Source organism: Salvia splendens, chromosome 3 (assembly GCF_004379255.2).
Source record: "Salvia splendens isolate huo1 chromosome 3, SspV2, whole genome shotgun sequence".
NCBI lineage: Eukaryota > Viridiplantae > Streptophyta > Magnoliopsida > Lamiales > Lamiaceae > Salvia > Salvia splendens.
In genome coordinates this window covers 25,212,552-25,284,640 of record NC_056034.1, presented here as the reverse complement: position 1 = coordinate 25,284,640, position 72,089 = coordinate 25,212,552, and positions in this window count along the sequence as shown.

Below are 72,089 nucleotides of genomic sequence, written 5' to 3'. Positions count from 1 at the left end.
CGATTGAATCCTGCAAGTTGAATCCACTACTATCGAGGTCCACGTGCAATCCAATCCGATGCAAGAACTATCCCGGTACCCTAATTGCTCCGTAGAAGAATGATAGGAATTCTATCTAATGTAACTGTAACGCCCCGCTTTTCGAACCCTAATTTTCGAACCCTAAGACGTTGTATTTATTGCTTTGATTGCTGCAATTAAATGACGATTTATTATGTGTATACTTTGGTGACCTAATTTGTTTTGACCAAGTCAAAACCGTTGATTTTATGACGTGGTTATAACTAATTGATATGGAATGGAATATATTTTTGCGGTGAATTATATTATTTTGGGGAGTGAGACTTAATTAGTATCATAAATAATTCCCTTTCCTTTTTATTGAGAAAATTTCGACCACTACTATTTTCCGGAGAGGAATTCTATTTTCTTGGATTTAATTATTTGTTTTGGGGATAATTATCCAATTAAATCCAAAGCCTAATTATCCTATTTCCTTCTTGAGTAAAAATCGGCCCCCACTATTATTCCTAAGAAGATTTCGAAATCTCCTAGCTTGTGGGAGAAGAAATTATTCATTATTTATTTTGATCCCTCAATTATTTCTTTCCATGTTTTAATTGGAATATCCTAGCAAATCTTTCCCTACCTTATTTATTAAAGTTTGAAAATTATTCCTTGTGGGATGAATTGAATAACACGTCTATTTCCATCTTATTTGGGAGGATTTTTATTAATTTTCTTGCTCCGTATTATTTTATTCTGCACCGTGAAAATACTAAATTAAATCATGGCTAATTAAATAGCCATGATTTTCGAAATATTCTCCCTTATTTTCCCTCAAATTAACGCCAATTTCCCCTCCATCCAATCTCTCATCTTTAATTTGATTTATTCTCCAAATTAATTATGGGATATTCTTCAAGCCTATAAATAAGATACTAACCTAAACCTAGCCTCTCAATCACACGCCTCCCACCTCAATCACACGCCATTCTCCCTTGCTCCACCTCTCCCACACTTGTTCTTCCACTCTACTCAAGATCCTTTCGAATTTCCAAGAGATTATTGAAGAATCAAGACTTTTATTCGTTCCTACCGTTTGTTTCGTCCAAGAGAGGTAAAGATCGGACTCTATTCTTCATTCCTCTCCATCCCAACTCTTCTTTTGTTCCCTCATGCATCTAGTGGGTGTAGGATTTCAAATCTAAGGGTTTTAATCGGTGGGAATTTGTGATTGTGTATATGATTGCATTTTGAATGAATCGTTTGATGATTTAATGAATCTATGGCGAATGATATATGATGTTATGAAAGCATGAGTATAAGGACTCTTTTGAGCATGGTTGTATGTTAAAACCATGAAAAGGTTGATTTTGAATAAGTGGGGGTAAACCCTAATTCGAATTTCTAAAAGCATGAGGAACTGTGATTCCGAACAGTAAGTTCCGACTCGTTTTTGACCGACCAAATGAACTCCGATTTAACCGATTCTTTTTCCTGAGTAAACTTCATGATGTGTTCTGTGTTGTGTATGAATGTCAACTTATTTGGACGAAAGATGAATTTTTGGTGAATTTTTAAAATTTACTGCGCATTTCTGGCAGAAAGTGTTTTCTCGACCAGTAGGTTACGTTTTCGATTTGATAGACCTAAAATGGTTATTTTGATATGAATTTTTAACTGGGAATTATTTGATGAGTATACTGCCTTGTGGTTAAATTTTAGCCCCAACGGAAGTCGGGTGAATTTTTAGTAAATTTTATAAAATGGTTGCGCAGTGCTGCCAGATTTCTATCTTTACAAAAACACTATGTTACTATAAGAGAATTACATGATTGATATATGTGATGACGTGATGTGATGTTCAAAGATGGGAAAAGGGAAAACGATAGGGACATGCATAATATTAAGTCAATGGTTGTGACTAATAAGTTATATATATATTATCTAAAGGTGATAACTCGTGCGCGAAGCGTGATAACAAAGGAAAGGCAGTAGTTGAAACCAAAACGGTCGAGGTGGGCTACTTTTCTACCCTACACTATGTGTGGGTTCTCTTTTACTAAAAACTCTTTTACGTATGACTGTGGAGCTATAAGGATGGTTTTAAGCGATTATCATGCCGTGATTTGTTTTAACGTGCCTATCTGATGTGGCTGTTGCCACTGTTATATAAATCGAATTCGGGTCCTCGTATGGCCGCAAAACCTACTTGGATTAGTGTACACCTATGGTAGACTGTGTGCTAGCATACGGGCTGGCCGGTCTAGTGACCTGGATTGCGGCCGCATTCCTTGTCATGTATTGGCAGATATGGACGACGATGGGGAAAAATGACTGCGCAGTCGCTATTTTGAACAATGCAAAATATTTTGGTGCCTCGGGCCTTTCCAAAGTAAAACCCCGATGGTTACTTACGTATGGCATGATAACATATACTTTTATTTAAAATGTTTTCGGGCATGAGCCACTGAGTATTTTCAAAAGTACTCAGCCCTGCATATGTTTTCTCTATGTGCAGGTTGAGCAGCGACGAGCGGTTGGTGGTGTTGAGCAGAAATAATAATATGGTTGTTTTGAAACTTCGAGTGTCGTTGTGTCTTCACACATGACTTCACTCTTCTCTTGGATGCTTCCGTTGTGATATTTTCCTTACGTACATTTTTACTTAACTATGGATCTTTTTGATTAAATGTTGAGAACTCGTTACCCTTTTTATTAATGTCAAACCTTTGGTCTTTTCATTTATTTTAATATAGATATCTTCGGTCGTTTAATTATTAGACTTAAATTTTGGTCAGACTTTTATCGAAACCCTAGCCTTCTAAGCCCGTTCATTTAAACCCCTTTAAGTCGCGATCACCCGCTTTTATTAACCCTAGGGGGGCGGTCGTGACAGTTTGGTATCAGAGCTTCAGTTCTTTCCGCTCTGGACCCAAGAGTCTTTTTGAGTAAAAATCTATGCATGTGTAATTTGGCAAAATGATAAACATCGGAAGCTCAACACCACAACTCGTCCCTGCCCAACCAAGAAGAATGAGGTAACAAGTATTTTGATAGATTTTGATATGAACTTTGAAATGTTGGAAATATCGATGGGAATATTGCTCATGTGTGATGAAAGTACTTCTATGGGGATCAAGGATTATGCATATGTCATGTTGCAAATCTTGCTTGAGATATGTATTGATGACAATGCTTGGATATGAAATTGATATTGGCGCTTGTGCCCAAGATGACGAATGTTGTTATGACAATGAACTTATATATGTTACTCGAATACGTGTTAAACACATATGAGTTGGATGAGATTATATGATGATTGTTATGCGATTGCTTTATGAAACAATATCTATGTGAAAGAACTTGAGCATGCTGCTATGTATAATTGTGAATATCATGAATGAATGAAAATTTTGAGATAATGCCGAACTTGGAGGCACGAAACGCCTAACGCAAGGCAAGCGACGCATGGGAACATTTTGTGATTTAGCGAAACACGAAACCACACGAACCTTTTTACCTTGGAAACGAAATTCCATTCATTCTTGATATGATACTACCCCCACACCTCCATCGTTGGAGATTTTTATACATATACGCACCCATCACATTCTCAGCATCATTCGAAACCTCATACACTATTATTCTTTCGATCCTTGTGTTGATGCTGAGTTTTCTTTCTTTTTAGATGGCTCAACGGTATTATGCCCCGATGCGTAATCACTACTCCAGCGAAAGGGACCACCCGGTTGAGCGCTACCGAGATTTCGAGTGGGACGGGAAGCTCTTCCTCATGTCCTACGTCACCGAGTTTTACAGTAAATGGATGAACGCATACGCGTATGGGAGAGCTACCCATCACGAAGGGATCCAAAAGCTCATCCACACTTTACCATCTCCTTGGGATGAGTGGACCGCTCAGGCATCTCGGTTTTTCATATGGTATAGCCCGCCCGATTACACCGCTCGGGGAGATTTGGTTGGCCTTGTAAAGGTGCTGCTTCCGGCCATGACAGCGGCATTTGATGGACCGCCACGTGATCCACCTCCACATGTCTATCCACTGATTCAAGCCCGCATGCGAAGGAATCGCTGCGACATGGAGCCACATGTCTCCCGTGTTCCTAAGAGAATGAGACTCGGGATGCGCGTTTCAGCCCCTCTAAGAATCGACAGAGAGGTCGATGGGATGCTCGGGATAGTACATCCACCCGTAGGTGTCGAGGAAGAAAGTGAGCAAGAGGAAAGTGAAGAAGAGGATCCCGAAGAGGAGGAGGACCCAAATAGAGAGAGCGTTGGAGAAACCGTGGAGAAACAGGATGAGGATGGAAAAGATTAAACATAATAATTCTAGAATATTTTATTTCGATTTCCCATGTTTTGGATACTTTACCGATTTTGCTTGACCTTGACATCGTTTTGTCCTTTTGTTTTCGTTATGATGGAACTAAGACCTCTTAGAGGCAACGTTTGATAATTCTATGGAAAATTTTCTTTGCTATTCCATTGTGCAATGATTTGGTACCATTTCTTATTGTCTAATTGCGAGATTACCTTCTATTTCTAATTTATGGCGCAATTACCTTTTGTTATACTATATTGAAATTATCCTTTTCCCTTGACGTACTATCTTTGCTACTTGATTGGACAATTGCTTCATGCCATAATTTGAGATCACCCTTACCATTTCATTACACAAACTGTCTCTTGTTGCATTAAAAACAATTACCCTTACTATCCTGTAGAGCAATCACTCATTTGCTACCTTGCGACGCAATTGCCTCTTGCTACATCATTCGGTGGTTGCTCTCTTGCTATCATTTTATGCGGTTATATTCGATACCTTGTCTTGCAAAAAGCTCCTTATTATTCTGTGATACAATTGCCCTTTGATTTCCACTCTTCAACTATACCACCCCTTTTTTTTTGGGATTTCGAATAAATGCATTAATAATTCTCGTGTTAATCAGAATGCCGCCCAGATGTAACATAAGACGTGGGAACCCCGAACCTACCCCTCAGGCGATGGAGGAGAGTGTGACGCAACCCATCCATCCACCACCACCTTCTCCACCTCCGGTTGACCGTGAGATTGTGAAGTTGTTCTTAGGTCAGAAACCTCCCGTCTTTGATGGAATGGGGGAGCCAGCCAAGGCCGAATCATGGATACGCGCACTGGAGCGCATCTTCGCAATCCTAGGGTGCAACGATAAGGAACGGTTGAGTTGTGTGACCTACCAACTAACCGTGGCCGCTGACTTCTCTGGTGGGACACCAGGATGAAAACAATGCCCCGAGATCAAGCAGAGGGGATGACCTGGGAAGGTTTCAAGACAGAGATATACAATAAGTATGTGCCCAAGAGCTATCGGAAGGCGAAGGCATCAGAGTTCTACAATCTGACCCAAGGACGCATGATAGTGACCGAGTATGACCGTGCGCTCAACAACATGACCCGGTACGCACCTGACCAAGTCGATACCGATGAGAAACTGACCGAGAGGTTTCGGGAGGGACTACGACCAGAGATAAGGATGTCGTTGGCCAGTCGAGGGAGACTTCCTTACGTGGAAGCATTGGCCCTTGCTCTAGACATTGAGGCAGCTATGCCCAAGGAGAGAGTGAAGGAAAACACTACCATGGCACTACCTTCACCACACCACTCCCGAGAGAAGAGGAAGTGGGAGGGGAATGGAATCCCGTACGACAACAGGAGGTACCAGGCCACCCAGAACCGACCACAGTATAGTGGAGGGCAGAACTCGTCTAGCCAGAGAGGCGATTTCCGACCTAAGCCACCCCAATACAACGTGTGCTCCAAGTACCACTTTGGAGAGTGTAGAATCCAGAGCACCCCTAAGTGATTTAACTATGGAGGAAACGGTCACTTCTCTAGAGAGTGTCCGAGTAAGAGGGTAGCAATGGAATCGAGGCAGAACCCTCAAGGACCCCGCATGCAGCCAAGAGCGCTGCAAATAGAATCAAAGGGAATCGCGACCAACCTCCGCGACAGCAGCTGCCCTACCGCCAAAGACTTCCCTCTCAGGCTAGAACATACGCCTTGAGTCGGAAACAACCCAAGACCGAACAAGGGAACCAGGAGAACGGAAACCTGACAGGTATGGGCAAAATCCTTGACACTCCTATCATTGTGTTGTTTGATACGGGCGCATCGCATTCATTCATATCTGACTTATGTGTGGATACTTTGAGCTTGCCTGTTAACAAATCTGAACATAAGATGATAGTGTCTTCACCAGTGGATGGGACAATAGAAATCTCACGAACATGCCCGAACGTAGAAATTATGATGGGATGCCTTAAGTTAGTCGCTCACAATCTGCAAGTTATGGCGATTGGGGACTTTGACGTAATTTTAGGGATGGATTGGTTGACCTCGAATTTTGCGACGATTCGTTGTAAGGAGAGACAGATATCTCTACAAGCCCCGGGCGAGGAACCCGCCTTGTACCATGGAATCTCGATGAATCGGCGAACCTCTATCATCTCCGCGCTTCAAGCTAGTACGCTGGTGAGGAAAGGACATCCTGCTTATCTCGTCTATCTACAAGGAGAGGAGAAAGGAGAAAGGAAAATGGAAGACGTAGCCGTCGTGCAGGAATTTCCGGACGTTTTTCCCGAAGCTTTGCCTGGACCACCGCCAGATCGGCAATTGGAGTTCACAATCGATCTAGCACCAGGGTCGGCACCTGTATCTAAGGCACCGTACAGAATGGCGCCTAAGGAGTTAGAAGAACTCAAGATATAGCTCCAAGAGCTTATGGACCTGGGTTTTATTAGACCCAGTGTTTCACCATGGGGCGCGCCGGTGCTTTTTGTAAAAAAGAAGGATAGATCGATGAGAATGTGTATTGATTATAGGGAGCTGAACAAGATGACGCTCAAGAACAAATATCCACTACCGAGGATAGATGACCTATTCGATCAACTTCGAGGAGCCGGTGTATTCTCTAAGATGGACTTAAGGTCCGGGTACCATCAGTTGAGAGTCCGAAGAGAGGATATACCAAAGACGGCCTTTCGAACGAGATATGGTCACTATGAATTTGTCGTAATGCCGTTCGATTTGACGAATGCACCTGCGGTATTCATGGACTTGATGAACTACTTGGATAAGTTTGTCTTGGTGTTCATTGATGACGTGCTAGTTTACTCGAAGAACGAGAAAGAGCACGAGGAACATCTGCGAATCACCTTGGAGACCTTGAGGAGCGAGAAGTTGTACGCCAAATTCAGCAAGTGCGAGTTTTGGCTAAAGGAAGTAAATTTCCTTGGCCACATCGTGTCGAAAGAAGAAATTCGAGTAGATCCCGCTAAGGTTGAGGCGGTGCAACAGTGGAAAGCACCTTCGACACCAAATGAGATTCGGAGTTTTCTAGGTTTGGCGGGATACTATCGAAGGTTTATAGAAGGGTTCTCTAAGATAGCGAGACCCATGACACAACAACTCAAGAAGGGAGTGAAAGTCAATTGGACTCCCGAGTGCGAGGCTAGTTTCCAACTCTTGAAGGAAAAGCTAACTAGTGCACCAATCTTAGCCGTACCAGAACCTGGAGTGAACTACGTGGTATACACGGACGCTTTGAAGGTGGAACTTGGATGTGTGTTGATGCAAAACAACAAGGTGATTGCTTACGCATCCCGGCAATTGAGGCCACACGAGTTGAACTATCCAACCCACGATTTGGAGTTAGCAGCAGTGGTACACGCCTTAAAGATTTGGAGACATCATCTCTACGGAGTTCGATGTGAAATCTTTACGGACCACAAAAGCCTGAAATATTTCTTCGAGCAAAAGGATTTAAACATGCGACAACGAAGGTGGCTCGAATTGGTGAAGGACTACGATTGTGGCATCAACTACCACCCTGGCAAGACAAATGTAGTGGCAGATGCCTTGAGCCGGAAGAGTCATTCCCAATTGGCCACTTTGCTCACCAAAGAAGAAAGCCTGGTCCGCGAGTTTAGTAAGATGCGTTTGGAAGTGGTGAGAGCACCAGAAACAGTGGAAGCTCGAATCCCCACTTTAGTTGTTGAACCTGATCTAAGGACAAGAGTTGTTAAAGCACAACGAATGGATGCGAAACTAGAGGAAGTTCGTATAGAAGTGCGAACCGGCGAATCTGGGAACTTTAATGAAGAAGGTGACAACGCGCTTACCTTCAAAGGAAGACTATGCATACTGGACGACGAAGAGCTCAAAAATGAAGTGATGAGCGAAGCTCATGAGACCCCTTACACCGCCCACCCAGGAAGTATGAAAATGTACCAAGACTTGAAGAAGTCCTTTTGGTGGAATGGTATGAAGAGGGACATAGCGGCCTTCGTAGAGCGCTGCTTAGCCTGCCAACAGGTGAAGACTCTACATCAACGACCGTATGGGAGGTTGCAACCACTAGAAATCCCCGAGTGGAAGTGGGAGCACATTGCCATGGACTTTGTGACAGCCTTGCCAAAGACGCAAAGAGGGAATACTGCCATATGGGTAGTTATAGACCGACTCACCAAGAGTGCGCACTTCATACTGATACCCATAACCTATGGATCAAACAAGCTAGCTCAAGTGTATATAAAGGAAATAGTGCGACTACATGGAGTCTCCGTGACGATCACGTCTGACCGTGACCCGAAGTTTACGTCAAGATTTTGGATTAGCCTACAACGTGAGCTAGGCACTCGACTGAACTTCAGCACGGCTTTTCACCCGCAGACGGGCGGGCAATCCGAAAGAACGATCCAAACCCTCGAGGATATGTTAAGAGCCGTGGTGTTGGACCGAGGAGGGAGTTGGGATTCCGCACTCCCATTGATCGAATTCGCCTACAACAACAGCTTCCAGGCAACGATAAACATGGCGCCGTACGAAGCCTTGTACGGGAGAAAGTGTAGATCCCCGCTCTACTGGGACAAAGTCGGTGGGAGAAGGGTACTCGGGCCCGACGCAGTCGAAGAAATGGTTGGAATCGTCCGACAAATTCGTACGAGGATAAAAGAAGCTCAAGACAGACAGAAGTCATACGCGGATGCGCGACGAACCGACTTACAATTTCAAGCGGGCGACAAGGTCTTTCTCAAGGTATCCCCGTCGAAAGGGATAGCGCGTTTTGGTGTCAAGGGAAAACTAAAACCGCGATTCGTTGGACCTTATGAAATCCTTGAAGGAGTGGGTCCTGTTGCATACCGCTTGGCGCTACCGCGTGATAACAAACCTTGGGAACGTGCACAACGTCTTTCATGTGTCGCAGTTGCGGAAATACGTGTTTGACCCGAAGCACGTGATTCACTACCAAGAAGTCGCGTTAAATCCGGACTTGAGCTATGAGGAGAAACCCCAAACGATTCTGGACCGAAAGATCGAGAACGTTAAAAATAAACCAGTTGCTTACGTGAAGGTACAGTGGAGAAACCACAGGCACGAAAAAGCCATGTGGGAGCTTGAGGACAAGATGATGGAATTATACCCAGAACTCTTCCCATGAGAGTACCAAATTTCGGGACGAAATTTCTTTTAAGAGTGGTAGGATGTAACGCCCCGCTTTTCGAACCCTAAGACGTTGTATTTATTGCTTTGATTGCCGCAATTAAATGACGATTTATTATGTGTATACTTTGGTGACCTAATTTGTTTTGACCAAGTCAAAACCGTTGATTTTATGACGTGGTTATAACTAATTGATATGGAATGGAATATATTTTTGCGGTGAATTATATTATTTTGGGGAGTGAGACTTAATTAGTATCATAAATAATTCCCCTGCCTTTTTATTGAGAAAATTTCGACCATTACTATTTTTCGGAGAGGAATTCTATTTTCTTGGATTTAATTATTTGTTTTGGGGATAATTATTCAATTAAATCCAAAGCCTAATTATCCTATTTCCTTCTTGAGGAAAAATCGGCCCCCACTATTATTCCTAAGGAGATTTCGAAATCTCCTAGCTTGTGGGAGAAGAAATTATTCATTATTTATTTTGATCCCTCAATTATTTCTTTCCAAGTTTTAATTGGAATATCCTAGCAAATCTTTCCCTACCTTATTTATTAAAGTTTGGAAATTATTCCTTGTGGGATGAATTAGATAACACGCCTATTTCCATCTTATTTGGGAGGATTTTTATTAATTTTCTTGCTCCGTATTATTTTATTCTGCTCCGTGAAAATACTAAATTAAATCATGGCTAATTAAATAGCCATGATTTTCGAAATATTCTCCCTTATTTACCCTCAAATTAACGCCAATTTCCCCTCCATCCAATCTCTCATCTTTAATTTGATTTATTCTCCAAATTAATTATGGGATATTCTTCAAGCCTATAAATAAGATACTAACCTAAACCTAGCCTCTCAATCACACGCCTCCCACCTCAATCACACGCCATTCTCCCTTGCTCCACCTCTCCCACACTTGTTCTTCCACTCTACTCAAGATCCTTTCGAATTTCCAAGAGATTATTGAAGAATCAAGACTTTTATTCGTTCCTACCGTTTGTTTCGTCCAAGAGAGGTAAAGATCGGACTCTATTCTTCATTCCTCTCCATCCCAACTCTTCTTTTGTTCCCTCATGCATCTAGTGGGTGTAGGATTTCAAATCTAAGGGTTTTAATCGGTGCAAATTTGTGATTGTGTATATGATTGCGTTTTGAATGAATCGTTTGATGATTTAATGAATCTATGGCGAATGATATATGATGTTATGAAAGCATGAGTATAAAGACTATTTTGAGCATGGTTGTATGTTAAAACCATGAAAAGGTTGATTTTGAATAAGTGGGGGTAAACCCTAATTCGAATTTCTAAAAGCATGAGGAACTGTGATTCCGAACAGTAAGTTCCGACTCGTTTTTGACCGACCAAATGAACTCCGATTTAACCGATTCTTTTTTCTGAGTAAACTTCATGATGTGTTCTGTGTTGTGTGTGAATTTCAACTCAGTTGGACGAAAGATGAATATTTGGTGAATTTTTAAAATTTACTGCGCATTTCTGGCAGAAAGTGTTTTCTCGACCAGTAGGTTACGTTTCGATTTGATTGACCTAAAATGGTTATTTTGATATGAATTTTTAACTGGGAATTATTTGATGAGTATACTGTCTTGTGGTAAAATTTTAGCCCCAACGGAAGTCGGGTGAATTTTTAGTAAATTTTATAAAATGGTTGCGCAGTGCTGCCAGATTTCTATCTTTACAAAAACACTATGTTACTATAAATGAATTACATGATTGATATATGTGATGACGTGATGTGATGTTCAAAGATGGGAAAAGGGAAAACGATAGGGACATGCATAATATTAAGTCAATGGTTGTGACTGATAAGTTATATATATATTATCTAAAGGTGATAACTCGTGCGCGAAGCGTGATAACAAAGGAAAGGCAGTAGTTGAAACCAAAACGGTCGAGGTGGGCTACTTTTCTACCCTACACTATGTGTGGGTTCTCTATTACTAAAAACTCTTTTACGTATGACTGTGGAGCTATAAGGGTGGTTTTAAGCGATTATCATGCCGTGATTTGTTTTAACGTGCCTATCTGATGTGGCTGTTGCCACTGTTATATAAATCGAATTCGGGTTCTCGTAGGGCCGCAAACCCTACTTGGATTAATGTACACCTATGGTAGACTGTTTGCTAGCATACGGGCTGGCCGGTCTAGTGACCTGGATTGCGGCCGCATTCCTTGTCATGTATTGGCATATATGGACGATGATGGGAAAAATGACTGCGCAGTCGCTATTTTGAACAATGGAAAATATTTTGGTGCCTCGGGCCTTTCCAAAGTAAAACCCCGATGGTTACTTACGTATGGCATGATAACATATACTTTTATTTAAAATGTTTTCGGGCATGAGCCACTGAGTATTTTAAAAAGTACTCAGCCCTGCATATGTTTTCTCTATGTGCAGGTTGAGCAGCGACGAGCGGTTGGTGGTGTTGAGCAGAAATAATAATATGGTTGTTTTGAAACTTCGAGTGTCGTTGTGTCTTCACACATGACTTCACTCTTCTCTTGGATGCTTCCGTTGTGATATTTTCCTTACGTAGATTTTTACTTAACTATGGATCTTTTTGATTAAATGTTGAGAACTCGTTACCCTCTTTATTAATGTCAAACCTTTGGTCTTTTCATTTATTTTAATATAGATATCTTCGGTCGTTTAATTATTATACTTAAATTTTGGTCAGACTTTTATCGAAACCCTAGCCTTCTAAGCCCATTCATTTAAACCCCTTTAAGTCGCGATCACCCGCTTTTATTAACCCTAGGGGGGCGGTCGTGACAGTTTGGTATCAGAGCCTCAGTTCTTTCCGCTCTGGACCCAAGAGTCTTTTTGAGTAAAAATTTATGCAAGGATTATGCATATGTCAAGGATTATGCATATGTCATGAACCACCCGATTGAGCCTAAGATTCGGTAAACAAGCCTTTACATAAAGTTTATAGTAATATCCTTTCATTCATGAACCACCCGATTGAGCCTAAGATTTGTCATATGTCATCCAAATAACTCAGTCACTTTATCTCATTTTTATTAAATTACCCATTCGATCATATTCAATTACTTTAATTGAATATATCTTTTCATTGGCCAATGACTTGTGGTCAAGTAATATAGACAATTTGAGTGTTCTCTCGAAATTCTAATCGATTAATGAATCTCATTCTTGGCTCAATTACCATTTACATTTATCTTATGATATACCCAACATAGGTCCGTGTCTCAACAAACACTCAACAAACAAAATGTGTAATGACCTCAGATCCAAGGACTATTACATACTTCATGCACTAATGAACTGTAGACGCTTAAGAAAACAGTTTAATAGTAGGGTATACCAATACTCTCCAAAGTATACCATGTGTCCATCACGAGTATCTGATATCTCATAGTTGTGAGAACAACTGCATTCTCGAAGAATGTGATGCAAACCCCATGCTAACCTATAACATATAATCAATATCCCACTCTTGATGATCATTGGTTAGGGCTATTTTAGAATTATACTATATCATTAATGTCTCACACCATTAATGACAGTCATAATTCAAGGGACCAAATATTTAGAATAAAGAAAAACATTTAAAACAATTATTCCAATAAGTGAACAAAGCCCATAGAAAATAAAATTTTCATAGAATGTGATCAAGTAATATTGTCTCAACACAAAATGTTTCTAAGACATAAAACTTTAACTCCCACTTATTCAAAGCCATCTACCAACATGCTTAACACCTAAGTTCTCAAAGTGATTGTTGTGTTTTGCTTGCGCAAGAGCACTAGTGTTGTCACAGTACAAAGGTATTGCATTGCTGGCACTCGGAATAACATCCATTTCTTTAACGAACTCTAACAAAGTGATGCACTTTTTATTAGCACTATAAATACCTGCAAGTATATAGAGTAGGAATAGTATAGCTAAAGGTTAGTACCGGATAACGATCACGGGGAAAACAAACACAAACTGGCTATCATCTACTAAAACTCAATTACTATTTGGAGAACCGAAAGATTTTGAGAATTTTTGAAAACAAAAGAACAATTGAAAGCAATAAACAACTGATTGCAGATAAATCACAGAGATAATAGTATAGAGATAAGAGAATTCCAGGGATGTGCATTCACAGTTATGGTTATACAAGTTCCAACTACAATATCCTAGCACAGTTCTTACTTTGATAGAACGAGTAACCTAGTTTAAGTTCATGCTATGCAAACGTTGGTTACCAACATTAGAGTTGTCAATCCTAAATAAGTAACTCCTAAAAGCTCCTAAGACCCTTAAAAAGTCCTCACTCTCAATTAATTGTGCCGTTTTAAAGGAAGCTAATTGTAGTGTCTATTAAGTGGATCTAACTTGCCAATCTCATCTCACGATTATGTAGCAAATTATATTAATTCATCACATCATGTGTCACTCAAACGTAAAGCATTATCCATTAACTTAAGGAAGAAACAAAGTAAGAACAAAACGGATATTAAATAGAAAAGGAATTGTATAACAAAAGTCGTTACTAACACATCACTAGAATAATATGAATTTAGTTACACATGATAAAATAATCTAAAGACATAGATTGAAGGGAAAACATTTGGAGCATAAAACTAAAACAAATAAAACCCAAAGGTTGAATCTTTGTAGCTTTGATGTTCTTGAATCCTTCTTCAACTCCTCGCACAATGAAGCATTCTAACTTTTAATCTCTAGAAAATATGTTGCAAAAAGAGGATTGGTTTGATGAAGCTTGAGGGGGTATTTATAGGGAGAAATTTGAACTCCTCCAGTAAGGAAAATGATTGCAAAATATGGTAATTATTGGAGAGAAATTTATGGCAAATCTGCTCGCTGCTCTTTTGTGGCGGACCGCCGCACGTTGGTCGGCGGTCGCCATGCATTGATCCGAGGCTTCTGACTCTTGTGTGGCAGTCGCCATGCATTGCCCGGCGGTCTCCGGGCGTGTCTTCCTTCATTGAACAGATTTCCCGAAACGGGCCGCTACAGAAGTGACGGTCGCTGGACGCTACCTGAAACTCCAGATTTTCTACTTCACGTTTTGACTCCCTTTTTAGCTCAAATATGCACATTTCTCACAAAACATGTCAAAATACCAAAATAGATAAAACATACAAAATATGGACATGAATTGTGATGACATTAAAAACGGACCAAATAATGGCCTTAAAACCGTGCAAAATCCGAGCGTATCAACTCCCCCAAACTTACATTTTTGTTTGTCCTCGAACAAAACAATAAAGACACAAGAAAAGACGCCCGGAATGCATAAGGACTAGACGTCGTAATTGCCTCAAAAGATTGAAGAATAAATTAAGCATGAATTAACGCAATCAAATCAAGCAAGACTTATTAGTGCACTTTCATTACTAACACGTAGAACACCTTGAATTCATGCACTCATATGTGGCAAACTTCCAAAGATGGGAATTGTATTTATGTCTCACTCTCAAAGTGTATATGGCAAAGTGTATAGAACTCAAATCATGCATCATGCAAAGTTTACCATAGGCTTGCTCAAAGTCTAATCCCTCCTCTACTAGATGTGATTAAGCATCAAAAGTCCGAAAGGTCTTTATTTTTTGTTGTAATGTAGGCACTTTGGTAGGTGAGGAATATTTGGCTAAAAAGTGACTTCAAAATAAAATATCCCAAGTAGAGTTAAAATGACTCCACTTTTCTAATATCCCAAGTAGAGTTAAAATGACATTTCTAACACTTATTTTTCTCCTTCAACTAACTTTCCAATCCTTTCATTTTTCTCTATTTTCTTCACAACCTTTCTTTCTTTTTCTTTTTCATAACCTCCTTTTCTAAGATCAAGCATATATTTTGAATTTTTCTATTTCATAACTTACACTTTTCTATATTTAGGCACACTAAATTAGGCAGACTAGGAGCAAGTTCTAGAAACATATACATGAATGCAAATAAATCACACAAGAAAGAATTTAGGCTAAAATCTCACAAGGTATAAGCATGATTCAAGGCGAACAAGCAATTCACTAATTATGCACCTTTTCACCAAACCAACATATCAAAACGTCAAGCCATACTTAAATATGGATGTAATTAAATATCAATGGCAACATAGTCTAATGTGTCCCTAAGCATGCGTGTTTCTAAGTTCTTCATGTTAAGTTCATGATATGGATTCACCTTCGGGTTTTTCAAACAAAAACTTAAACTCACGGTCCACAACTTCATCCTCCCAAACTTATTTACAACAAAGTGTAAAATAAGTTTATAGAGTCGGTAGCAACGTGAGTAAACTAGAAAAAAAGGAAACATACCTTGAAAAATTTCGCATAGAGGTTGAACGGGGAGGAAATTCGAAAAATTAAAAAAATCGCACTAGAACTGCAATTTGGTGGAGGTCGCTGGGGGCCCTCCGGCGGTCGCTGCAATGAGGCAGAATGTTTCCAGAAGCTGGCCGGCGGACCGCTGCGACGTCAGCAGCGGTCGCCGGTAAAGGTCAAAACCTGCAAAAAATTTTCAAAGACAAGAAAATTAAACAAAAACAAAAATGTACTAAAAAACTTAAGAAAAAATTGTTGAAACATGAAAATAAATTGTCTCAAAACAAAAAAAAAACAACTAATGATACAAGAGCTCATTTAAAGTCATGAGCTTGACTTCTTCAATCTTGAGGAGGAGGAGGGAAATGGGCGTTGAGGTCGTCGAATGCACCCATAAGATAGGCGATGTCGCCACTCATGGTTTGGCGCTCTTGTCGAGCCTCGGCGGCCATCCTTTGGAGCTCGGTGATTTGTTGACGTTGATGAACATCTTCTAGCCGTTGGTGCTCCCAAAAGTCTTGCTCCTCCATTCCCCATTCGCTTTGTGCCGCCCATCCTTGGCGGTTGTAGGCGTTCTCTTGTTGTTGCTCTGCCCATCGATGGTCTCAAGTGTTGGACATATTTTACATATAGGAAAACATGTCTCCTAATTGGGTGGAGGTGTTGGCTTAGAACTCCTCATAGGCGTTAGGCCTCCCGCGACGGCGGTAGGCTCTAGTGCGGCGGCAATGGGCTTCCACTTCCTCTTCTCCACTCCCTTGAGCATGTGAATGCTCCGCCTTTTCTTGATAATTGTCAATAGCATCGAAGGCGGAGTCATCTTTGGGGTAAAAGATCTTGAATTTGGTATTTGCCATTGTTTAGGCTAGGAATTGAGTAAAGAAGATGATTTGTGGAATTTTGTGTTGTATTAATCGTTCTGACTACTTCTCTTTAAATAGAGGTTTACATACTTTGTACAAGGTAAGATTTCATAGGAAATTAATTACTCCATCAATGTGAATTGATTTGATGCTGATTTGGTGCTGATTTTATTCTTGTTTCCTTCCTTTGAATGATTCTTGATTTTCTTCCTTTCTCAACAAAAGACTGGGATGCGGGAAGGAATATTCCTCTTCCTAAACTCCCCATTGACGGGGTTAGCCTCGATGGCTCTCCGATGGGCAGGAGTGTTGAGCTTCCAATTGGCTTGGTTGCCCCACGTGTCGACCTTAGTCAAATGAGTAATGGGAATGGGAAAATGATCCCGATCCACTTGCAAAAAGAATCCTTGACCGCTAGCATCGGTCTTCAAAAGCCCCACCAAGAAGAGTACCTCGTAGGTGATGAATCTCTCTCCCATGTCTTCGGCAAACCCCGCGGTCGAGATGCCAAGATGTTCGGCGAGTGCCGTGATCATTCCCCCACAACATTTAACTCCCCCGTCCCTCTTGGAGATCCGGTCAATGTAGAGAATGAAGAGGATTCCAAAGTTGAACCCCCTTTTGGTGAGAAGAAACCACATGACGTTGAGCTCGGTTTGAGAAACACTCCCACCATCAATCCTTACGAACATAAGTTGGGTCATAGCCCGGTGGAGGTACCTCAAGACGGGGTTGCGGATGGAGGAGGACTTGGCGTAGCCCGACTCATGATCTTCCTCCGTAGTCATCGCACCAAAAACATCGGAGTAATCATAATCTACATCTTCATCGGGGTGGGGATCGAAGCATGGAACACCGCACAAAGTTCTTCCATGGTAAGTGAGTGCTTTCGGTTTCCTAGGCGGAAGTCGATGCTCTGGGGTCGCTGAGCACCGGCGGTCGCCGGCAGTTTTGCAGCGGTCGCTGGACGCTACCTGAAACTCTAGATTTTCTACTTTGCGTTTTGACTCCCTTTTTAAGCTCAAATATGCACATTTCTCACAAAACATGTCAAAATACCAAAATAGATAAAAACATACAAAATATGGACATGAATAGTGATTTTGACATTAAAAACGGACCAAATAATGGCCTTAAAACCGTGCAAAATCCGAGCGTATCACAAAGCAACAGCTTCTTTGGCAGCTTAAGATGCAGCAATATACTCGGCTTCGGTGGTGGAATTGGCAGTTGTACTTTGTTTGGAACTATTCCAACTCACTACTACACCATTGAGGATAAAAACATGTCCAGACTGACACTTATACATCAGTATACCCAGTCACCGATAACTCTAGTTGCCCACCATACACTAAGAAATATTCTTTAGTCTTTCTAAGGTACTTAAGAATAGTCTTAATAGTTTTCCAATGTTCCTCACCGGGATTTTGATGAAATCTGTCTGTCATGCTAAGCGCATGGGCCACATCTGGCCTAGTGGATATCATGACATACATAATAGATCCTATGGCCGAAGCATATGGGATCAATTTCATGTTGTCTCTTTCTTTGTCATTAGAAGGGCAATCCTTCTTTGTCAATACAATGCCATGTCCCATAGGAAGAAAACATTTCTTGGAGTTCTCCATTGAGAAGCGCCTTAGCAACTTGTCTATGTAAGTGGATTGTGATAATCCTAACATCCTATTTGGTCTATCTGGATAGATCTTCATTCCAAGGATATAGGAAGCATCACCCAGATCCTTCATCATAAAGGAACTAGACAGCCACTCTTTCACGGATTGCATCATGGAACGATCGTTTCCCATAATCAAGATGTCATCAACATATATGACAACGTATACGACGTTTCCATTCTCACGTTTACTATAAACACATGGATCCTCTTTGCTTCTGACAAAATCAAACGATTTGATTGTTCTGTCAAAACAAATATTCCAACACCTCGAAGCTTGCTTATTTCCATAAATGGACTTCTTTAGCTTGCACAGTACATTTTGGCCTTTCTTTCAATACAAAACCTTCAGGTTGTGTCATATAGACATCGCCTTCTAATTCTCCATTGAGAAATGCGGTTTTGACATCCATTTGTCAAATGTCAAAATTGTAGTATGCAACAATTGCAAGTAATATCCTAATGGACTTGATCTTAGCAACTAGCGAAAGGTTTCATCATAGTCAATGCCTTCGCGCTGACTATAACTGTCACGACCGCCCTTTAGGGTTAATAAATACGGGCGATCGTGATTAAAAGAACTCACTGAACAGACGAAGAAAATTAGAGTTTCAATAAAGAGTTTGACCAATAATTAATATTTAAAAAAAACGACCAAGGGTTTGACATTATCCAAACGATATCAAGTTTTCAAATATCCAAATAATTAGGTTCAAAGCTAAACAAATGATGAGTAAAAACAATGTCTCAGCGGAAGCGTTCAAGAGAAAGAGTGTCGTCATGTGTGGAGACACAACAACACTCGAAGTTCAAAGATAACCAAATAATACTTCAAATTTAATTGCTCAACACCACCAATTGCTCGTCGCCGTTCAACCTGCACATAAGGAAAACACGTGCAGGGTTAAGTACTATAAAAATACTCAGTGGACTTATGCCGAAAACAAGTTATCTAAATAATATTTATCATGCCATTCATAAGTAACCATCGGGGTTTTGCTTTAGAAAGGCCCGATGCACTTAAAATCATTCCCATTGTAAAAGGTCGACTGATTAGTCATTTTCCCATAGACGTTAACCATATCTACACATACATGACATGGAATGTGGCCACAAACCAAGTCACTAGACCGGACAACCCATACGCTAGCACACGGTCTACCATAGGTGTAAACTAATCCAAGTAGGGTTTGCAGCCCTACGAGGACCCGAATTCGATTTAAATAATAATGGCTAAAGCCACATCAGATAGGCACGTTAAAAATCAATTCACGGCATGATAAATATTGCTTCACGGCATGTATGACATAATCACAAGGATGGCGAGCGGGGGTGGGATTATTCGGGACAAACATGGTCGACCTATCTCGGCGTACTCGACCTCCCTGATCGCGCAGTCCAGCCTCAAGGATGATTTACAAGCCATGCTTGTTGGGCTACAAATGGCTAAGGAAGCCGGAAATCACATCTGGGTGGAATCAGAGGCAGCCCAAGCGGTGGCCATCATCAACTCCTCTAGCTCTGGGCCCGCAAACTCTCGACACTCCTTAGCTCACATCAGGCTCCTCCAAAGCCTGCTTGAGATTCGAGTCTCGTTCATTCACAGCGAAGGGAATAAACCCGCCACTATGCTTGTAGCGTTGCCAAGGAAGACCCCACGCTACGTCGTTACAGTACATGGGATCTTCCAAGAGCTATTAGGGTGATGGTCCGGACTGAAGAAGAGGGTACGCCTTACATCAGAGTAAATGATTAGGAAAGTTGTCCGGGGATGTAATTTTTGTTTTGAATGTTTTGGTCTAGCAAGAGAGTAGACTGGTGACACATCCACTGTCGGGATCGCGTCCCCACGCTACTCTCTTCATTGATTGCGAGCATGACACTTTCAGGCATGGCTCTAGCGTGTAATTGTTCTTCTTGTCTGATATATAGGGATGAGGGCCCCACGAACCCTCCACCGTATAGGTGTTAAAAAGAAAAAAATATAGTTTCACTCCCATCGATAAAATATTTAGGTCATTGTCCTTATTCAAAAGGAGGCCCACCTCGAGTGCTTAATCCACAAATATATTCTTTCCCTGGATATCGCGTCTTGCTTGCAAGGAATCGCCTTTAACATTTAAATAACACATAGATCAACACAAGAAATCAAACAACAATTAAGATGCATGCAATTTCTCCCCATCCATATTAAATAAAAGAGACTAACCCAAAATACATATGTATTAAATCCCCACTGCTCTTGAAAAGATAAAAGCAAAACTAAATAAAAGAATTTTAAAAAAAAACACACTTTCTCATCACTACTTTAGTTAAACATATATATACTCCCTCAGCACACGTATACAGTCATTCCATTAAATAAAAAGGATGGAAATAAAAGAATTGTATGCCCCTTCTTCAAACAGATTCGTCTCTCTCCCCCTTTTCCCCATTCCAAGTCCTTTATTAAGATTCTACTCATATGATTTCAGTTATTAATGGGCAAGCATAAGGTTTTCAAGCAAAGAGATTTAAGGAATATAAACAGGAGGGCAGCTTCTAACAATAATAGAGATCGAAGCTTTAACCTGAACAATCAAGACACCGTTTCAAAAAAACTGTTTCCGTGAACTACTGTGAGTGTATGACACTATATCATGGAATGAAGAGGAGGGAATTTCAGAGGTTATGTTATACCTTTGAATTGAGGGCTCTCTCTCGGTCCTCCTTTGTTAAGAAATTGTGGCTGAAGATCAATATATAAAAATTATTTTTTTTAACGGAGTTTAGGAGGAGAGAATACATTTTGTGGAAGAGAAGAAAACTGTACTGAATTTGAAACAGCGGATGCTAACAGATGAAGTTGTGGGGAGGGACGTACATATATTGTAGAGATTTGATTTGTTTGTTGGAGAGATTTTTGGGAGTGCAGAACGTGTAGAATGAGATTAGGAGAAGGATTTCATATTGACTGAGGATTTGACTGCAGGATTGGAAGAAATAATAAATAATTTTGAATTGAAGTATTAATTTAATCTACGCAACTAACCTTTTTGCGGTAGTCCGCAATTAAATACATAAGATACTGCCTAGTATTAATCAAGTTTTTATAGCTAAATAAACATCGATTTTATGTATTAATTAAATTGTGGTATTTTGTATTTTTTTTACTTGGTGACCGAGTCAAGGAGGAAAAGATTTAATTAACTTAGTTTGATTCAGGATCCTTTGTATTTTATTGAAATTGTGCAGCCCACAATTTATTTTTCACCAGACTGTATTTTTGTATTATTTATTCAATTTATTGGATCCAACACGAAATTGAGTCCAATAAATATTCCTCACGGAAAAAAATTATTTAAATTCGCATTGTGATTTACTTCACAAATTTAATGTAATAGCCGAAAAAAAAAATTTTGATTTCTTGTTAGTTAAGGTTTGATTTTGTGAATATCTTGGTTAAGATATGTGTGGAAAGTCTTAATTGATTTATATTATTTATGTGTGTGGATATTTAGTTTTTATGATTAATTGAAAAACAAAATAAAATCCTAATTAACAATTAAATCTCTCTCTCTCTCTCCCCCTCTCTCTCTCAGTTTCTCTCCCTCTCCCCATTACTTCCTCAACCTCTCCCCACTCCCACTTAACCGATACACTCTCTCCTTTCCAATCTCTCCCCCACATCGGTTTCTCTCTTTTCTCTCTCGCAATCGTTCTCTCATCACGGTAAGGTTTCTCTCTTTCTCCCTCTCGGTTCTCACCTTTCCCCCATTCACTCCCTCTCATCGGTTTCTTGGTTTCATCAAGGTGTTACTTCCTCTCGTATTGAATCGGAGTCGGAGAAGGGAAAGCTTTCGACCCTTATTTGAACTCTCCGGGAAAGGTAACCCAAGACCCTAACCCATGCTAATTTCGAAAACACATGCATATAGGACGTTTTTGAGTTGTTTAGATGCCGTATAGGACTTGTGGCTATGTGTTGGTGTGAGTTTGATTTTGGTTGTGACCGACAGTGGGCTCCGAACCCTTTTTGACTGAGCAAACGATCTCCTTTTGGTACGAAATTTTAACTGTATAAACCTTGGTGTGTCTTCTGTGTGGTGTTAAAATTTCAGCTTCTTTGGAGGTCTGGTGATTTTATAATGATTTTTGTAAGTGAACTGCGCTTTTCTGATGGATGTATGTTTTTGGGTGATGTATTTATGTGCAATGGGTGTGAATCTGAGTGTGTGGTCTTTGGGATGTATGTGGGTGTGTTTGGCCAAGAGATGGCTCGGGGAAAACAGCGTTTGGTTCGGGTGGTTTGTGTGTGTTGGCCGAGAGTTTTGGGGTTCGGCCTAGGGCAGTGTTGTGGGGAGTTTTGAAGGTTTGATCTCATGTTTTCGGGTGTGTTTTGGGTTGTGGAATGTGTGTTGTGTTTGTCGTATAAGGTTTGAGAATCGTTGGTTGGGGGAAAGTTTGTGTGCACGTGATCGAGCCAGCGGCCGAGACGTCGAGCCAGATGTCGGGCCAGGTGCCGAGCCAGTGCCGAGACAGGTGCCGCGCCAGGTGCCGAGCCAGATGCCGAGACAGGTGCCGAGCCAATGCCGAGACAGGTGCCGCGCCAGGTGCCGAGCCAGATGCCGAGACAGACGCCGAGCCAGTGCCGAGCCAGGCGGCCGAGACGGTCGGCCGAGGTGCCGAGCCAGGCGGCCGAGACGGTCGGCCGAGGTGCCGAGCCAGGCGGCCGAGACGGTCGGCCGAGGTGCCGAGCCAGGCGGCCGAGACGGTCGGCAGAGGTGCCGAGCCAGGCGGCCGAGACGGTCGGCCGAGGTGCCGAGCCAGGCGGCCGAGACAGTCGGCTGAGGTGCCGAGCCAGGCAGCCGAGACAGTCGGCTGAGACACCGAGCCAGGCGGCGAGACAGCCGGCCGAGGTGCCGAGCCAGGCGGCCGAGACACTGAGCCAGGCCGAGACGCCGATCCTTTTTCTGAACCTTTTCCGAGCCAAGTGAGCCGTTTGTGCAGTGAGGGTATGCCGGGGGTATGAGTGTTGCGTGTGTGTCGTGTGCGCGTCTTGAGTACGTTGTATGCGTGTCGGGTGCGTGCGTGGTGTGTTTCGGACGTGTGTTTTTGTGTGATTGACTTATAAGATGTTGTTAAGTGTGTGTACGTGTAATGTGCTAGATGTTGAAGTCATCCACGTAGGAATCATGCATTGTCGTTTAAACCTCGTCTTTCCTGACTCTAATTATGATACTTATTTATCTTTCAAAAGGGTGATCTTTTACGAGGAAATTGTGGTTGAAGAAGGAAACTGTTTAAAAGCTAAGCAATCGAGGTGGGCTTTTCTACCCTACTATTTTGTGGGTTATCTTTAATACGGACGTTGTTCCGGAAATGTTTATGGAGATGAACTTTTGTCTTGCCAACTGTTTTGTTTTGAAACCTATCTGAAGTGGTTTACCACATATGTTTAATCGAATTCGGGTCTGTTGGGCTGCGCACCCTCAGGCTAGTGTACACGAGATCGGGAGCCATCTGAGAGCATGTTGGCCGGTCTAGTTGACCTGGGGTGTGGCCACGCCCCTTGTCACCCGTTGGATCAGATAGTGTATGATGGTGGGAATAAGGGTGGCAATAGCTGAAAATGACTGCGCAGTCGAATTTATGAAATATGTTTTAGTGTACTTGGGTTATTTTTCTTACACTTAAAACCCCAAGGTTACACTGATATGGCATGACAAACTATGTTTTTGGCGTGTGTCCACTGAGTGCAATAAGTACTCAGCCCTGCATGTTGTTTTCTTAATGTGCAGGTTGAGCGACGATGGGGAGGACGGATGTTGAGCAATTAAAGTCAAAATTGTGTTTTTACTTTGCCTTTTGGATGGTGTCGTGTCGTCATACCCGGCATTATCTATCTCTTGGTCTGTTCCGCTGCTTTGTAATCCGATACAATGTTTTCATTTAAACTCTGTTTACTTTAACTTTAGAAATGTCGCTACAGTACTTTGTTTTGAAGTGAACTTCCTCTAATTAAACGTTTCGGGTCAAGTATTCTTGTTCCCCCCTTTCTTCCCCGCTTCTTTATTCCTCCCCTAGTCGCGGTCCACCGTACTTCCTATCCTTAGGAAATGCGGGCGTGACAGAGTGGTATCAGAGCCTAGGTTTTCTTTCTACTCTGGATCCAAGAGTCTTTTTCTGTTTTGAGTAAGTTTTCAAAAGTGTCATTGGCTCAACATCCGACTCATCGCACTCAACCTGAAATGAGGTAATGAAAATTTTGAATTTTTGGAAAGTATATGGAAGTGGAGGAAATTGTGATTTTGGGTTTTGAAAATGATTTTTGTAAAGTTTAAGTAAATGTTGATGCATGTAGAAGGGTACAAAATGATGTGAAAAGTTGGAAATTATTTGAGTTACAAACTGTTATGGTATGTCATGAACTGTTTTTGTGTGTTGAATTTATATGAAAGCATGTGGCTGATGTGTGATGCTATGATGACGTGAATGTTGATGTGAGTTGTTACGTGTGAATGTGTTGGCCTTTTGACTGTTTGAACTTAGACGTGAGAGGTTTCACTAGTGCTTCTTGGACCTATAGTAGATAAGGACTTATGGCCTTTGAACACCAGCGGGCTTGGAATTAGAACAGTGATACGTCTGCATACACATATCTCTCTCTTCTTCGGTTATGCACCCTGTTTTTTTATGCGAGGCGATTGTTTCTGTTTTTCTATAGATGGCGCGTATGTTCCGAACCCCGCGACGGAGTGATCGTGATAGACTTAGGGCACAGAGGGTGCTCAGGGAGTATAGAGTGTACCGGAAGAAGGATCACATACCGTTGATTGAGTTCGTAGCGCACTTCGATACCCTCTGGAGGGCAGCTCAGGAGTTCGGAGTGACAGAGTATGACGGCATTGAGAAGCTAATAGAATTGCTCCCTGACAGCTGGAAGGAGTGGGCTGAAAGAACGGCGAGGAGGTACACGTGGCATGAGCCCGTTACCGATGACATGGTGGGCGACATGGCTGGCTTTCGGAAGGCCGTGTATTGTGCACTGGTAGACTCTCGAGAGGAGCAGCCCCCACAGGATGTGCAAGAGAGGATCGTGTATCAGGACAAGTACGTGAGCATGTACGAGGGTGAGCAAGGGTTTGAAGATGACTATGAGGAGGAACTCGAGGTGGCTCCGCAAGGGAACCCTGAGGAGGACGATGACGAAGACCCGGAGGAAGGGCCTATGGATGAGGATGATCGAGTCGTAGTCTAGAAATAGAATAGTTGATGTCTTGTTAGTTTTGTTTTTAGTACGATCTGCTCTTGGGAAACAACGTTTGACCTCCTTTCTTTTAATGAGAATTTGATTTTGATATATATCCTATGTGTTGCATCTTACTACTTGAAGATTATGAGAAAATTTTGAGAAAGTGGTAATTTTGGATGAGAATTGTAGTAACACTTTTTAGATTTTGAATCAGAATGCCGCCAAGACGTGAACGCCGCCCACAACAAGGACCCAACGCTGAGGCACCACCTCCACCACCACCTCCACCACCACCTCCACCCCCGCCTCAGCAAGAAAGATTCATAGTTACATTCTCCAGGCAGAATCCCCCTAAATTCGATGGACAGGGAGATCCCTCAAAAGCCGAAGAGTGGATACGCGGCCTCGAGCGTATTTTCAGGGTCATGGAGTGCACAGACAGGGAGCGCATTGCTTGCGCCACCTTTCAACTATCAGGTGATGCCGATTACTGGTGGGAGACTCGGCAAAGAACTATGAATCCTGCACACTTGGAAGCGTTAACATGGGAGGAATTTAAAATGGAGATTGATAACAAGTATGTCCCAAAGACGTACAGACGGGCCAAGGTGGTAGAATTCCACACGCTGAGCCAAGGCCGAATGACTGTAACTGAGTACGACCGAGCCCTCGCGCAGATGGCACGATATGCGCCCGAGTTGATGGACACCGACGAGAAATGGGCGGTGAAGTTCCGGGCCGGGCTCAAGGATGAGATAAAGGCCGCATTGGCTTGTCGAGGAGAACTCTCCTACTCGGAGATCTTGACTTGTGCACTGGACGTGGAAGATGCACTCCCTAAACCAAAAGTGGTGGCGACAACAAATGCGACACCCCTACAAGCTCAGTCAGGTCATCAAGAGAAGAGGAGGTGGGATGGTGATCACACTCAGTCTGGTGGCAAGAGGCCACAACACATGAAGAACCCACCCTACAATGGCGGGAGACAGAATACCTATCACCCGAGGGCAAGCTTTCCGCCGAGGAACCCTCAATGTGGAAGATGCTTCAAGTACCACACCGGAGAGTGTCGAGACCCTAGATGCTTCAGCTGTGGTGGAAGTGGCCATTACTTCCGAAGTTGCCCAAATAAGAACATGGGAACGGGGACGAGACAGAACCAGTTAGGCTTCCGTCCACCATCCCGGGCACTACCTGCACCTCAACCGCAACAACGCCGCCAAGGACTGCCGTCGCAAGCAAGAGCCTACGCCTTGAAGGGGAAGCAGCCGGCAAACGGGAAAGAAACCTTTGGGCAAGGAAACTTGGCAGGTATGGGCACACTTCTCAACACGCCTATAGTTGTCTTGTTTGATACGGGTGCATCGCATTCCTTTATATCAACTTCTTGTGTGGATACATTAGGATTACCTACTGTTAAGACCGAACCCACTATGAGTGTGACCTCACCTGTAGGCGGGACTATAGATATATCCCGATCTTGTGCGTGTGTGAACTTTGGAATAGGTGAACTCAGTTTGTTGGCTCATAATTTACAAGTAATGACGATGGGTAGCGTAGACATAATCTTGGGTATGGATTGGTTAGCAGAGAACCACGTTACCCTTCATTGTAGAGAAAGGGAAATTTCGTTTGAAACCCCAGGAAAAGAGCCGACGAGGTTTTACGGAATCTCAATGAACCGACGCAAGTCCATTGTCTCCGCGCTGCAAGCCACTACAATGATGAGGAAGGGATGTCCAGCGTACCTTGTTTATTTGAATGGGGAGGAGAAGAAAGACAGGAAGATAGAAGATGTGGCGATAGTGAGTGAATATCCCGATGTCTTCCCCGATGCATTGCCGGGACCCCCACCCGACAGGCAGGTAGAATTCACGATCGATCTGGAGCCCGGATCGGCACCAATATCCAAAGCACCTTATAGGATGGCGCCAAAAGAGTTGGAGGAGCTTAAGGTGCAACTACAAGAGCTATTGGAATTGGGATTCATTAGACCTAGCGTGTCGCCATGGGGAGCACCAGTGTTGTTTGTAAAGAAAAAGGATGGAACGATGAGGATGTGCATCGACTATCGAGAGCTAAACAAACTGACGCTGAAGAACAAGTATCCACTACCAAGGATAGACGACTTGTTTGACCAACTTCGAGGGGCAGGAGTCTTCTCTAAGATGGATTTGAGGTCTGGGTACCATCAGCTGAGGGTTCGGCGAGAAGATGTACCCAAGACGGCTTTTCGAACAAGGTATGGTCATTATGAGTTCGTTGTGATGCCTTTTGGACTGACGAACGCCCCGGCAGTGTTCATGGACCTTATGAACCGCGTGTTCCATCCGTATTTGGATCGGTTTGTTCTAGTTTTCATCGACGATGTGCTCATTTACTCAAAGAACGTGGAGGAGCACAAAGAGCACTTGAGAACCGTCCTAGCAACCCTAAGGGACGAGAAACTATATGCCAAGTTCAGTAAATGCGAGTTTTGGCTCAAGGAAGTGAATTTTCTTGGACATGTAGTAACTTCAGATGGAATTCGTGTAGACCCGGCCAAGGTGGAAGCTGTACAGGAATGGAAGTCACCTTCTACACAAAATGAAATTCGAAGCTTTTTAGGACTGGCGGGCTATTATCGAAGGTTCATTGAGGGATTCTCGAAGATAGCAAGGCCAATGACACAACAACTGAAAAAGGGAGTCAAGATGAATTGGACACCAGAATGTGAGGCGAGCTTTCAGTTGTTGAAGGAGAAATTGACCACCGCACCAATTCTAGCTGTGCCGGAGTCAGGGACTGACTATGCGGTGTATACGGATGCGTCGAAGGTGGGACTTGGATGTGTGCTTATGCAGAAGGGGAAAGTGATTGCATATGCATCGAGACAATTGAAGCCCCATGAGCTGAACTATCCGACACATGACTTAGAACTGGCAGCCGTGGTACACGCACTGAAGATCTGGAGACATCATCTCTATGGAGTCCGTTGTGAGATATATACGGACCATAAGAGTCTAAAGTACTTCTTTGAGCAAAAGGAGTTGAACATGCGCCAACGTAGATGGCTCGAGTTGGTGAAGGACTACGATTGTGGTATAAACTACCATCCGGGAAAAGCAAACGTAGTGGCCGATGCTCTTAGTAGGAAGTCTCAATCTCAGCTGGCCACCTTTCTTACTATCGAGGAGAGTCTAATCCAAGAGTTCAGTAAGATGCGGTTGGAAGTAGTGAGAATGCCCGAGACTGTGGAAGGAATAGTAGCCACGTTGGTGATGGAACCCGACTTAAGAGCCAGAATTGTGGAAACTCAACGGCGAGATACGTTATTAGAGAAGATTCGCTCAGAAGTGAGGGCGGGTGAACTCGGAAACTTTCGTGAGGCAGCGGATAATGGTCTCACATACAAGGGAAGGTTGTGTGTGCCTAAGGATGAAGGCCTGAGGATCGAAATCATGAGAGAAGCACATGAAACCCCATACGCTGCTCACCCAGGAAGCACCAAGATGTATCAGGACATGAAGAGGCAATTTTGGTGGAACGGTATGAAAAAGCATGTTGCGGCATTTGTGGAGAGATGCCTAGCATGTCAACAAGTAAAGGCGCTACACCAACGGCCCTATGGGAGATTGCAACCCCTTGAGATTCCAGAATGGAAGTGGGAACATATTGCAATGGACTTTGTGACAGGACTGCCAAAATCCCAGCGAGGAAACACTGTGATTTGGGTGATTATAGATCGTCTCACCAAATCTGCTCATTTTGTACCGGTTCGTGCTACTTATGGATCCAACGAGTTGGCTAAGATATATGTACGGGAGATTATACGCTTGCATGGAGTACCAGCGACAATTACGTCCGATCGCGATGCCAAATTTACTTCTAGATTTTGGACGAGCTTGCAGCGCGAGTTGGGGACTAAGTTGAATTTTAGTATTGCCTTCCACCCACAAACCGGTGGGCAGTCAGAGAGAACGATACAGACCTTAGAAGATATGCTGCGAGCCGTGGTGCTAGATCGAGGCGTAGGTTGGGAAGAAGTGTTGCCATTGGTAGAGTTCGCTTACAACAATAGTTACCAGGCGACTATCAACATGGATCCATATGAGGCATTGTATGGGAAGAGGTGTAGATCACCACTTTATTGGGATGAAGTGGGTGAGAGAAGAATTCTCGGACCAGACTCTGTAGAAGAGATGATAGAGATTGTCCGACAAATCCGTGGGAGGATCAAGGAAGCACGGGACCGACAGAAATCATATGCTGATGTTCGGAGGACCGATTTACAATTTGAAGTCGGAGAAAAGGTCTTTCTGAAAGTTTCCCCTTCTAAAGGAATAATTCGTTTTGGAGTGAAAGGAAAGCTGAGACCCCGATTTATCGGGCCGTACGAGATTTTGGATAGAGTCGGCGTGGTAGCATACAGATTGGCCCTACCACCAAGCTTTGGGAATGTGCACAACGTCTTCCATGTGTCACAATTGAGGAATTACGTGTTTGACCCCGCACACATAGTTCACCAAGAAGAGATGATGGTCCTAAATCCCGATCTAAGTTATGAGGAGAAGCCCGAGGCCATTTTGGATCGAAGGGTGCAAGAATTGAGGAATAAGTCAATTGTTTCGGTGAAAGTACGGTGGAGGAATCATGGGGTCGAAGAAGCAACATGGGAATTAGAAGATAAGATGAGAGAGAAGTTTCCAGAGCTGTTTGAGTGATCTAGGGAATTTTGGGACGAAATTTCTTTTAAGGTGGGAGGAATGTAATAGCCGAAAAAAAAAAAATTGATTTCTTGTTAGTTAAGGTTTGATTTTGTGAATATCTTGGTTAAGATATGTGTGGAAAGTCTTAATTGATTTATATTATTTATGTGTGTGGATATTTAGTTTTTATGATTAATTGAAAAACAAAATAAAATCCTAATTAACAATTAAATCTCTCTCTCTCTCTCCCTCTCTCTCTCGGTTTCTCTCCCTCTCCCCATTACTTCCTCAACCTCTCCCCACTCCCACTTAACCGATACACTCTCTCCTTTCCAATCTCTCCCCCACATCGGTTTCTCTCTTTTCTCTCTCGCAAACGTTCTCTCATCACGGTAAGGTTTCTCTCTTTCTCCCTCTCGGTTCTCACCTTTCCCCCATTCACTCCCTCTCATCGGTTTCTTGGTTTCATCAAGGTGTTACTTCCTCTCGTATTGAATCGGAGTCGGAGAAGGGAAAGCTTTCGACCCTTATTTGAACTCTCCGGGAAAGGTAACCCAAGACCCTAACCCATGCTAATTTCGAAAACACATGCATATAGGACGTTTTTGAGTTGTTTAGATGCCGTATAGGACTTGTGGCTATGTGTTGGTGTGAGTTTGATTTTGGTTGTGACCGACAGTGGGCTCCGAACCCTTTTTGACTGAGCAAACGATCTCCTTTTGGTACGAAATTTTAACTGTATAAACCTTGGTGTGTCTTCTGTGTGGTGTTAAAATTTCAGCTTCTTTGGAGGTCTGGTGATTTTATAATGATTTTTGTAAGTGAACTGCGCTTTTCTGATGGATGTATGTTTTTGGGTGATGTATTTATGTGCAATGGGTGTGAATCTGAGTGTGTGGTCTTTGGGATGTATGTGGGTGTGTTTGGCCAAGAGATGGCTCGGGGAAAACAGCGTTTGGTTCGGGTGGTTTGTGTGTGTTGGCCGAGAGTTTTGGGGTTCGGCCTAGGGCAGTGTTGTGGGGAGTTTTGAAGGTTTGATCTCATGTTTTCGGGTGTGTTTTGGGTTGTGGAATGTGTGTTGTGTTTGTCGTATAAGGTTTGAGAATCGTTGGTTGGGGGAAAGTTTGTGTGCACGTGATCGAGCCAGCGGCCGAGACGCCGAGCCAGATGTCGGGCCAGGTGCCGAGCCAGTGCCGAGACAGGTGCCGCGCCAGGTGCCGAGCCAGATGCCGAGACAGGTGCCGAGCCAATGCCGAGACAGGTGCCGCGCCAGGTGCCGAGCCAGATGCCGAGACAGACGCCGAGGCAGTGCCGAGCCAGGCGGCCGAGACGGTCGGCCGAGGTGCCGAGCCAGGCGGCCGAGACGGTCGGCCGAGGTGCCGAGCCAGGCGGCCGAGACGGTCGGCCGAGGTGCCGAGCCAGGCGGCCGAGACGGTCGGCAGAGGTGCCGAGCCAGGCGGCCGAGACGGTCGGCCGAGGTGCCGAGCCAGGCGGCCGAGACGGTCGGTCGAGGTGCCGAGCCAGGCGGCCGAGACAGTCGGCCGAGGTGCCGACCCAGGCAGCCAAGACGGTCGGCCGAGACACCGAGCCTGGCGGCGAGACAGCCGGCCGAGGTGCCGAGCCAGGCGGCCGAGACACCGAGCCAGGCCGAGACGCCGATCCTTTTTCCGAACCTTTTCCGAGCCAAGTGAGCCGTTTGTGCAGTGAGGGTATGCCGGGGGTATGAGTGTTGCGTGTGTGTCGTGTGCGCGTCTTGAGTACGTTGTATGCGTGTCGGGTGCGTGCGTGGTGTGTTTCGGACGTGTGTTTTTGTGTGATTGACTTATAAGATGTTGTTAAGTGTGTGTACGTGTAATGTGCTAGATGTTGAAGTCATCCACGTAGGAATCATGCATTGTCGTTTAAACCTCGTCTTTCCTGACTCTAATTATGATACTTATTTATCTTTCAAAAGGGTGATCTTTTACGAGGAAATTGTGGTTGAAGAAGGAAACTGTTTAAAAGCTAAGCAATCGAGGTGGGCTTTTCTACCCTACTATTTTGTGGGTTATCTTTAATACGGACGTTGTTCCGGAAATGTTTATGGAGATGAACTGTTTGTCTTACCAACTGTTTTGTTTTGAAACCTATCTGAAGTGGTTTACCACATATGTTTAATCGAATTCGGGTCTGTTGGGCTGCGCACCCTCAGGCTAGTGTACACGAGATCGGGAGCCATCTGAGAGCAAGTTGGCCGGTCTAGTTGACCTGGGGTGTGGCCACGCCCCTTGTCACCCGTTGGATCAGATAGTGTATGATGGTGGGAATAAGGGTGGCAATAGCTTAAAATGACTGCGCAGTCGAATTTATGAAATATGTTTTAGTGTACTTGGGTTATTTTTCTTACACTTAAAACCCCAAGGTTACACTGATATGGCATGACAAACTATGTTTTTGGCGTGTGTCCACTGAGTGCAATAAGTACTCAGCCCTGCATGTTGTTTTCTTAATGTGCAGGTTGAGCGACGATGGGGAGGACGGATGTTGAGCAATTAAAGTCAAAATTGTGTTTTTACTTTGCCTTTTGGATGGTGTCGTGTCGTCATACCCGACATTATCTATCTCTTGGTCTGTTCCGCTGCTTTGTAATCCGATACAATGTTTTCATTTAAACTCTGTTTACTTTAACTTTAGAAATGTCGCTACAGTACTTTGTTTTGAAGTGAACTTCCTCTAATTAAACGTTTCGGGTCAAGTATTCTTGTTCCCCCCTTTCTTCCCCGCTTCTTTATTCCTCCCCTAGTCGCGGTCCACCGTACTTCCTATCCTTAGGAAATGCGGGCGTGACATTTCTAGCTCTCATAATAAATTATCAATTATTCAAAAACAATTACATTTACCCCACATCTATTATTCAAAGCAGCCACGTCACATATTCAACAAAGTTGACCCAGTCAAAATTCCACTCAAAATTAGGTCACGAAAAGTATCCAACAACAATTTCACTCGACAATTAATCCACGGACTTCGCAATATTAAAAGCATTAAATGCAAGTACTTTAGGGTTCGAAAATTAGGGTTCAAAAAGTGGGGCGTTACGTCCTACCACCCTTAATAGAAATTTCGTCCCGAAATTTGTTACCCTCAAGTAAAGAGTTCTGGGTACAATTCCATCATCTTGTCCTCATTCTCCCACGTGGCTTCTTCATGTCCATGATTTTCCCAAAGTACTTTCAAACAAGCAACAAGTTTATTTCTCACATTCTGTATCTTTCTATCCTAAGTAGATTGGGGTCTCTCCTCATAGCTCAAGTCCGGATTCAAGGCGACTTCTTCGTAATGTATCACGTGCTTTGGGTCGAACATGTATTTCCGTAACTGCGACACATGAAAAACGTTGTGAACATTTCCAAGGCTTGGTGGTAGCGCCAATTGATATGCAACGGGGCCCACTCCTTCAAGAATTTCGTAAGGCCCAATATATCACGGCTTCAATTTGCCCTTGACGCCAAATTGTGTCATCCCTTTTGACGGGGATACCTTCAGGAAAACTTTGTCGCCAGCTTGGAATTGTATGTCGGTTCGTCGGACATCCGCGTATGATTTCTGTCTGTCTTGAGCTTCTTTTATCCTTTCACGAATTTGTCGAACAATTCCAACCATCTCTTCAACTGCATCGGATCCATGTATTATTCTCTCGCCAACTTCGTCCCAGTAGAGCGGCGATCTACACTTTCTTCCGTATAATGCCTCATATGGCGCCATGTTTATCGTTGCCTGAAAGCTGTTATTGTAGGCCAACTTAATCAGTGGCAGTGCTGCCTCCCAACTTCCTCCTCGGTCGAGTACCACGACTCTCAGCATATCCTCAAGAGTTTGGATCGTTCTCTCAGATTGTCCATCTGTTTGCGGGTGAAATGCTGTGCTGAAGTTCAATTGAGTTCCAAGCTCTTTCTATAGACTTATCCAAAATCTTGAGGTGGATTTTGGGTCACGGTCGGACGTGATAGTCACTGGGACTCCATGCAATCGGACTATCTCCCTTATGTAAATTTGAGCTAGCTTGTTGGACCCATAGCTTTTGAGAATCGGTATGAAGTGCTCACTCTTGGTAAGTCGGTCTATAATTACCCAAATGGTGGTGTTCCCTCTCAGAGTCATTGGCAATTCCGTCACGAAATCCATGGCGATATGCTCCCATTTCCACTCAAGAATCTCTAGTGGCTGTAACTTTCCATGCGGTCGTTGATGTAGAGCTTTCACTTGCTGACAGACTAAACATCTCTCAACAAATGACGCTATTTCCCTCTTCATAACATTCCACCAAAAGGACTTCTTCAGATCTTGATACATTTTCGTACTTCCTGGGTGGGCGGTGTAAGGAGTGTCATGTGTCTCACTCATAATTTCATTTTTGAGTTCCTCGTTATTCGGTATGCATAGTCTTCCTTCGAAAGTAAGGGCATTGTCAGCTCCTTCACTAAAATTCTCAGATTCGTCGGTTCGCACTTCTACACGAATATCCTCTAATTTCGCATCCATCCGTTGTGCTTCAATAATTCTCGACCTTAGATCAGGTTCAACAACTAAAGTGGCGATTCTTGCTTCCACTGTTTCAGATGCCCTCACTACTTCCAAACGCATCTTGCTAAACTCGCGTATCATGCTTTCTTCTTTGGTGAGAAAAGTAGCTAGGTGGGAATGGTCCTTTCGGTTCAAAGCATCAGCCACTATTGCCGGGGTGGTAATTGATGCCACAATCGTATTCCTTCACCAATTCGAGCCATCTTCGTTGCCGCATCTTCAAATCTTTCTGCTTGAAAAAATACTTCAGGCTTTTGTGGTCCGTAAAGATATCACATCGAACTCCATAGAGATGATGTCTCCAAATCTTTAAGGCATGTACTACCGCTGCTAACTCCAAGTCGTGGGTTGGATAGTTCAACTCGTGTGGCCTCAATTGTAGGGATGCGTAGGCAATCACTTTGTTGTTTTGCATCAACACATATCCAAGTCCCACCTTCGAAGCATTAGTGTATACCACGTAGTTCACTCCAGGCTCTGGCACGGCTAGAATCAGTGCACTAGTTAGCTTCTCCTTCAAGAGTTGAAAACTTGCCTCACACTCCAGGGGCCAATTGACTTTTGCCCCTTTCTTGAGTCATTGGGTCATGGGTCTCGCTATCTTGGAGAATCCTTCTATAAACCTTCGGTAGTATCCTGCCAAGCCTAGGAAACTCCGAATCTCGTTTGGTATTGAAGGTGCTTTCCACTATTGTACCGCCTCAATCTTGGCGGAATCCAATCGGATTCCTTCTGCCGATACATTGTCCAAAGCCAAAACTCACACTTGCTTAGGTTGGCGTACAGTTTCTCACTCCTCAACATCTCCAAAGTGATTCGCAGGTGTTCCTCGTGTTCCTTCTCATTCCTCGAGTAGACGAGTACATCATCTATGAAGACCAAAACGAATTTATTCAAGTATGGGTGAAACACTCGATTCATCAAATCCATGAATACTGCAGGTGCATTCGTCAATCCAAACGGCATTACCACAAACTCATAGTGACCATATCTTGTGCGAAAAGCGGTCTTCGGTATGTCTTCTCTTCGGACCCGCAATTGATGGTATCCGGACCTTAAGTCCATCTTTGAGAACACACCGGCTCCTCGGAGTTGATCGAATAAGTCATCTATCCTCGGCAGTGGGTACTTGTTCTTGAGGGTCATTTTGTTCAACTCTCTATAGTCGATACACATCCTCATCGACCCATCTTTCTTCTTCACAAAAAGTACAGGCGCGCCCCACGGTGAAACACTGGGTCTAATGAAACCCAAGTCCATAAGCTCTTGAAGTTGTATCTTGAGTTCTTCCAACTCTTTAGGCGCCATTCGATATGGGGCCTTAGACACAAGTACTGACCCTGGTTATAGGTCGATTGTGAACTCCAATTATCGATCTGGTGGTGGGCCAGGCAAAGCTTCAGGAAAAAGGTCTTGAAATTCTCGTACCACAGCAACATCCTCCACTTACCTTTCTTTTTTCTCATCTCCTTGTAGATAGACAAGATATGCAGTTAGCCCTTTTCTCAACATCGTAGTGGCTTGGAGTGCGGTGATGATAGACGTTTTCTGGTTCATCGTGATTCCATGATACACAATTGGTTCCTTTCCAGGGGCTTGTAATGGTATTTGTCTCTCCTTACAACGAATAGTAGCAAAATTCACAGTTAACCAATCCATTCCCAAGATTATATCGATATCCCCCATTGCCATGACTTGTAAGTTGTGCGCGACTATCTTAAGTTCTCCCATAACAATTTATACATTCGAGCATGTTTGAGAAATCTCTATTACTGTCACGACCGCCCTTACTAAGGATAGTAAAGACGGGGAACTCGTGACTATGGGGAAACGATAAAGAACAACATTTAATATGAAAACTCAATTAACTTCAAGAGAAAGTGTTTTAGTCTACAAAATGGTTAAGAACCAAATAAAAGTCTCAAAGTACTTAGTGGCATAAAACTGTATAGAGTAATGCGGAAGGCTGAAAAAAAATAGTTTCAAATAAGGCAGCGGAAAACGAGTATCAAAGGAGAGTCATAGGATGACGCCCATGTTTGAAGACATGACGCATCCGGGAATTCCTAAAGCTCGACTCAACATCCCGCTCAACCTGCACATAGGGAAAACATATGCAGGGCTGAGTACTTGGTATACTCAGTGGGCTCATGCCGAAAACATTTTATAACAGTTATGTCATCCATACCTCAGTGAACTCGAGTTTTACATTTAAATAAGAAATATCATCGAGTATCACAAAACAGTTTCATAGTCTGGCCAGACAATCAATCTTCCCACTTTCTCAACAATCCAACAATCACATCATCTTTCCACAGTGCGACAAAAGTGTGGCCACACCATTCACCCACGAGACCGGCCGACTAGCAAGGACGGCTCCTGATCCCACCGGTGTACACAACGTGATAGGGTTTGCTGCCCTTCTCAGACCCGAATTCATTTCACACATAGCCTTATAGCCTAACGGAGCAAGCTCAAACGAACAAGGCATCAGGCAACAATCTCAACATCAAAACAACCATGGCATGACATAACACTTTAAACCACCCTTATAACTCCAATATCACAATTTTGAAACGTAAAAGGAGTTTAGTAAAAGAAAGCCTACCTCGCTTGCTTATACACAATTCACAACTTTATTTCAACCATTGCTCTTTGTACCCACGTACGCTCCTCAATCCTTGTCAACACCATAACACAATCAGTCTTTCCATCAATATATTTGTCATGCATGCCCTATCGTTCCTTCCATCTTTTTCTTATACTGCCCATCCCAACGTTCATCAATTTAAACGAAACGAACACTCAAGCATACCTCAATGTGCAACACATATCCACATCATAGGATACGTTCCTTATTCTCATATGTATCATATAATTCACTCAAACTTGTCAACAAAATTTATTTCAACAAAACCAGAATCTGGCAGAACGACGCAGTCGTTTTGTAAAAAACATTAAAAGTCCATCCGACCTCATATGACCCTAAAATTTGGTCACCACACAGTAGACACATCAAGGTTTATCCAGTTAAAATTTCACACCAAAATCACATCTTTAGGTCGGTTAAATCAAAAACGAAACTCACTGGATAAGAACACAAGTTCTGGCAGGACTGCGCAGTTCAATTCAAAATTTCGTTAAAAATTCATCTTTCATCAATTGAAGCTGATATTTTGACACAACACAGAAGACACCTAAAACTTCAGTCAGTTAAATATTTGTGTCAAAATAAGATCGTTTGTTCAATAAAATAGTCATCGGAACCTACTGTCCGAACACCACAGTTTTCATGCTCAACATTTACAAACTAGGGTTTGTCTATCATTCATCCACACATACCTATTCATACTTTCAACACATATTCATGCTTCAAAAATGACCTCACAACCATGACCTCATAATTACACTTAGCATTCAGCAATGAATCATCCACAAACTCACACACACACATACATACACGTACATACACAAACTTTCTCATGCAAACATCCTTCCCAACCGATTAATTTTTAGGTCTACAATTTCTACACTCCCTATATGCACGAGGGGATCAAGACATATGGATTCAATGTTAAGAATGAGAAAGATGATTCAAGTATACCTTTCTCTTGCAAAAACAATCGGTAGGAATGACGAATGATGCGATTCTTCGATGAATCTTGAGTTTCCAACTCCAAAATGATGCAAGAACAAGGAATTGGTGAAGGATTGTGGAGAGGGTGAAGAGAGGGAGGGAGGCGTGTGGGAGAGAGGGAGAGGGAGGAAAAACGTTTGAATGGGGGCTAGGGTTAGGGTTCCTCCCTTTTTATATTCTAGGATTAATCTCACACTTAAATAAATTAATTATAATTGTGGAGGAATAAAATAGAGGTCAATAAATAAATCCCACAATTTAAAAGAAAGTAGGCTTGTAGAAAAGGGGGAGGGGTTCTCGAAATTTGCCATTTAATTAGCAAGGGAATTGATTTGGTATTATTTGGAGAGAAATATATTCACAAATTAGGTAAAAAGATATTGAGTATTTCATAAATAAGGTAACGAGATAATTTAAAAATCTCCCAGTATGGAATAAGGGGGGGGGGCGTGTACTTTAGGGTGTAGCAAGGAAATTATTTAAATCCTCCAATAAAATAGGAATGGGATTTAAATTTAGAATTGTTTTGTAGAAAAAGTGTCACGACCGCCCACACAAGGGTACCACAACGCGGCGATCGTGACCGACATGCATGGATAACAATTTAAAAAGAACATCTTGATTAACTTAAAGGAAGAAAACAACTTAGTTTAAAGAGTTTAAAGTTAAAATTTTTTTTGAAAAGACATAAGGTAAAATACTTTTAAAAAGGACAACGGGAAAAAAATTAGACTTAAGAAATACAACAACTAAAACTAAAGTTGAACAAATACTTAACTTAAATCTCGAAGAATAAAATTTTCAAAAGACAACGTAAACACTAGTTTAAAACTCATCACCACCATACATGTTCAAACACAAAACATAAAGGAAAGATTAAGTCTTGAGCCATAGTTCAAGTTATAGCAGCGGAAAATACGGTTTAAGGAGAGTCAAGGACGACGCCTATGTATGACGACACAACGCATCCTAAGTACTTAAGCCGGCTCAACATCCACCGCAACATCCCGCTCAACCTGCACATAAGAAAATAATATGCATGGCTGAGTACTTGTTGTACTCAATGGGCTCATGCCGAAAACATTTTAATAATAGTTATGTCATCCATACCAGTAATCTCGAGTTTTATGTTGTAAGAAAATATCACGAGAAACACAAAAATATTCAAGTCTGGCCAGACAATTTATCTCCCCACTTTTCACATCAATCCATCAATCACATCACAGTGCGACGATAGTGTGGCCACACTATTCGCCCACGAGACCGGCCGACTTGCAAGGACGGCTCGCGATCCCACCAGTGTACACAACCGCCCTACTCGGACCCGAATTCGTTTCACAACACAGCCATATAGCCTAACGGAGTAAACTCATACGAACTAGGCATCAGGCACACAATCTCATAACAAAAACAACATGGCATGACATAACAGTTAAACCACCCTTATATCTCCACATAATATTTTTCGGAAAAGTAAAGAGGTTTGAAAAGAAAGCCCACCTCGTTCGCTTAGCAATTCACAACCCAACTTAGCAACTCTCGATCCTCGAGTTCACGAATACACAACACCCTTGTCAACGATAACATAAGTCAGCCTCACACTTCAACATATTACTATGCATGTCCTATCGTCTCTCTCTCATCGTCTTTCTCAATCCCCCAACCCAACATACGTCAAAAAGGTTTAAAGACACACGTATCGCATTACAACTTATCACAAGTGCTTACACCATTTAGACACGTTCCTTGGACATACATGCATCATACAATACTTTTAAACTTGAAAATAAGAGTTATTTTAACAAGGTAGAAAACTGGTAGAACTGCGCGACCGTTTTGTAAAAATTTACTATAAATTCACCCGACCTCAAAAGAAGCTAAATTTTGGTCACAATATAGAAGACACATTAAAGTTCATACATGAAAATTTTCACACTGAAATCACGTCATTTAGTCAGTCATATCACATATTAAACTCTCTGGTCGTAACATACAATTTCCGACAGTATTGCGCAGTTCATTTGAAAAATTCACCATAATTTAATCCGATGCCCAAAAAGGCTGAAAATTTAACAAGACTCAGAAGACACTTAATATTTTCATATAGTTCAAGAATCACATCAATCGGAGGTCATTTGGTTAGTCAAACAGAAAACTAAACATTCATGGCGAGAACTCACGTTTCTGGCAGATTTGCGCAGTCAACTTCAAAAATTTATTAAAAATTCATTTTTCAATAAAACAGGCTGAAATTCACACGAGACACAGAAAACACCTTGAAGTTTACTCAGTAAAACTTTCATAGCAAAATTCGTTCGTTTGATAGGTCAAATACAGATCATAAGTTACTGGTCATGCATCACAGATTTCTGGTTCAAGTTCGAAAATAGGGTTTTTAAACTTCCACAACACAACCACCGATTTTTCATGCTCGAAAACACATAATCATGCTTACACGTTCCTCATACACATATTTGCATACAAACTCATATTATTCACCCAATAAATCGACCCAACTCACATGATTTCAAACAACAACGCAAAAACAACAAGTTCTTACGAGGCACACTTTCCCTCCCGTTAAAACTTGCGATCTATCGAACCTACACCCTCTACATGCATGTAGGACTCAAGAACATGGTCAAAACGGATAGGATGATAAGAAGTGAGCAATATACCTTCTTTGACACAAAACGAATCGGTAGAATCGATGGATGAAGCGATTCGTCGGAGACTCTCGAAAATAACTTCAACGGATTGCAAGAACACGAGTTGGATGGAGGATTTTTGGAGATGGGAGAGTGGGGGAGATGGAAAAAAACATGTGGGGGAGGGAGAGAAGAGAGGGGACGAATTTTTTGAGGTGAATGGGGGCTAGGGTTTGATTATTTGCTATTTATTTGTTAGGTTTAAAATCCCACACATAAGGAATTAATTAAATTGTGGGAGATATATAAAAATATAAAATTCCCACAATTAAAATAAAAAGTAGGCGTGTGGTCTGAAGGTGGGGAAGTCAAAATTTTGCTGATTTAATTACAAGGAAATATAGCAATATTTACTTGGAGAAAATATTCATAAATTAGGAAATAAAGGTGAATATTCCATAAACAAGGGAACAAAAATAAATTAAATCTCCAAGTAGGAAATAATAGTGTAGTGGACGAAAATTTGAGGGGGAAAGCACAAGGAAATTATTTAAATCCCCAATTAAACAGAATGGGATTTAAATTTGGTAATTTCTTTATGGAAAAGGCTCCCATAAAATAGGTAACAATTATTTAAATTCCCACAAGGAAAAATATAAGCATATGGGCGTGTGATATGGAGGAGAATAGAAGGAAAATATTCACACCCCCAATTAATTAGACATAGGAATTTATTTGAATAAAAAAAAAGGATTCCACAAAATAGGAAACAAGTAAAATATTCTCCAAAATTTATTGGAGGGGGCCGAAAAATTAGGCTCAAATAGCCAAGGCAAAAATCCCAACTCTCTATTTATTTTGGGGTGAAGAAATAAAATATAACATGATTTAATTGGATTATATTCAAAAGAAGAGAGTCAATAAAGCACCAATTAAATCAAATGAAAAATAATCCAATCTCCTATTGGAGATTTTCGAAACTCCCAAGGATAAAAGGATGGAGTTCGAATTTCATGTAGTGTAATTTAAGGTCCATTGGTTTGGATTTAATTTGGAATAATGTCCCAAAACAATTAATTAAATCCACAAAAATAAGTACTATTTCAATAATTAGGGAGGGCCGAATTTTTCAATGAATTGACTTGAGAAAGAATAAATGCATGATCCTATTAATTATTTCCCCTCATTGGAAAAAAAATATAAAAACTCAAGCTCATCATTCACATTAACCACGACAATTTATTTCACGCAACTCACTTAATCACATAGAAACAAAAGTTTCATAAATTCCAATAACGTATTAAAAGAGTCACAAAAGTTTGGGATGTTACAAAAAGACTCCCACAAAATAGGTAACAAATAAATTAATTCCCCAAGGAAATTTATAGGTATATGGGGTGAAAATTATAGGCCTTAAAGAAGGAAAGAGTCAAATCCTAATTAAAATAGAATATGGAGGGATTTTACAAAATATGGTTAGATTTAATTAGATTTTAAATTCAAGAAGGAAATTAAACAAGGTACCAATTAAATCTACAAAAATAATTCATCCACCTAATCAATAGGGGATTTTTGAAAGTCTCCAAGGAATAGGCTAAGGGTCAAAAACCATGTAGAATAAATTAGGGATAATTTGGTTTAGATTTAATTTGGATAAATATCCTAAAACAATTAATTAAATCCAAAAAAAGAAAATATTAATTCCAATTTAATATAGTACATTATTCCAAAAAAAGAAAATATTAATCCTAGAACAAAATGCATTATCCCATTTAATTAATTTCCCACATTGGAAAATATAGTACATTATTCCACATAACTCACAACAATTAAAACTCACATCGTTAACTCAAACACATAGAAATTAAATTCCATGAATGAAATTCCAAATCGACAACCACATTAAGGAAAACAAAAGTCGCAATTTTCGGGGTGCTACATCCTTCCCTTCTTAACAGAAATTTCGTCCCGAAATTTGGTCGTCTCACATAAACAATTCGGGGTACTTCTCTTTCATCCTATCTTCTAACTCCCACGTGGCTTCCTCGGGACCATGGTGTTTCCACAACACTTTCACGAATGCTATTGACTTGTTTCGCAACTCTTGCACCTTTCGATCTAGGATCGCTTCGGGTCTCTCCTCGTAGCTCATGTCGGGGGTCAAGACCACTTCTTCTTGATGAATCACATGCATGGGATCAAACACGTACTTGCGTAACTGCGACACATGGAACACGTTGTGCACATTCCCAAAACTAAGAGGTAACGCCAAGCGATACGCTACAGGACCTACTTCATCAACGATCTCGTACGGTCCTACATAACGCGGTTTCAATTTGCCCTTCACTCCAAACCTCACAACTCCTCTCGTCGGGGATACTTTCAAGAAGACTTTGTCACCAACACCGAATTTGATTTCCGTTCGGCGCACGTCGGCGTACGACTTCTGTCTATCTTGAGCTTCTTTGATCCTCGCACGGATTTGATGCACAATTTCAGTCATCTCCTTGATAGCGTCGGGTCCTAACATCCTTCTTTCACCAACCTCATCCCAGTAGAGTGGGGATCGACACTTCTTGCCATACAGGGCTTCATATGGCGCCATATCGATCGTTGCTTGATAGCTATTGTAGTAGGCGAATTCAACCAATGGCAGAACAATTTCCCAACTTTCTCCGTGGTCTAGGACAACGGCTCGCGGCATATCTTCAAGTGTTTGAATCGTTCTCTCCGACTGTCCGTCAGATTGAGGGTGATAAGTAGTGCTAAAGTTCAATTTCGTGCCTAGCTCCCGTTCCAAACTCATCCAAAATTTTGACGAACTTCGTATCGCGATCAGATACAATGGTCTTTGGCACACCATGCAAACGTACAATCTCACTCCATAGAGATGATCTCTCCGAATCTTTAGTGCGTGCACTACTGCTGCCAGCTCTAAATCATGAGTCGAAAAGTTCAGCTCATTCGGCCTCAATTTCCGGGAAGCATATGCTATCACCTTCCCATCTTGCATCAACACGCATCATAGTTCCACTTTCGACGCTTCAGTATAGACGGCGAAGTCCTTGTCGGGTTCTGGTACCGCTAGGACAGGTGTTGTAGTCAATTTCTCCTTCAATAGTTGAAAACTCGCCTCGCATTCCGGCGTCCAAACTACCTTGATTCCTTTCTTCAACAGTTGCGTCATCGGTCTCGCGATCTTAGAAAATCCCTCGATGAAACGTCGGTAGTATACCGCCAATCCCAAGAAACTTCGGATTTCACTCGGTGTTTTCGGCGATTTCCAGTTTTGCACAACCTCGACCTTTGCTGGGTCCACTTGAATTCCATTAGTCGTCACGATATGATCAAGAAAGTTCACTATATTCAACCAGAACTCACACTTACTAAACTTGGCATACAACTTTTCCTTCCGCAACGTTTCCAACACCGTTCGCAGGTGCCATCCATGCTCCTCCTCGTTCTTCGAGTACACCAACACATCATCGATGAAGACTAGCACGAACTTGTCGAGATACTCAAGGAAAACTCGGTTCATCAAGTCCATGAAAACTGTCGGGGCGTTAGTCAGTTCAAATGGCATCACGACAAATTCATAATGGCCATAACGAGTGCGAAAAGCAGTCTTAGGCACATCCTCTTGTCGGACCATTAGTTGATGCTATCCCGACCTCAAGTCCATCTTTGAAAATACGCCAGCTCCTTGAAGTTGGTCAAATAAGTCATCGATTCTTGGCAGTGGGTACTTATTCTTCAAGGTCAACTTGTTGAGCTCACGATAGTCGATGCGCATCCTCATCGTTCCATCCTTCTTTTTCACGAATAACACATGCGCTCCCCACGGTGACACACTAGGTCGAATGAATCCCAAATCGAGTAGTTCTTGCAACTGAATCTTCAATTCAGCCAATTCCTTAGGGGCCATTCGGTAAGGTGCTTTCGATACTGGCGCAGATCCAGGTTCCAAGTCGATGGTAAACTCCACTTGCCTGTCAGGCGGCGGTCCAGGCAAAATTTCAGGAAATACGTTGGGAAAGTCTCGTACTACTACCACGTCTTCCACCTTCAAGTCCTTCTTCTCCTCTCCATTTAAGTACACAAGAAACGTCGGATGCCCTTTTCTGATCATCGTGGTTGCTTGCAATGCAGAGATTTTTGTCACGACCGCCCTTACTAAGGATAGTGAAGACGGGAAAAACGTGACGAGGGGAGGGACTATGGAGCGGGGAAGAAAAGGGGACCCAATGAAAGACAACAATAAAGGACGACATTTAATATGAAAATCCCAATTAACTTCAAAAAGAAATATTTTAGTTTATTGAAAAGTTAAGCAACGGATTTTAGTCTCAAGACACATAATGTCATAAAACAGTATTAAATAGTGCGGAAGACTTCTAGAAGTTAATGTCAAACAGGGCAGTGGAAAAACAAGTATCAAAGAGAGTCATGGGATGACACCCATGTATGAAGACATGACGCATCCGGGAATTCCTAAAGCTCACTCAACATCCGCTGCAACATCCCGCTCTACCTGCGCATAGGGAAAACATATGCAGTGCTGAGTACTTGTTGTACTCAGTGGGCTCATGCCGAAAACATTTTATAACAGTTATGTCATCCATACCAGTGAACTCGAGTTTTACATGTAGTTAAGAAATATCATCGAGAACACAAAAACATTTCATAGCCTGGCCAGGCAAACAATCTCCCCACTTTATCAACAATCCAAAAATCACATCATCTTTCCACAGTGCGACGAAAGTGTGGCCACACTATTCGCCCACGAGACCGGCCGACTAGCAAGGAAGGCTCCCGATCCCACTAGTGTACACAGCTTGATAGGGTTGGCGGCCCTACTCAGACCCGAATTCGTTTCACACATAGCCATATAGCCTAACGAAGTAAACTCAGACGAACTAGGCATCAGGCAACAATCTCATAAAGATACGTTCACGTATAACACATAACCACGCCATAAGATACGTTCCTCAATCACACATGCATCATGTAATTCATTCAAACTTGACAACAACAAGACAGAAATCTGGCAGAACAGCGCAGTCCTTTTGTAAAAATCATTAAAAATCCATACGATGTCATTTGAAGCTAAAATTTGGTAACCACACAGTAGACACATCAAGGTTCATCCAGTTAAAAATTTCATACCAAAATCACATCTTCAGGTCGGTCAAATAAAAAACGAAACTCACTGGACGAGAATACAGATTCTGGCAGAATTGCGCAGTTCAATTGGAAAATTCGTGAAAACTTCATATATCGTCAAAAGAGGCTGAACTTTATACCCAACACAGATGACATATCAAATTTTACTCAGATAAAAATTCGTACGAAAATAAGATCGTTTGGTCGGTCAAACACATGTCGGAATCTACTGTCCGAACACCATAGAAATCATGCTCCACGTTCTCAACCTAGGGTTTGTCTACCCTTCATCCACACACACATATTCATTCTTTCAACACATATTCATGCTTCAAAAATGACATCACAACCTTGATTTCATATTTACACATAACATTGACTAATGAATCATCCACAAATTCACATACACACCTATATACATGCACTTACACATACTTTCTCATGCAAACACCCTTCACAACCGATTAATTTTTAGATCTACGATTCCTACACTTACTATATGCATGAGGGAGTCAAGAAACATGGATTCAATGGTAAAGGTGAGAAAGATGTTTCAAGTATACCTTTCTCTTGCAAAAAAAACGATCGGTAGGAATGACGAATGGTGCGATTCTTCGATAAATCTTGAGTATCCAACTCCAAAGAGATGCAAGAACAAGGGATTGGTGAAGAATTGGTGGAGAAGGAGAGGGGGAGAGAAAAACCGTGTGGGAGAGAGGAGAGGGAGAGAGTGGCGTGAATAAGGGGGCAAGGGTTAGGGTTTGGCTTATTTATTCTCTAGGTTTAATCCCACACTTAAATAAAATAATTATAATTGCGGAGGAGGTCAATGAATAAATCCCACAATTAAAAGGAAAATAGGCGTGTAGTATGTGGGGAGTAATTTTCGAAAATTGCTATTTAATTAGCATAAATATTTATTTGGTATTTACTTGGAGAGAAAAATACTCACAAAATAGGTAAGAAGATAGTGAGTATCCTATAATTAAGGTAACAAGATAAATCAAGAATTTCCCCAAGTATGAAAGGGGGGGCGTGTAATCATAGGGATTAGGAAAAGGAAATATTTAAATCCTCAAATTAAAATAGGAATAGGATTTAAATTTGGTAATTTTTTTGTAGAAAAAGACTCCCACAAAATAGGTTACAAATAAATTAATTCCACAAGGTAACTGAAAGCAATAGGGGATGAAAATATCCAAGAAAGATATTATTAATTCCAATAATTTGAAGGGGCCAAAAATTCCAAATAAATAGGCTAGAACAAAATACATGATCCCATTTAATTAATTTCCCGCATTGGAAAATATAATATCTTATTCCACATAACTCACAACAATTAAAACTCGCATCGCTAACTCAAACACATAGAAATTAAATTCCATGAAAGATATTCCAAAATTCAACAACCACATTAATGAGAACAAAAGTCGCAAAATTTTCAGGGTGCTACAATTATGGTTGTTTTCTGTCGGTTCAAAGAAATCTCATACAAGATAGTCGGCTCGTCGCCAGGGGCTTGGAAAGAAATCTGTCTCTCTTTGCAGTGAATCGTCGAGAGATTCTCGGCAAGCCAATCCATTCCTAAAATTATGTCAACGTTCTCCAAAGGCATAACGTGCAGAGGTCGAGCTACTACTCCTAACTCTCCTAACACAAACTCTACGTTCGAGCAAGTTTGCAAAATATCAATCAGACCTCCAACATGTGAAGACACACTCAAACCCAAATCACGTTTAGCAGTAGAGAGTTCTAAGACATTCACACATGACATCGAAATAAAAGAGTGTGAAGCACCCGTATCCAACAGCACGATAATAGGTAGTTGCTGGAGCTTGCCCATACCTGCCAAATTATCTTTGTCCTTGTTGGCTTGCTGCTCCTGCCCTTGATTTCCTCTCAAAGCATATGCCCTTGCCTGTTGTGGGGCCACTTGTCGGATCGGTTGTGGTTGTTGCGGTTGCCTCTGTCCTTGTCCATTTCTCATTCCTCCTTTATTGTTCGTACACTCTCGAGACATGTTTCCGTTTCCACCACAAGTGAAGCATCGGACGCCTCCGACTCTGTACTCCCCAAAATGAAACTTGGAGCACCGGTTGCAGTAAGGTGCCCTCTGTTGATTTCTTCTCTGTTGTGGCACGACTTGTCGGCCATAGTTCTGTGGGTGGCGGAGAGTGGAATGGTGTCGCTTGTTGTCAAAAGGGGCTCGGTTGCCTTCCCACTTCCTTTTGTCTCTATAGTTCGATTGTGGCGCTGGTGGTGTAGGATTTGCAACCCTCTCGTTCTTAGGCAGTGCCTCTTCCACATCTAAGGCGCAATTCAAAATCTCGGAGTAAGAAATTCCTTGGCGGCTGGCCACGGCTACTCTTATCTCGGTTCTAAGGCCAGAGCGAAACTTTGCGGCCATCTTCTCATCCGTGTCCACCAACTCGGGTGCATATCGGGTCATCTCACAAAGTGCACGGTCATACTCTGTCACCGTCATATTTCCCTATTTCAAGGTGTGGAACTCTACTATCTGGGCCCGTCTGTAGCTCATGGGGACGTACTTATTATACACCTCCTCCTTGAACTCGTCCCATGTCAACGCCTCTCGGCGGGCGGGGTCCATTGTCCTTCGCCTAGTTTCCCACCAATGATCAGCAGGCCCAGTCAATTGACAAGTCACGCATGCCAGATGCTCCTTATCAGTGCACACCATAAACTCAAAAATACGCTTGATGTCGCGTATCCAGGCCTCTGCCTTTTGTGGCTCTCTCAACCCATCAAACCTTGGGGGTTTTTCCTTTCGGAAGGTCTTGATGTATTCCTTATCTTGAGGTTACGGTAGGGGTGGTGGTGGAGGCGGGGGTTGATTCCCAACACTTCCCTCGGACCGTTCCTCTTCATTTCCCCCTACTCGTGGGCCACATCTACGTCTCGGTGGCATCTTGATCTGTCAAGTTAGCATCGTTGTTAGTATTCATTGTTATCAAAACAAGGCTTCCTTGCATTCATTCACGTGTATGGAACGATAAACCACAAGTGCGTGAAGTCAAACAAAACGTGGAACTTTTATAGAAGCTTGGAAAGGGAAACAAAACATTCGTTCAAGATCAAAAGCAAAAGGGGCACTACTTCTACTTGTGTCTAACAACTTAAGACAGAAACAACCATCGAACTATCTATCGTTATCTTCTTTGTCTTCGGGGTCCTCTTCTTCTTCCGAGTCCTCCTCTTCGTGATACTCGTTAAGCAAACGGAGGTCTTCGTCATCCTCCATGGCATCCCATACATAATCGTCCTCGAAGCCCGGAACCATTCCTACTCGAGCTCCGGCTTCACCTCCCGCCACGGTTCCAACCTCGACCATGTGTTTGTCCTCCCATACTATCTCGTCTTCCTCCAATTCCGCCGACGGTGGTAGCTCAAAACGGGAATCGACTAGAGCACACTTCACGGCCTTCAGGAAGCCATTCATGTCACCATCCATCTCGTTACTTCGCTGTTTTTACCAAGTGAAACGACTGGCTGTCACTTTCATCCATTCCTTCCAACTCTCGGGCATTAACCCAACTAGCCTTCGTATGCCACCATAAGCCGTCTCATAGTGCCCTTGGATCTCTTTCCACAGGGTTTCAAAACGGACGACAAACTCTCCCAGGGCTTTTCCTTCCTCTCTGTGGTAGCGGCGGTACTCGTTCCATGCTTGTCCCATGCTGACATTATATTGAGCGCTCTTGCGTGCGGTTTGTTTTGTTCGTACCATCTACACGAAGACGATGATTTTCCTTAGTAAACGAAGATTCCTCAAACTACATTTTAACCCGCTGCTTGTGATAGGTCTAAAGCTTGCCACGTATCACTAAATTCGAGATCATCTTAAGGCTTTCTATGTTCACATGCTTACGTTGCAACACTTTCACACACATAACACATACTTAGGACATCGTGTCATTCGTGCTCATGTTCCACATAATCATACCATCACATTATCATATTCACACATAACTTTCATACACATCCATACTCTTGCCAAAACATCCTTATCATCACATCATCGATTTCACATTCTTTCAACAATTTAAAACATACCTCACTTTCTTTTGGTTGAGCGTGATGCTTCGGATGTTGAGCATTTGTGACACTTCTAGTATAGGGGTACTAATATAAACTTAAGCTGAAAGAAGACTCTCGGACCGGAGCGAAAGAACGAAGCTCTGATACCACTCTGTCACGACCGCCCTTACTAAGGATAGTAAAGACGGGGAACTCGTGACTATGGGGAAACGATAAAGAACAACATTTAATATGAAAACTCAATTAACTTCAAGAGAAAGTATTTTAGTCTACAAAATGGTTAAGCAGCGGATAAAAGTCTCAAAGTACTTAGTGGCATAAAACTGTTAAGAGTAATGCGAAAGGCTAAAAAAAATAGTTTCAAATAAGGCAGCGGAAAACAAGTATCAAAGGAGAGTCATAGGATGACGTTCCTTATTCACATATGTATCATGTAATTCACTCAAACTTGCCAACAAAGATCATTTCAACAAAACCAGAATCTGGCAGAAGAGCGCATTTGTTTTGTAAAAAACATTAAAAGTCCATCCGACCTCATATGACCCTAAACTTTGGTCACCACACAGTAGACACATCAAGGTTTATCCAGTTAAAATTTCACACCAAAATCACATCTTTAGATCGGTCAAATCAAAAACGAAACTCACAGGACGAGAACAAAAATTCTGGCAGGACTGCGCAGTTCAATTAAAAAATTCGTTTAAAATTCATCTTTCAGCAATTGAAGCTGAAATTTTGACACAACACAGAAGACACCTAAAACTTCAGCCAGTTAAATATTTGTGTCAAAATAAGATCGTTTGATCGGTCAAACACTCATCAGAACCTACTGTCCTAACACCACAGTTTTCATGCTCAATATTTACAAACTAGGGTTTGTCTATCATTCATCCACACATACCTATTCATACTTTCAACACATATTCATGCTTCAAAAATGACCTCACAACCATGACCTCATATTTACACATAGCATTCACCAATGAATCATCCACAAACTCACACACACATACATACACGCACATACACATACTTTCTCTTGCAAACATCCTTCCCAACCGATTAATTTTTAGGTCTACGATTTCTACACTTACTATATGCATGAGGGGATCAAGACACATGGATTCAATGGTAAAAATGAGAAAGATGATTCAAGTATACCTTTCTCTTGCAAAAACAATCGGTGGGAATGACGAATGATGCGATTCTTCAATGAATCTTGAGTTTCCAACTCCAAAATGATGCAAGAACAAGGAATTGGTGAAGGATTTGTGGAGAGGGTGAAGAGTGGGAGGGAGGCGTGTGGGAAAGAGGGAGAGGGAGAAAAATGTGTGAATGGGGGCTAGGGTTAGGGTTAGGGTTCCTCCCTTTTTATATTCTAGGATTAATCCCACACTTAAATAAAACAATTATAATTGTGGAGGAATAAAATAGAGGTCAATGAATAAATCCTACAATTTAAAAGAAAATGTGTGTGTAGAAAAGGGGGCGTGTACTTTAGGGAGTAGCAAGGAAATTATTTAAATCATCCAATAAAATAGGAATAGGATTTAAATTTGTTAATTTTTTTTGTAGAAAAAGACTCCCACAAAATAGGTAACAAATAAATTAATTCCCCAAGGAAATTTATAGGTATATGGGGCGAAAATTATAGGTCTTAAAGAAGGAAAGAGTCAAATCCTAATTAAAATAGGATATGGAGGGATTTGACAAAATATGGTTAGATTTAATTCGATTTTAAATTCAAGAAGGAAATTAAACAAGGTACCAATTAAATTAACAAAAATAATTCATCCCCCTAATTAATAGGGGATTTTAAAAAATCTCCAAGGAATAGGCTAAGGGTCGAAAATCATGTAGAATAAATTAGGGATAATTTGGTTTGGATTTAATTTGGATAAATATCCCAAAACAATTAATTATATCCAAAAAGAGAAAATATTAATTCCAATGATTTAAAGGGGCCGAAAATTCCAAATAAAATGGCTAGAACAAAATGCATGATCTCATTTAATTAATTTTCCACATTGGAAAATATAGTACATTATTCCACATAACTCACAACAATTAAAACTCACATCGTTAACTCAAACACATAGAAATTAAATTCCATGAATGAAATTCCAAATCGACAACCACATTAAGGAAAACAAAAGTCACAATTTTCGAGGTGCTACAATTACCCCTCCCACTGGTAAGGTAACCATCATCTTATGTTCAGATTTATTAACAGGCAAACTTAATGTGTCCACACATAGTTCTGATATGAAAGAATGCGATGCGCCCATATCAAACAATACAACTATACGTGTATCGAGGAGTTTGCCCATACCTGCCAAGTTTTCGTTCTCGTGACTCCCTTGTTCAGTCTTGGGTTATTTATAACTCAACACATATGCTCTAGCCTGGGAGGGAAGTCTTGGGCGGTGATGTTGTTGTTGTCGCGGAGGTTGATCATGATTCATCATTGGTTCCGCTAGTGGTGCCCTCGACTGCTGACGGAATCCTTGATTGTTCTGCCTTGACCCCATCTCCACATTCTTGCTCGGACACTCTCTAGAGAAGTGGCCATTTCTCCCACAGTTAAAGCCCTTGGTAGTGTTCTAGATTCTACACTCTCCGAAATAGTACTTTGAGCACACATTGCGTTGTGGTTGTTTGGGTCGGAAGTCACCCCTCTGGTTAGAGGAATTTTGTCTTCCCCCATATTGTGGTCGGTTTTGGGTGGGCTGGTACCTCTTGTTTTCATAGTAGGTCCTATTCCCATCCCACTTCATCTTCTCCCGAGAATGATGTGGTGGAGGTAAAGTCAATGTAGTGTTTTCCGTCACCCTCTCCTTGGGCATAGCTGCCTCAACATCTAGTGCGAGGGCCAATGCTTCGGCGTATGTAAGTCTCCCACGACTAGCCAATGCCATCTTTATCTCATTCCTTAGACCCTCACGGAACTTATAGGCCAGCTTCTCGTCGGTGTCAACTTGTTCAAGTGCATACCGAGTCATATCGCAGAGTGCACGATCATATTCAGTCACAAACATGTGCCCTTGGGTTATGTTGTAAAACTCAGCTGCCTTTGCTTTTCGGTAGCTCTTTGGTATGTACTTGTTCTATATCTCCTCCTTGAAGTTCTCCTAAGTCATTCTACCCACTTGATCTTGTGGCTTGGTCTTCATCTTGGTATCCCACCAGAAGTCGGCTGACCCAGTTAGTTGGTAGGTCACACAAGTCATTCGTTCCTCATCGTTGCACATTAGAACTGTGAATATGCGCTCTAGTGCGCGTATCCATGTCTCGGCCTTTGCCGGGTCTCCCATTCCATCGAAGACAGGTGGTTTTTGTTTTAGGAACAACTTCACAATTTCCCGGTCTACCGGAGGTAGAGGAGGTGGTGGTGGCGGAGTTGGTTGTTGGAGTTGTTTGTGCCACACTTTCATTTACCGTCGTCTGAGGTGTAGGCTCCCGGTTCCCATTTCTTACATTACGTCTTGGCGGCATTCTGATTCATTATCATTCAAACGAGTTATTATTGCACTTATTCCAATCTATCAATAGTCATGTTGTATAGTTGAAAAGGTCATGCAATATCTCATAAGTAGGGATCAAGGGACAATAGTACAACAAAAACAAAATATAATTGCACAATGGATAGAGAAAGACAACTGTATCATGGATTAGCAAAAGACGTTTATACATTAGGATAGAAAAAGACGTTTGTACAATAGGATAACAAAGGGCGATTACACAATAGCATAGCAAGGACAGTTGCACAATAGAATATCAAAAGACAATTGCCCAACAAGGTAGCAAAAGATAGAAATTCCCCTTAGCATATCATAATGTTGCCTCCAAGAGGTCTTAGTATCAATCACAACCAAGGAAGGGGAAAAACCAAAACGTGGAAATATAATGGTAAATAGTCAAGCAAAAACTATAAGGTATCAAAACATGGGGAAAGCAAAACAATCTATTCCATGACTATTGTCTCTAAATTTCTCCCTCCTCTTTCTCCTGCTTCTCTTCGGTCTCGCCAACACTCTACCTATTTAGGTTCCATTCTTCCTCGAGGGGTTCTTCCTCCTCCTCATCTTCTTCTTTGGCACGCACGGGTGAAGGGATCGGCATGAGTATCCTCTCGACCTCCCTGTCTATTCTTGGAGGGGCCGAAGTGCGCATCCCGAGCCTTGCTCTTTTGGGAGCACGTGAGATGTGTGGTTCCTTGTCATAACGATATTTCTTTAAGAGAGCTTGGTCAGGCGGAAAAATCTGCTATAGCACCTCAAAAAATTTGCAACTTTTGTTTTCATTAGTGTGGATGTTGAATGAGAATTTCTTTTATGAAATTTATTTGTTCTAGGTAATTGAGTTAGTTATGTGAAATAAGTTATTGTGAGATATGCGGAATAAGGGTGAATTATGTTCCAATGCGTGGATTAAATTAAATGGGATCATGCATATTTGTTCTAGCCATTTTTTATTGGAATTTTCGGCCCTCTTACTTATTACAAATAATATTTTCTTTCTTGGATTTAATTAATTGTTTTGGGATATTTATCCAAATTAAATCCAAAATCAAAATACCGCTAATTTATTCTACATAATTTTCGACCCTTGCCCCATTCCTTGGGATTTTTTAAAACCTCCTATTGTTTAGGAGAAGGACTTATTTTGCAGATTTAATTGGTACTTTGTTTATTTCATTCCTTGAATTAAAATCCAATTAAATCTCTTCACATCCTACTTTAATTAGGATTTGACTCTTTCCATCTTTAAGACCATATAATTTTCGCCTCATATGCCTTTCATTTTCCTCTTTGGATTAAATTAATTGTTACATATTTTATGGGAGTCTTTCCCACAAGAAATTACCAAATTTAAATCATATTCCTACTTAATTGGAGGATTTAAATATTTCCTTTGACTACTCCCTATTTTACACGCCTTCCCCCCCATCTTTCCTACTTGGAGAATTCTTGGATTATTTTGTTATCTTATTTATGGGATGCTCAATATCTTTTTACCTGATTTGTGAGTATATTTCTCTCCAAGTAAATATCAAATCAATTTTTATGCTAATTAAATAGCATAATTTCGAAAACCCTTTCCCCCACACTACACGCCTATTTTCATTTAAATTGTAGGATTTATTCATTGACTTCTATTTTATTCTCCCACAATTTTAATTGTTTTATTTAATTGTGGGATTAATCCTAGACTATAAATTGAAAAAAAGTTTTACCCTAACCCCTCATTTTCACGCCTCCCTCTCTCCCTCTCCTCTCCCACACGCCTCCCTCCCTCTCTTCTCCCTCTCAACAAATCTTTCACAAATTCCTTGTTCTTGCTTCGTTTTGGAGTTGGAAACTCAAGATCCATCGAAGAATCGCATCATTCGTCATTCCTACCTATTGTTTTTCAAGGGAAAGGTATACTTTGATTCATCCCTCTCATTCTTCCCATTGAATCCATAATTTTTGAACCCCTCATGCATATAGTGAGTGGAGAATCGTAAATCTAAGAATTATTTGGTTGGGAAGGATGGTTGCACAAGAATGTTTATGTGTGTGCGTGTATGTTTATGTGTGTGTAAGTGTATGGTTAAATCATTGGTGAATGTTATGTGTGATTATGAAATCATGGTTGTAATCTCGTTTTGAAGCATGAATATGTGTTGGAAGCATGAATATGTATGTGTGAATGTATGATAGACAAACTAGGGTTTGTGAATGTTGAGCATGAAAACTGTTGTGTTCGGACAGTAGGCTCCGACGAGTTTTTGACCAATCAAACGATCTTATTTTGACACAAATTTTTACCTGGATGAAGATTTAGATGTCTTCTGTGTTGTGTCAAAATTTCAGCTTCTTTTGATGATGGATGAATGTATAATATATTTTTCAATCGAACTGCGCAGTACTGCCAGAATTGTATGTTTCGTCCAGTGAGTTTCGTTTTTGTTTTGACCGATCAAAAACATGATTTTGGTGTGAAATTTTAACTGGACAAACCTTTTTGTGTCTACTGTGTGGTGACCAAAGTTTAGCTTCATATGAGATCGGATGGAATTTTAATGATTTTTACAAAAATACTGCGCTGCTCTGCCAGATTCTGGTTTTGTTGAAATAATCTTTGTTGACAAGCTTTGAATGCATTACATGATACATGTGTGAATAAGGAACGTATCCTATGATGTGGCTATGTGTTGCACGTTGTTGTATGCTAGAGTGTTCGTTTCGTTTATGTTGGTGAACGTTTGGGATGGGCAATAAAAGAAAAATGATGAAAAGAACGATAGGGCATGCATGATAAATGTGTTGATGGAAAACTGACTGTGTTATGGTGTTGACAAGGGTTGTTGTGCGTACGTGGGTACAAAGAGCAAGGGTTGCATTAAAGTTGTGAATTGTGTGTATAAGCAAGCGAGGTGGGCTTTCTTTTACTAAACTCTTTTACTTTTTCAAAAGTATGATTACGGAGTTATAAGGGTGGTTTAAAGTGTTATGTCATGCCATGGTTGTTTTGATGTTGAGATTGTTGCCTAATGCCTAGTTCGTTTGAGCTTGCTCCGTTAGGCAATAGGGCAATGTGTAAAACGAATTCGGGTCTGAGTAGGGTCGCAAACCCTATCAGGCTGTGTACATCGGTGGGATCGGGAGCCATCCTTGCTAGTCGGCCGATCTCGTGGGCGAATAGTGTGGCCACACTTTCGTCGAACTGTGGAAAGATGATGTGATTATTGGATTACTGAGAAAGTGGGGAGATTGATTGTCTGGCCAGACTATGAAACTGTTTTTGTGATACTCGATGATATTTCTTTTCTAAACGTAAAACTCGAGTTCACTATGGTATAGATGACATAACTTTTATCAAATGTTTTCGGCATGAGCCCGCTGAGTATATTAAGTACTCAGCCATGCATTTCTTTTAAAATGTGCAGGTTGAGCAGTGATGTTGCGGCGGATGTTGAGTTGAGCCTTAGGAATTCCTGGATGCGTCGTGTCTTCATACATGGGCGTCGTCCTATGACTCTCTCTAGATACTTGTTTTCCGCTGCCTTGTTTGAAAGTATTTTCTATAAGTTTTCTGCATTACTCTATACAATTCTATGCCATTAAGTACCTTGAGACATTTACCCGCTGCTTAACTATTGATAGACTAAAATAATTCTTTTGGAAGTTAATTGAGTTTCATATTAAATATCGTCCTTTATTGTTGTCTTTTATTGTTCCCCCTTTTCTTCCCCGCTTCTTAGTCCCTCCCCTAGTCGCGATTTCCCCATCTTTACTATCCTTAGTAAGGGAGGTCGTGACATCTGCGGAGGTGGGTAACGTGGTGGTCCATCGGGTGCAGCCACTAAGGCCGGAATGTAACATCCCAAAAAAAAAATTTTGTGACCTTTATTTAATATATGTCTTTTGGAAATTTCATTTATGAGTTTTAAATTTATTTGCTACGTGATTGAGTTTGATTATGTGTAATAAATCGTCATGGGGGAATTGGAATAAAGTGCTATATATATTTAATGTGGGGAAGATCGACTCTTTAGTGTTGTTTTTCGTATCTAATCTCTTTTACCTCGCATTGTGATCGAGTGTTATGTTTAAAGTAGGTATCATGTAGTTCTTTTAGCATTGAAGAACTAATAGCTAGTTTGTGAGGTTCTTTTTACACATAAAAGTCCAAAAGCATTTTTACAACGAGTTCGATACTAGAATAGAATAAGAACACGATTTCGGACATCACAAGAGTCGTGCCGGGACGGACTCGCGCCGGGAAGCCGTTCCAAGTGCCGGGACAGCCGTCTTCCGACCTCCGGGTCTTGCTCGATCACCACTTTATGCACTCCCGATACCTACACGAAAGAATAGACCACGTATCAAATACACTTTCGACATCAAATCAAGACGAAAAGTGGATAAGAACCGCATCACATCAAGCACGTTTTCCTAACAACGGCCGCATTAATTAGTTGTTGTATCGAAACGAAAAGACGTAAATTTTTGTCTTTTGTGAAAAATAATTTTCATTTCTATTTTTTTTTATTATCTCTATTGTCTATATATATATAACTTCCATCCTCTCCCTCTCTTCATCCTCTCCAAAAAATTTCTTCCATCCTTGTTCTTGCATCCATTGGAGTTGGATTTTCAAGAGTTCCCGACGAATTGCATCAATCCTTGCTTCTACCGTTTGATTTTTGATTCGAGAAGGTATAACTAAAATCTTTTCCTCGTCTTCACCATTGAAAACCTTGTTCTTGATTCCTTCATGCATATAGTGAGTGTAGGAATCTTATATCGCATAATTAATCGGTGGGAATTTGTGTTTGTATGAGAACAATTGTGAATATACGATTTTGAATGAATATGTGTGAAGCTTGAATGAATCATTGGTGAATGATGTGTAAATATATGAGAACATGATTGTGAGAACCTTTTAAAGCATGATTGTGTATTGGAAGCATGAAAAATTGTGTTTGGATGAATGAGGAAGAAACCCTGATCTCGAAATTATGAATTCTTAAAACTATGGTGTTCGGACAGTGGATTCCGACGTGTATTTGACTAACCAAATGATCTTATTTTTGTGCGAATTTATGATTGAGTAAACTTCAAGGTGTTTTCTGTGTTTTGAGTGAATTTCAGCCCCTTTCGACGAAAGATGAATTTTTAATAAATTTTTGAAGTCGACTGCACAATTCTGTCGGTCAGAAAGTTTCGTATTCTGTTTGACCGACCAAATGACAACCGTTTGATGTGATTCTTGAACTAGATGAAAATTTAAAGTGTCTTCTGTGTCTTGTAAAAATTTCAGCCTTATTAGACATCGGATGAATGTTTGGGGAATTTTTTAAATGAACTGCACAGTGCTGCAAGAATTTTTATGTTCCGATCAGAGAGTTGCATAAATGTTTTGACTGAACAAATGATATGATTTCGGTGTGAAATTTTAACTGGGTGAACTTGAATGTGTCTACTGTGTTGTGACCAAATTTTAGCATCATATGAGGACGGATGGATTTTTGGTGATTTTTACAAACCAACCGCACAGTTCTGCCATATTCGTTGTTATGTGGAAATATTACTTGTTGCCAAGTTGAGTGAATTATACGATGCATGTATGTTTTAGGAATGTATCCTATGACGTGATGCATGTGTGATTTGAGAAAATTATTATGACATGTCTTTCTTGTGTTGGTGAAAGTTGGGATGGGTAAGAGAACAATAAAAAAAGGGAACAATAGGACATGCATGATAATATAAGTTTACGAAAGGCTGATTTGTGTTGTCGTTGGCAAGGTTGATTGAGTATACGTGAGTTCGAGGAACGAGGGTTGCCTTAAATGGATATTGAATGGTTTAAGCAAACGAGGTGGGCTTTCTTTTACTAAACTCTTTTACGCTTTCAAAAGTATAATTATGGAGAAATAAGGGTGGTTTAAAGTATTATGTCATGCCATGATGTTTTGTTTATGAGATTGTTGCCTGATGCCTAGTTCGTCTGAGCTTGCTCCGTTAGGCTATATGGCTGTAATGAATGAATGAAACGAATTCGGGTCTGAGTAGGGCCGCAAACCCTATCAGGCTGTGTACACAAGTGGGATCGTGAGCCGTCCTTGCTAGTCGGCCGGTCTCGTGGGCGAATAGTGTGGCCACACTTTCGTCGCACTATGGAAAGAGAATGTGATTGAATGATTGATGAGAAAGTGGGGAGATTGATTGTCTGGCCAGACTTTGAAATGTTTTTGTGTTCTCGTGATATTTCTTAACTACACATAAAACTCGAGATCACTGGTATGGATGACATAACTGTTTTTATTAAAATGTTTTCGGCATGAGCCCATTGAGTACAACAAGTACTCAGCCCTGCATGTGTTTTCCCTATGTGCAGGTTGAGCGGGATGTTGCTGTGGATGTTGAGTCGGCATAGGGAATATAGATACGTTGTGTCTTCATACATAGGCGTCATCCTTGACTTTCTTTGAAACCTTATTTCCGCTGCTATATATTTTTTTGAACTAAAATACTATTCTTTTAAGCTAATTGAGTCTTTCTTATGAACTGTTATCCTTAAATGCTATTCTTAAATGTTTGTCCCTTGGTCACGATCGCCTCGTTTGTAACACCCCTAGTATGGGCGGTCGTGACACGGAAGTAGTACACCTAAAAGGCCGGGCAAGTCCCCTCGCAGTACGTACTCGGGCGGACTATTCCATGTGAATGAATCTGCCGCCTGGGCGACCCACTGGCTCCAAGAGAGCGGTAGGGTGTGGATGAGCTTTGCGATTCCCGCGTGATGGGTGGCTCCCCCATATGCGTAGGCGCCCATCCATCGATCGTAAAACTCGGCGACGTAACTCATAAGGTAGATCTTTCCATCCCACTCGTATTCTCTGTAGCTCTCAACTGGTTTATTATTGTCGAAAAAATTATTTATCGCGTATTTTATAGGTATGTATGGTTACAAGCAAAAGGTCCATCACCATAGGAGTTGTATTTCATACACTATACATTTGTATCTATCAAATTCAACATGCATCATACTTTGCGTTCCACAACTCCCAAAACCATATAAATCCCACCATATATGGATAAAATGAAAATTAGATTTTCCAACACTTCTGGAAGTTCAACATACATTCACATATTTTCCTCATCAAGAAAGATACAATTTCCCATGCTTGACAATATTCATCATATTTGGCAAAATCATGCTTCACAATCAAGTAAGAGCAATCATATATATATCATCTCACATTTCGAACAATATTTTTCAAAACCATAGTATTGACTTCAATCTCCAAAAGAAAAATTTCCCATTGCAACTTCCAATATTTAATAATCCAATCCAAAAGTCACCAAATACTTTTACCTCTTTCTTCATGGTTGGGCGTGACGAGTTGTGGTGTTGAGCCTTTGACGTTTAACACTTTAGCCAATTAATACAAGAATGGATTTTTACTCAAAAGACTCTTGGGTCCAGAGCGGAAAGAACTGAGGCTCTGATACGAAACTGTCACGACCGCCCTTTAGGGTTAATAAATACGGGCGATCGTGATTAAAAGAACTTAGTAAACAGACGAAGAAGACTAGGGTTTCAATAAAGAGTTTGACCAATAATTAATATTTAAAAAAACGACAAAGGTTTGACATTATCCAAAAGATATCAAGTTTTCAAATATCCAAATAATTAGTTCAAAGCTAAACAAATGATGAGTAAAAACAATGTCTCAGTGGAAGCGTTCAAGAGAAAGAGTGCTACCATGTGTGGAGACACAACGACACTCGAAGTTCAAAGATAACCAAATAATACTTCAAATTTAATTGCTCAACACCACCAAATGCTCGTCGCCGCTCAACCTGCACATAAGGAAAACACATTCAAGGGATGAGTACTATAAAAATACTCAGTGGACTTATGCCGAAAATAAGTTATCAAAATAATATTTATCATGCCATTCATAAGTAACCATCGGGGTTTTGCTTTAGAAAGGCCCAAGGCACTCAAAATCATTCTCGTTGTAAAAAGTCAACTGGTCAGTCATTTTCCCATAGACGTTAACCATATCTGCACATACATGACATGGAATGTGGCCACAAACCAAGTCACTAGACCGGCCAACCCATACGCTAGCACACGGTCTACCATAGGTGTATACTAATCCAAGTAGGATTTGCGGCCTTACGAGGAACCGATTTCGATTTAAATAATAATGGCAACAACCACATCAGATAGGCACGTTAAAAATCAAATCACGGCATGATAAACATAGTTTCACTCCCATCGATAAAGTATTTAGGACATTGTCCTTATTCAAAAGGAAGCACATCTCGAGTGCTTAATCCACAAATATATTCTTTCCCTTTTTTGATGAATCAATGAATGGAATATAAAAGAAACAGAAGTACAAGCAAACACGGGCATACCCGAGAGATACATGCCTAAAACACGAAGCTATGTAGGCCGATGGGGAGGGAAGTAGCCTCTTGGGAAAAGGTACCCATAGAGACGGAAATACAACAATCCAAAACACATACAAAAACATGAGTACAATAAAACACAGGACTTCACATCAGTCAAGTGTTCTCGATGGGATCGACTATACAAAATCCGGTACTCGGTTCCATCAAAGTGTGCTTGTATTCATTACTACCGTCCACGTTACCCCGATGGAGGTAGGGGTAGGGCCTCGTTAAAACATCCTAAGGATAAAACCCAGTTGGAAAAAATCCCTAAGAGGAAAAAGAGTACCCCCGTGGCCGATAGCAACACAAAACTCTCAAGTGCTCGATCACTTGCTCAAGCGGATAAAGGGAGTATAGAACTGAATATGTTACCTTCTTCACCTCGAACACCAAGTGCTTGGGTTCAAAAGTCGTTCCGTCGAAAATCAAGGCATTTCTGCCTCTCCACATCAGGCTGACTGTCGCGATGAGGGCAAGTCTTCTAGCCTTTCGCATAAATGCCGCTCCACATCTTTCCTTGAGCATCCACTTGATGGCGCTCTGGATAGTAGTGATGTTCCTTCTAAGTCCCAGCCAGGATTTGATCTCCTTCCAAACTGCCCATGTCTTGTGGCATTTGAAGAAGAGTTGGTCCACCGACTCTGTGTGAGCCAAGCACAAGGGGCATCGCTGGTCGATGTTCATGTAGCCCAGTCTGTCCCTCGTTGGGAGTCGTCCTTTGAGAGCTTGCCAAGTAGTAAAGGAGTACTTTGGCGGGACGAACTCCTTCCACACGAACATGTGCCACAGACGTCGTTCACCTTTTGGCCTGAACCACTCGTACGCCTCGACCGCTCCCTTATTCCCGTACCACTGTCCCAACATCTTCTCAACTTCTCTCCTCGGTCGGTCGGTCAGTAACTCATCTCGTATCTCGAGCAGCCTCTTGAAGAGTGGTGAGTCCCGTGATCTTGCCGTCCATTCCCACATCGTCCGATTCTTGAGAAACTCTCTATGTATCCACTTAATCAATAGGGAATCCTTCTTCACGTGTATGTTCCACAGGTTCCGCGCGAGAAGGGCCTTGTTCCACGCCCCAAGGTCCCGAAGGCCGAGTCCCCCTTCATCCTACGGTAGGAAGAGATCCTTCCAAGATACGGGGGGATATTTCGTACCCCATAAGAACTCACGGCAGATGGAAATGACCCGATCCCTCACGTTTGCCGGCAGTGGAAACACTTGTAGCCAGTAGCACTCGACTCCCTGCAAAACAGAGCGCACAAGTTCAGTTTTACCGGCGTACGAAAGATTCATACCTGTCCATTTTTGGGTGAGGGCTGCAATCTTGTCGATGAGCGGTGTGTAGTGCATGATGTCGAGCTTGCTCGACGCTAGGGGCACTCCTAAGTACTTCACCGGCAAGGTTCCCAACGGGAAGCCGAAAACGCTCTGTATCTCTTCCATGTCCCGTGCTGGCAGCTTGCAACCTGAAAAAAGGTTGGATTTGTCCTTGTTGATCTCGAGGCCCGAGCAGCCAGAGAATTCCTCCGTAGCATCCGCCAATATCTGCATAGACATGTAGTCGCCCCTACTAAAAAGCATAAGATCGTCAGCGAAGGCTAGGTGAGTAATCTTTTGGCTCGTACACTTTGCATGGAAATTTAAATTAGAGTTCATCGTTCGGGCTGCAAGCAAACGAGATAAATATTCCATGCAAAAAATAAAGAGGGTAGGAGACATAGGATCTTCCTGTCGAAGTCCCCTTTTGCCGGGGAAGAAACCATGCGGGCTCTCGTTGATCGTGATCGAGAACTTAGGCGTCGTGACACACTGCATCACCCAAAATACGAACTTTGGGTGGATGTTCAGTCCATGTAGGATGGATCGGAGGAAGTCCCAATCCGCCGTGTCATACACCTTTCGGAGGTCGATCTTGACCGTACACTTTGGAGCATTCTTCTTATCCGCATACCCGCGCATAAGCTCTTGCGCGAGGTGGATGTTGTCCATAATGTGTCTCCCCGGGATGAATGCCGATTGTGCCTTGTTCACAAGCTTGTCCAGCAGCGGCGCCATCTTCCTCGAAAGGATCTTCGTGATGATCTTGTAGAAGACGTTGCAACAGGAGATCGGTCGGTAGTCGCCCACCGTTAGGTTGATCGACGTCTTCGGAATTAGTGAAATGACCGTAGTGTTGAAATTCTTCAACAATTGGCCCGTTTCAAAGATCTCCTTAACGGCATCAACCATATCCTTGCCCACTCTCTCCCATTGCTTCTTAAAGAATGCCGAGGAGTAGCCATCGGGCCCCGGAGCCTTGTCGTTCCCGATGCCAAACAGAGCTTCCTTGATCTCCTCGACTGTGATGGCTCGCACCATGTCCCTGCTGTCCTCTTCACTCACAAGGGGACCCTGTCGAATGATGGGTTCCGGGGCCTTCTTAGTACCCAAGAGTGCCGAATAGAAGTCCACAAACTCGTTGATTATTTCTTGTTGATCCCTTATAATAGTGTCATCTCTCATGTGGAGGAATGCAATATAATTGCGTGAGTTGTTCCTATTAACAAGGGAATGAAAGAAAGAAGTACTGCGATCGCTAAGGAGTAAATGCTTGAATTTAGCTTTTTGCTTAAAATACTCCCTTTCAGAATTCTGGAGGTAAGCAGTCTTCTTCTTCTGGGTGGTGATTTGGAACCGAAGGGCTATGTCTGATGTGTCCCTGTCAGCCCGTTTTTGTAGCACCTCAAGCAGTTCTCCGGCCTCCTTGGCCCTCTTTGATAGTTCACTGAACTCTTTGAAGTTGAACTCCTTGAGGTACTTCTTGAACTCTTTTTCACGTTCGGCTAGCACAAATTGTGCCTTCCCTCGGACAGTAGAGGCCCAATGATCTTCCACGAGCTTGTTAAATCCTGCGTGCTTGAGGCAAAAGTTAAAGAATTTAAATGGCTTAGGGTACGAAACGATATTACCAAAGAGGGTAGTGACGGCCGGTGAATGGTCCGTGTACAGTCCCGATGGCAGAAACTCCGTACTAGCCAAGTATCCTTTAGTGAACCAAGCATCATGTCACGCCCGCATTTTCTAAGGATAGAAAACACGGTTGATCGCGACTGGGGGATGATTAAAGAAGCGGGGAAGAAAGGGGAAAATAACACAAACCGACCATAGCTCGAAACAAATGGGAATAGCTCGAATAAAATCAGAGTATCTCAACAATCAACAACTCAAAAATGAATACTATCTCAACGATACAAGAACTCAAAAGAAACAACACTCAGCGGAAGCAATTGAGAGAAGGAATATGCCATGTGTGAAGACATGACACATTCTAGACACTTAAATTTCTTCAACGGTCTTGCTCAACACACACCGCACCCGTCACGCTCAACCTGCACATTTTTAAAAAGAAATGCAGGGCTGAGTACTTGATGTACTCAGTGGACTCATGCCGAAAACATTTTATAAAAAGATATTTATCATGCCACCATTGAGTGGACCCTGGGGTTTTAACTTTAGAAATCGCCCAAGACACTAAAATCATTTCCATCGTAAAATTCGGTTGATCAACCATTTTCCCATAGCTATCTCCCATATCTGATCCATTGATGACAAGGAACGTGGCCACATCCCAAGTCACTAGACCGGCCGACCCGAAAGACGGCTCAAGATCTCCATAGGTGTACACTAGCCTGAATAGGGACTCGCTCCCTAGACAGACCCGAATTCGATTATCCATTGATGGCAAAAGCCACATCAGATAGGTTCCATAGAATAAAACAAAACACGGCATGACAAATATTTATATCATTTTCACAATAAACTGATTAGGACATAGTCCTTATTTAAAAAGAAAGCCCACCTCGCTTGCTTATACCACACAATCACGACTTTACGCAACCTTTTACTCTTGGTACCCTCGTACGTGCAACAACCCTTGTCAATATCACCACACAATCAGGTTTTCCATTATTACAATTATCATGCATGTCCTATCGTTCCTTTCATCGTTTTCTTAGATTGTCCATTCCCGAACGTTCATCAACATAAGGAAAAACATGCCACAATATTTCTCAACGTGTTACACATAATCATGCCAGGATACCTTCCTAAATCATACATGCACCATATAATTCATTAAAACTTAGCAACAAGTGATATTTTCACCTAACAACAAAACTGGCAGAATTGCGCGGTTGGTTGTAAAAATCACCAAAAATCACCCCGACCTCATATGAAGCTAAATTTTGGTCACAACACAGTACACACATTCGAGTTCATCCAGTTAAAATTTAACACTTAAATCATATCATTTGGTCAATCAAAACATTTATGCAACTCTCTGATCGGAACATAAAAATTCTGGCAGCACTGCGCAGTTTATTTGAAAAATTCACCAAATATTCATCTGATGTCCAATAAGGCTGAAACTTTTACACGACTCAGAAGACACTTCAAATTTTCATCTAATTTAAGAATCACATCAAACGGAGGTCATTTGGTCGGTCAAACAAAATACGAAACTTTCTGGGCGAGAACACAAGTTCTGACAGAACTGCGCAGTTAACTTTAAAAACTCATTTAAAATTCATCTTTCATCAAAAGAGGCTGAAATTTATACACAACACAGAAGACATCTCAAAATTTATTCAGTTAAAAATTCGTGCCAAACTAAGATCGTTTGGTCGGTCAAACACACGTCGGAATATACTATCCGAACATGATGATTCAGAATTATTCTAAATGAATGCAAAGAATTCAAGGCTGGGAATTGATCGGTGATTACCTTCTTAGGCGGCAGAAAACTCTCTTCTCCAACTCGGTTCATTCTCTAAATTTTAGTTCTCGATTTTTCTAGGTATTGAATTTATGTGTAGAAAGATCGTGGCATTGATTGTATATATATAGGCAAAACTAATAGATATTGATGGATTTGGTGGTTGGAGAGATTTAGGGAGTATAGATATGGGGAAATCGTTTGGTGATATGGTTTAGAGAATATATTTGACCAAGTCAACTAGGAAAAGATTTAATTAGATTTATTTGATTTTTTTTTTCTCCTTTATTTTTTTCGGGGTGTTACACATCATTATTCTTAGCCCGATCAATCTTGCTCGATATCGTATGGTTTGTCCACGTGTATTTGCATCCCGTTACCATAATATCCTCCAAACCGAGCAAGGCACACGTGTCCACCATATTCTTAATCTCATATTCGGTGGGTATAGATCCTCCCACTCTTTCATCCTCGGTGAGCACGTTGTTGAAGTCACCACTAACAAGGGTCGGCTCATCCTGCATCACGTGCTCAACTAACGAGTCCCAAAGTGGGCGTCTATCCGGAATAGTATGTAAACCATAGACCAAAACAAAGTGAAACAGATTATTGGAAGTCAAACACCTAATTTTGGCGTAGATGGCTTGTTGTTCCACTCTTATCGCCTCGAGTTCCACTTTGCTTGGATTCCAAATGAGAAGCATCCGGCTATTCTCGATCAGCTCAAAATTGTCCACGGCTTTCCAATCCCTGAAATTATTCGCAAGAAAGAACGTATAGTTCTCCTTCGTGAACTTCGTCTCCAATAGTCCCATGACGTCGATCTTGTGTGTTCTCACAAAATCCACGATGGCAGCTTGGGAGGGGAGTGCCTGCAGCCCCCTTATGTTCCATGTGGCGACGATCATTGGGACACCCCGGGATCAGCATCTAATCCATCCTCCCAATGGGGGGTGACATCCCTCTTTCTTGACCGGGATCGGGACTTCTGCTTCAACAACAATTTTCTCAATCTGATCCGTCTCCTTTGGATCCGCGGGTCGCGGCTTCTGCTTCTATCTCTTCTATCTGCGTTGACAAAGGGTGTAGGCTGCTCAAAAGGAACACTCCCGGGAATGGCTGCCAAGATCGGCGGCAGGACGGCAGTGAGAATATCTTCCAGAAGGCTCTGGTGGTCAACCGTCGGGACCTCCGTAGTCTCAATCGAGTCTGGTCTGGTCTCCTCGGCCAAGGGAGCAAACTTATTCGGTGAAGCTGGGATCTTAGGAACGGTAGGCCTTCCCCTCGGATCATCCCGTGCTTTGTCCCTAGGCCTCATTGTCCTCATATCATTCGGGTAGACGGTACCCGTTGGCTTCCACTGCTGTTGGGGACGCGATCTGGACCTGGAACGCTCCCGGCCTCCTGAACTGGCTGCCTGCCCCGTGCTCTGATCTCGGTTAACTGGGGCATTCATCCTCGGTTGCTGAACAGGGTGTTGCGGCCTGTTCGGTTGCTGCCGTGGGATCCTTGGGACGATGCCCTCCTCTCCTCGGCTCCTCGATCGTTGAAAGGCTTCGAATCTCAGCGCCTGGTCCCCTGCCTCCTGTCTGCCCCGACATTCATCCGAAAAATGTCCGTAAGTTTTGCATGCTTTGCAGAATTTCGGGATGAACTCGTACTCAATTTTCTGCTCCACATAATCACCACTTGGAAGACGAATTGTAAGGGACTCCTTCGGTCGTTTTGTTGTATCGATGATAACTTGGATGCGAGGGCCATCCAAAGTCTCGTGCCTCAAGGTGTTGAAATCGGTAGAGATCGGGGTCCCTATGCATGATGCAATCTTGCTCACCGTTGTAAGATTCTAGAGTTCCAGGGGCAAGTCCACCAGCCTCAGCCAAATTGGAACCATGACTTCAGGTTCCATGTCCGGATCAAACTTCTTCGGCAAAGGCTGAAGCACCAAGGGTATCCCGAAGATGTCAAACGGACCTTGCTGGCAGATCTTTTTCATAGCTTCGTCGCTTCCAAACTGGAAGCAGAGCCACCCCTTCCGGTGAAAGGTAACTCGTGATTTGCACTTCCATCGCCTCATAAGGTCGAATATAGCCTCCTTGCCGGGAAACCTTCCAGCAAACCTGCCAATTAAACAAGAGCCTCATCCGCAAGGGACGGGGGTGATATCAGGTTCATCAAGAATGAGGAGGTCAAAATTAATCATTTCATAATTGATAAGGGTTAGATCATCTTTTTGGAATCTCGGGTCCACGTCGAACTGTGCGGCCCTCTTGAACCATGCGTGAAAAGCCGGGAGTATTTCAACGGATCGCTCGTCACCCGCCGATGTCTCCCCCTCCTGGAAATGCGCTTCTTCGGGTGCGTTCGGCAGCTCGGTGGGTGTCTCTGGTACACACTCCGCCTCATCTTGTTCACTGAAATCATTCGACCCGCCTTTGTTCGTGTGTAGGTAGTCGGCGTACTGTTGTCACATGGCCGCTTTGATCACCTCATCATTCTCCTTCTTCTTGTTCTTCTTGGAGACGACCTCGCTCCAACTCTTGTCCTGCGGGGACATAGGAGAAGTAAGGGGAAACAAGGAATAATTGAAAAAGAGACGGGAACTTCCTGGGTAGCCGAGAAACGGCTGAGTATCGACAGCTGATGTGGCAGCTGAGTCACGGGTACAGGCTGAAGTGGCAGCTGAGTCACAGACGAGATGGGTGTTGAGCTGTCGTCTTCGTGGATGCTGAGTTGGCGACTATGTGGCTGCTGAGTCACAACCACGTGGATCCTGATTAAACGCCTAGGTGGTTGTTGCAAATAAGCCCCGCCGCCCACTTTAATCTTCAATCAATTCCAAAGCAGTCCACGTAAGATGAAGTACCAACGTCCAAATTGATTTCTCTTCCAATTCCCTAAGCAGCTGTCGTCCAAAATTTGAATCCTCGTCAAACTTCAATGCAGCAGCCGTCTACACTTATTTTATTTAAATTCCTCCAGAATCGAAGGGATTAGCCGCCAAGATTAAAGGCTTAGCACCTTCCAAGGTATTTCCCGACTCCCCAGACGGCTCCTCCAAGAAGGATTATTCTCGAAATTTCCAAGTACAGCCGCCTAAGATAATAATGCTTTCAGTTCCAAGTCTTCAGCCGCCTCCTAAAAAAACTCACGTTGCAAAATTCCAATTCCCCACCGCCTTAATTAAAAATTATCCAAAATCCAAGCACGCCGCCTAGGGATAGCTGATCTCCAAAATCCTAAGCAAACACCACCAATGCCTCCTCCAACTTCCAAGAGACCAGCCGCCAATTTTGAAATTCAAATTCACAATGGCAGAGATGAATGGTCACCGGACTGGGCGCCTGAGGTGATGGCGGATCAGTCGCCGGCGCTGGCGGCGGTGGACAAATTCGCCGGAATCTGCTTACAAAGATTTTCCTTTTTCCAACACTGCAATCAAAACTGCTAATCCGCAAATGGATTGCACTTGATAATTCTTAGCACAAAAAACAGTAAGAGCAGAGACAGCAGCACATGAAAACAGAACTTAAGCAGAATAAACAAAAAGGCTTCAAAAAGACAATTTACGTAGCACACAGCCAATCACCTTAGTAATCACTCAATGGAACAGCAAGTCAATGTAACAGTAACTAAAACAAGGAACAGCCCAACACGTAAAATAAAAATAGTAAGAGATACTTATCGTGTATGAGCTCCGACTACCTAGCAGCTCTCCCCTGAGGGATTCGATGGTCATCGCTGGTAGGCGGTACGCCGCCGCTTGACGCGGAGGTCAGGGCAATGCCCCACGGCGTCGCCGATTACCTTACCCAACCGCCGGAGAATCAGCAGTTAAACCACCGGTTTCCCAAACCAGCCGCCGGTGTATTCGCTGCCACAACCGAAATTCAACTGATTTACCACCGTATTAACCACCAAGTACAGCTGCAACTGGAGTCTCGATCGGTTCAGTTCGCCGGACGTCAGATTGATGTTATATTGTAGAACTTCCAACTTTGCATTCACACAATTACTCCACAAACTACCAAAACACACCGCTTGAAGATAAGCAAAGTCAAACTTGGATTGCAGCAGTGGATTAAGTGTAGATTTGATGGTGAAAAACGGACTTAAACTCCAAAACCTTCCAAACAGAGGTTCTGCCGGATTTTCAAAACGCCGCCAACACCCCAAAAACATACTCCACCGATTGATTTGATATTCAATAGGTTGCTCTTGGTTGGAATAAATGTTTAATCGGAGTGGTTTTGGAAGAATCACGCCGGAAATGGAGAAAAGCTAGAGAGAGAGTGAGGTGCTAGGATTTTCTAGAGAGAAGGAGGAGAAAAATCCTAGTAAGAGAAATTCTCAAACCACACTAATATATTTTTTCCCTCGATATCACGTCTTGCTTGCAAGGAATCACCTTTAACATTTAAATAACACATAGATTAATATAAGAAATCAAACAACAATTAAGATGCATGCATCCTAAGGCTTCAATTATTTTTTATCGGTATGGTTGCAATTTCTCCCCATCCATATTAAATAAAAGGGACTAACCCAAAATACACATATATTAAATTCCCACTACTCTTGAAAAGATAAAAGCAAAACTAAATAAAAGAATTTTAAAAAAAACACACTTTCTCAACACTACTTTATTTAAACATATATATACTCCCTCAGCACACGCATACAGACATTCCATTAAATAAAAAGGATGGAAAGAAAAGAATTGTATGCCCCCTTCTTCAAACATATTCATCCCTCTCCCCCATTTTCCCCATTCCAACTCCTTTATTAAGATTCTACTCATATAATTTCAGTGTTATTAACGGGCAAGCAGAAGGTTTTCAAGCAAAGAGATTTAAGGGAAAAAAACAGGAGGGCAACTTCTAACAATAATAAAGATCGAAGCTTTAACCGGAACTATCAAGACACCGTTTCAAAAAAAACTGTTTCCGTGAACTACTGTGAGTGCATGACACTATATCATGGAATGAAGAGGAGGGAATTTCAG